Source organism: Microchirus variegatus (assembly GCF_963457635.1).
Source record: "Microchirus variegatus genome assembly, chromosome: 12".
NCBI lineage: Eukaryota > Metazoa > Chordata > Actinopteri > Pleuronectiformes > Soleidae > Microchirus > Microchirus variegatus.
The window spans coordinates 7299012-7368149 of NC_139813.1; the positions used below are offsets into that span (position 1 = coordinate 7299012).

The following is a 69138-nucleotide window of genomic DNA, read 5'->3' on the forward strand; positions in this document are numbered from 1 at the left end:
CAACTCGCAGCTAAAGGGATTTGCTGTGTGAGATTTAGCGACCTTCCAGGTTCAGTTTCCCCGGTGGCCCTCAGCTCTGCACACGCTCGTACAACTGGTTCAGAGACGAGCTCAGCGCCGCCGAGTCAATCCACATGCGTTACAACTCTGTGGGCTTTTTTCGGTCGAGGAGATTTGTCCCAGCTCTGGTTTGTGCCATTATTCATTAGAAAACGTTGCTAATGTCACATCATTAAGCAACGATATCTAAAATTGATTTATATTATTTTCCTGTTTTCTTTAATATATATTTGATCTTAATTGCTTAATGTCAGCAATTCATATCAATCATTAATAACTACACTGTCACATTTCTGCAACTTTTTGAGTATTTTTAAATGTTAAAATATTTCTCCTTTTTTAATTTAAAGAAATGACACCTGCCCCAGCATCAAAACTGCATTTTCTGCATTAATGCTCCTTTTTATTGAGCCAAACCTGTGCAACAGGGATATCGACGTGTTTACAGTTTGCGTCTGTTTATTTTAAGAAACTTAATCAAAAATCAAAAACAAAATCTACAGTTTTTTGGAATGGGCACGTTTTCATCATTTTACGACAACTGTCGTTGCTTTACGACAGAAGCCGTGTTTCGCCGCAACGTGGAGTTGTTTACCAGAGTCGACAGCACTCGTCGGTTTATTAAATAGATGTGGAGTCTTTAAGCAACAGCCACCCTTTGAAACTGGGTCATTTGTTCAACGGAGGAAATGGGGAAGCCAAAGAAAAAGAGTGAGTGTGTGACAAATAGTTTAAATGTCTGAAATGTTTTTGTAAACCGTTCGAGCTGCCCGTAGCTTGTTGCTAATGCTAAATACAGGATGATTGTTTTTTTTACAACAAACCGAGGACATAGCTCTGCTTATTGCTTTTCTGACACTAGACATTTATGGTATGAAAGCTGTATTTAATTATTAGTCGAATTAATTTGTCATCTTATTTTGATGAGATGAAAATAATGACTTATTTATTTAATGGTGAGGTTCTCGATAAACCCTTCCAGGCTTTCTAACCTCTCCAGCACTGACTCATTGTACTTTATCATATATTATCTATTGTTATGTATATTTTTGTTTCTTTTATGTGATATGTTCCTTGTTGTAATGTTCTATTAAAGTGCAAACAATAAACAAACAAACAAACAATGATTAACATTAGAGCATTAATGTGACTGTAATTGCCCCTGATGAACTGTTATAAAGAAAATATTTTGTCAAAACTAATACTGTAATGACGATGATCTTTGTCAGGTGACCACAGCCGGGCTGAGCTGATGATGATGACCATAGCTGACGTTATTAAACAGCTTGTTGAAGCCCACGAAGAAGGCAAAGACATCAACCTCAACAAGTAAGTCTTCTCCAGTGTGGACAGAACAGCCAGTTTTACTTTGACATGGGTCTATCTCATGGATGTATAGTCTATCTTGATTTTCTGTGATGTTGTTGCAGTGTTAAAGTAAAATAGTTAAGCTTATCATGTATCCTGGCTATTGGCGTGTAGGGCTTTATCCAATCTTGTTTGGTAAAAGTTCTACACGTGGGACACAAGTCATTTACATGTGTGTACATCTTTCAAAGTTTTCTCATAGTTGTTGGGCAAGGAAAGCAATTAATTCCCCAAAACAGTATTGCTGTATATTATGTCTAGACACTTCTAAATGAGACCAAAATACATGAAGGGATTTGTGCTAGCCATTATATACTTGTCTTGTACTTTTAATTACATACTCTTCTTCCTCACAAAGTGTATGTTTTAATTATTGACTGTGTCGACCATGACTTTAGTCATATTGATTCATATTTTGCTGCTTTTATTGAAATCAAGTTAAGTATTATTATATTATTAAGAGTCGGGAAGTGCCTCCATATTTTATTTTCCATGTTTCCAGTAACTACAGTGACTTGATCCTGCCACTTTTTAACACTGACCAGATTCTCCTACTTTTTCTGCCACTTATTTTCAAACAAATCTGTTTTTAAACAGAGTAAAGACAAAAACATCAGCTAAATATGGACTTGAAGCTCAGCCCCGATTGGTGGACATCATTGCTGCAGTTCCACCACAGTATCGTCGTGCTTTGGTGCCCAAACTAAAGGCCAAACCCATCCGGACTGCCAGTGGGGTATGTAGCCACCACTCTCCTGATTGTCACAATTTCATGCTGAACTATGTATGACTACAAAATCATCATGTGTCATGGTCAGTTTCCTGTAATAACTTCAGTCTAATAGAAGTATTCACATGTACATACAGGAGGAAAGTGGAAACTGACATGATATACAAATAGTATGATTAACTCATGTATCAGTCATTAAAAACCCAAAGAAAACTTAATATTTCTCCAGTTGTTCTGAAGAAGTTGTGAATTGTACCCCTCAAATTATCATTAGAACTTTAGTTGTATAGCACTTTTCATGCACATCAAATGCAAGACGCACTCGCACACATCAACACATGACACGGACACATTTAATCAACGTGTACTTAGAGGGCCAATATAGATCATGAAGAATACAAAACATACAAAAAGGAGCCTTTGCAATTCAATTGAAACACAAATGACTGGTTTGAAATATAAACACTTTTAAATGGTAATGAAATCCTGAGATGGATTGATGCAAGTGAGTAAAACCAAAGCACAAAATAAGAAAGTAACAAATATAGTAGGTGGACAAAGATCCAATGCATACAATTTAAAATGGTCCAGAGGACCAAATACATTAATTAAACAAATAAGCAGAATAAAAAATGGAACTTAAAATGGAGAGAGAGTTGAGTACAACAAGATGACGCTGTTTACCCAATATTTGGCCTCAGCTTTTAAACAGTCCGAACTGTGTATGTTCTCTTATCAGGGCTAATGTATGGATTATTAAGTTTGGTATTTTTATGTTTTGCATTACTGTTAAATAAAGATTTATATCTGAATTTTCATTGAGAAAAGTGTCTATTTACCAATTTATTACCAAAGAGTAGAATAATAGTTCAAATGACTTTCCTTGTTGCAGATCGCAGTTGTGGCTGTAATGTGCAAACCTCACCGGTGTCCTCACATCAGCTTCACAGGCAACATCTGTGTGTACGTATTTCTGTCGTCTCTCATTTGTGAGCTTATTGAATTTTAGAAAATGATACCTTTCAAAGTTGATATGAGCTTGTCATAATTATGTCATTTAATTGCTGTATGTGCAGAAGCATAAGGAAAACATTGTAAGAGAGGAAGTTTTTTTTTTTTCTCAATTTACTGAATGATTATGACTCAATCTTTTCTCTGGCAGTTACTGTCCTGGTGGACCGGACTCAGACTTTGAGTACTCAACACAGTCCTATACTGGTTATGAGGTAAGTTTAAAATGTACAAGCAAGTAGGGCTGGGCAATAAATTAATATTATATCTATCCCGTGAGACAAGTTGTCGTCATATAGTGATGACTTTCCTTGCTTTTAAAGGCTGTTGCTGAATTAGATTTCGATCATAGTCAATTTCATTGTTTCTAATGCATGTAAATATCCTTCACTTAATATTAATTTTTTTTATTATTTTTTCATGTTCATTCTTATCATAGTAAACTTGTTTTCCTCTCTGATAGCCGACATCCATGAGAGCAATCCGCGCCCGTTATGACCCCTACCTTCAGACGAGGCATCGGGTGGAGCAGGTCAGTCTGTATACCTGTTATTTTATTTTTGTTGATGAATTTGCTTGGTTTTACTCTGTTGACATTGTTTGCAGTGTTGAGCCCAGCATTCCATTAGTATAAAGATATAATAATGGCTCATGGCTCTTACATTCCTTCCGAGACTGAACCCAAGTTATGCTGTTGAATTTATGACCACATTAGTGTAATTCAGCAGAGCAAAACCAGTCATTAAAGCAACATTTAATGTTGGGATCTTAATTTGCTGCAGCTCTCATCTCCGTCATGGTTGTTAAAAGTCAGTTTTATATACTATATATATATTTGCTGCTCAAGGTACAGTGTAATTCCACAAGCTATTATGATCATTCTTAATAACTATTATTCTAGACAACAGCATTGTTTTTCTGCGCCTCACTACATGCCACTGTACTTGCAATTAGTCCCTATAAAATGTGTAGGTGTTAAATAAATTGACTTTTAAATTGATGTTTCTCAAAACCGATTCCGTAAAACAGATTTTTTAGGATGTGAGCTTGTGTTGCAGGTCCTTGCCATAAATTATTGAGCAATTAATTTTTATAACACGTGCAAGTTTGAGATTTTTGTCATATGAGAAGGGGACTTTTAATTTGAAATTTATTAAACTTAATACAGTATAACAGATTGATTTTCAGAATGTGGGTAGTCACTGATGTCCTGAGCTTAGATATGCAAGTCCTTGTCAGAAATATTGGAGCAACATCCAAGTTTCACATGTTTGTCATATAGTGTCCACTGACACGCTTGACATCGATTGTTGTATCGTAGTTTCATTTTTAACTTTGTGTGTTGTCTCTGTGTGGCGTCCAGCTGAAGCAGCTGGGGCACAGTGTCGACAAAGTGGAGTTCATCGTGATGGGCGGGACCTTCATGGCTTTAGCCGAAGACTACAGAGACTATTTCATCCGAAACCTACACGATGCTCTGTCAGGACACACTTCCAACAACGTAGCCGAGGCCGTCAGGTATTCACTCCCCTAAAGACTTGTGTCCTCCTTTTCCTGTCAAAGTAAACCTGGTGCTCGTCCTTTTTTCACCACAGAGCCACATCGTTAAGTCAGAGTGATTCTTTTGGTAGTTTCAGATCAGGGGTCAGCATGGAACTGACCCTGCAACCATCTCAGTGTTAAAGGGCTATATTTTATATTTAAAAGAGATTGTTTTTTTTAAGATGGAAAAGTAGGTACACAAAAAAGATAAGATAGTGATTCAGTTTCCAAGTTGAAATGCCAAACATATTTGTAAAAGTATTGTTGACTGAAGCAGGCATAGATTTTAATGGGAGAGCCTTTCTGTTAAAGCGTCGGTGTGCAACTGATTTTTGTTGTTATTCTGTCTCTGTTTGGTGTTTGTGGAGAGAAACAATATAACTGAGGGAGTGTTTGTGTGTATACACCATCAGATCAGGGGAGGGTGGGGGCAAGAAACCTTTATTTTGAGCAGTTAAATTCACTTCGGGAACTTTTCATGGTCACTTCACTTCCTATGTACAGGTAATGTTACCAGGTGACATGAGATCTAAACACTTTCTGAGAAATGTTTAGAAAACATTGTGTGACTGTTTGGTTTGAATGTTACAGACAGCTGTCTATATTTAAGTGACAAAAATCAATTTCCCCATGCACCAGCACCTACTATGAATCAGTACCTTCTCCACACTTTAAAAAAAAAACCTGAACTATCCTTTTAATTAAGTTGAGATGGAAGTTTGGTTATTATTGGTGATGGTAAGTTGTAATGTGTTGAAAAAGAAATGGAGATCTGGTCAGAACTTGGAGAAGTGTCTGTCACTGGTACAGAAACAGATGGGATAAGATCAAGAGATGGGCAGCCGGTGCTCAATGAGGGAGTGAGTTCTGACCCTGTTTGGAAAAGAATTTCGGTGCAGATGTTCGCGCTGTAGGCAGCAAACGCACCAATTTGTAGGAAGTTTGTCTGTGGAGACCCCTGGACACTCAGGAGGGGCCTAATGACTGGGGGATGTGAGCTGATTCATAGGTCCCATCGGTCCATTTGGCCTCACACCATTAGTCTATAGACATATGTTCTCTTTAGACTATGACACCGTTATGGAAACACTTTACCGACTATTGTAATACTTTTATATTCACCTTGTTGATTCTACTCCTCTGTATAGAAGGTTAGCCACATTTAGTATTTAAATCTGTTGTGAATTTGACCATATTTGAGAATAATATTGACGATAAGATCCACTAGAGGGAGCTGTTCTACTACTCTTTGGCAACGTTCATTCTACTTGTGGAAAACATGTTTTCCAAAGACAAGCCTGCATGATAGAAATGAAAGACATCATCCCTGCTGTTAACATAACAAAGAGCATTAGGCGAGTAACTAATTAGTCTAGTAGGTAGATTAATAATTTATTTGACATGTTTTGAAAGAAAATTAACAAAAAACGTTCTCCAGAAGAGTGCATTTCGATGATAAATATGTACTTAATTGTTTTTGTCAATTCAGTTTCAGCAAGAGTCTGATTAAATATAACTGAAATGAAAAAAAATATACTTTAATATCTTAATGTATGTTTTTATACAATATTATACTACTCTTTTTGTTGTAGTTATACCTCACAACTGTTTCCAGTGCATTGCATTAAATGTATTTTAGCACTTGAAGCCATGGCGTGTTTTACATGCACTTGACCGCAAAAACCAAACCAAACACCCTTGAAGAACCTGAGATATCGATACCATCGCTGCAGATTAGGCTGTTGAATGAATCCCATTCGGAACTGAAGAGCAAAATAAGTGAAGGCTTTCCGAAAAAGTATTTTTCAGTTATCGTGTTGTTATTGTTACTGTTCCTGAGTTAGACCAGCTGCTATCAGTGGAACCAGGCACACATCTGCTCAGTATGGATAGGGAACAACTCTCTCGATGATTTGGAGAAGATTTAAAGTCAAACTAGAAATACCCATTTGTTGAAGACGTCATACACACGATTGGAGCAAATAATGGCTTTTTCGCAGAGGCTGTTTGTCAGCAAAGGCTATTTACTTTCTGAAAGTCTGATAAGATGTGAAAGGCAAGTGTGTGTGTGTTTGCATGTCTCTCTCTCCCTGTATTTTTGTCACTGTTTATGTGTGAATGTGCCATTCTGCTATCAGTGTTCTTTGCTAAGATTCTATGATTATGATTATTGTGGCTGCTGCGTTTGGAAAGGAGAAGGCACTTGGTCTGGCCAGCAATGACCCTTATCTCCGCCTGTGTGTGTGATATACCATGTGTGACATATTTGTGATAGATGTTTGCATCTTGTCGCTCACCAGGCACAAGCAGCACTTGATCTGAACAGCAGCAAGACACCACAAGATAATCACCTGAGATAATAGACTTTTTATTGATTCATCTCGTACAATCTGATCATTCTCTGTGGAGCATAAACTCATGTAATTGGTATAAATCAGCCAGCAGACTGTAAAAGATAGACATTTATTGCCTGCACATACAGAATCAGAAGGAGCATGAGCTGGCATGAGGGGAGCTAATGGTCATTGAAGCAGCTGGAGTGGAGAAAATAACAGCTGGCCAAGATGAGATGTGACTGTTAGGGAGATGGTGCTGTTTTTGAAATTTCAATCAGTGACTAACATAAGTGTAGAACTAACCCGGGAGTCTGGTTCAGGCAAGAAGAAAATACTGAACGTTTTGAGGTGACATTTAAAGACGCTGTGGAGTCATGCATCGCCTCTATTTGCTTTATCCGACTCCTGCTTCCACGAACATGAAATTCAGTTCATGGGGTGGATTTAGGACGTTTCTTAAAGTCACTTCTTTCAACAATGCAGGGAATTTTAATTAATTTCTCACCAACATTTCAGGTATGAAATGGGCACAAAGTGCAAATATCTAACTGGATTTTAGGGTTAGCTGAGGTGTTGTATGTGCTCTTGGTGCACCTGCTTCTTTGTCAGCAGACCTGCTGCTCCTGTGGAAACAAAATAGTTAGCTAATGAGCCAAAATAACTCCGCATGTACTTGAAAAGTAATGTGATATTATTTACATAATTATTTCTTCTGCTTTATGATATATATAATATTGTATCATCTGCATAACAGTTTAAGTTCATGGCCTTTTCCCCTAAATCTAGGATGTGGAATATTAAGTCGTACAAGACAAAAAAAACACCCACAGATACAAATGATTGATGTCTAGACATTAGGGCTGCAACAATATCCAATTAATTAATAAATTAAATCGACAACTGTTACTACTACGACTACTATCAAGTTTTTTTTTTGTTTTTTTTTTAATAATTAAAACAGGCTTTCTTATTTTTCATCTTCTTAAATATTGTCTGGTTTTGATACTCCATTTGACAAAGAAATCATTAAAACTGGAACATTTCGGATTGTGGCCAAAACGTCATACAACAACATCAACACCATAATTTTGGGGTTTGGGAAACGCTAATCAACATTTTTGGACCCAACAAATACTCGATGAACTGTTAACTTGTTGCACCTGTACAAGGCATTAATACTGAAAAACAATGTAACATAATTAGTAGCGCTGAAACAATTTCTCGATAAATCGATTATAATCTATTACTAAGAGAATGGTCAACTATATTGCTAATCAATTGGTTTGAAGCTTTTTTTGTTATCAAAACAAGATTTCTGATTGTTTGAGATTCTTAAAAGTGAATATTGTCTGGTTTCTTTGCTCCATAGAGCACATAAATCATTAAAACAAGACATTCGAGAACATCATCATTTCCAGGTTTGACAAACACTGATCAACACTTATTGACATTTTAAGGACCAAACGATTACTCGATTGATCGAGAAAATAATCGACTACGAAAACAATCGCCAGAGCAATGTTGATAGTGTTTTTAAAACAGTGAAATGGTTATTTGAGTGAATGTTATTATTGTCTACGTCCACACCAAACCACCCCGTCTATTTAGTTTTATCAATAACTAAGGATTAACATGAGATGAAGACATAAAGGCTCTCTGTGTAACACGTTGTGATTGAGTTATAATTGAGTTTATCAAGTAGGTTCACACCTTTTGTGACAATTGCTCTACTTTTGATTGATTGATTAATGTTTCATACCATCCATCCATTCTGTTGTAGGAAATTTATTTCTTCAAGTTCTCGACCTTGTGCTAGAATTAAGTTCAATTTTGATGGGGTGTTATGTGGTAATGTTTCATGATGATTCGTGTATTTCATCTCTTAACACTGTGTATTGAACAGAAACTTGACATTTATAAAATTATATCCCAAATCAAAATTGTAATCGCTGTCAGAAGAAAAATCTCAATTATGTATTTCCCCCCTGAATCTGTCAACCCTACTTTGTCTTGGGAAACAGGATTATTAATATGACTTCGTGTGAATGAGTCATTTTGACTAATTTTGGCAGATTCCACTTAGAAGAAAGAAGAAAATAAAAACAAAATGGCGAGCTGATGTCATTTACTAATATTCCTGTTAAAGAGCGCATGTTTGCTTTTCCAATTTATTTCATATTCAGATCATGTTTTATGCATAACCCCACTTTTGTTTACATTTGATTGAAATAATTTAAGTGGTTGCGGGGGCAGATGCAGTCTCTGTGGTGTTTTGGGTGGGTGGCTGCTCTAATTGAAGCGCACAGAGGCGTGCAATTCTGCAACTCTTCCTCCTGGTGTCGGTCAGATTTCTCGATATAAGCACTGTTCCGTTCACTTTGGGATGAATGTTGTTTGTCTTAATGAGACCAGGAAGTCTGTGGTTTATCTGCAGTGCTCGCAAAGTTTGCTGGTCAACACACGGACAGCCAGTGGTTGAATGACGAGGCCAGCGTCTTCCCGGTATATGTAAATCTGAATTAGTATATAATCATAGTCTTAGCCTGAGTGTCTTTATGTCAGCAGTTTAAATATGATTGAACATCAGCTGCTCTGATTCCAGGAAAACATTTGACATATGATAACGTCACTTACAAGGACTGGCAGTATTTAGAATCAGCTGAGTCACTCTCATTGTTATGCATGTTTCATCTGCTGTAAAGAGAGAGAAAAAAAATAGATCAATAAATTAATGAATAAAATCTAATTTACTGCTGTGACACTGCAAACTTCTGTTGCCGTTTACCACCACCAATTAGATTAACTAGCGCAAACCTGCTCCTGTTAATTTTATTAACACACACACAGCACACACACACACACACATTGAGATATTGAGGTATTACTGGTTAAAAAGTTCATATGGGTCATATTCTGCACAAAAACATTAATGCTCCACAGTGTTTTAAATCAATAATAGAACAAATATTGAATTGAGTTTTAAACCTTTGATTCAAAAAATATTGTATTGCAGACCTAAATCGTAATTGCAATATATGTCAGGCAAATAGAACATTGACATTTTCCCTGATTGTATGGTCCTTTTACAGATTTTTAAAGCTCTTAATGGTCTAAAGCCTTCATATTTATCTAATTTCCTTTTTCCCTCTGAACCTTCTACTGCAGAACCCTCAGGTATCCAGGTTCTGGTCTCTTAATCATCCCGAGAGTATAAACTAAAACTCAGCCCTGATTTTATCATTAAAGCACTTTGTGCTACAATATCTATTTGTAAAAGTGCTATATAAATAAAGATTGATTGATTGATTGCTCTCAGTGTGTGCAGGTACATTTTTGTCACTAGGGGTGCAGAAATGTTTCTTTAGAGGTACAAACACGCAGGTACACATTTTGAAAGTACAGTGCTTGTACCCTGATAGGGTACAACTGGAGCGACAAAGTATTTATACCATTTTAGGTACAGTCTCATACTTTGATTTGTTAGTGTATGATCAATATATGAATAATAGTTATAATAAACTTTACTGGTACAACACTTTTCTTTTTCGGTGTAAGATAAACATGTGGTCATCATATATCCTCAAAAACTTTAATTACTAGTTTTTAAGACGTGATTTCAAAAAAGCTAGGGATGTGAATTGTCTAAGATAATTAGGGAGAGAATTCTCTTAATGGCTCAATTTCATTTTGTCACATTGAGATTTTATGTTGTATTATTATGTGGTTCGATGTATTAGATGAGAGGTGGTTGAGTTTAATTGCCCCCTTTCTTGTCATATTTCATTTGTTGTATTTGTGTATGCGTAAAGTCTATGATCCAGCTCTAATAATTCCTCATTGTTAGGCAGGTGTGAAAAAAGAGTTGGTATGGCCAATTTGGCAATATTTTGTTTCCCACTACAGATTTCATGTCACTCACTTTAACTAAGAATTTTGATGAAAGCTGCTTTAATTCTAGCCAGGATCCTTAGCATTAACCTGTAAATAAAGAACAAACATCAAACTCAATCAGCGCTCATCCTCTCACTGTCATGACTCATAAATGAGGGGGAATAAGTCAAGTGTTTAGCTTTTTGCACAAAGTAAACACCCAGTAATGACTTGTTAAACAACAGTTTGCATGACAAACATTTTCCTTTTGCTGTCTCCATTATCGCTTTGGTGTGTCTTTAATGTGAGGGTAGCGTCAGCTGTCTGGATAATGAGCCGTGCAGCCTGGTGGCATTTAAATTGATGTGGCTAAATGATCCCAGCATGTAGAGCCCTCCAACTCTCTAAGACTAAATAGTCTCATTGCAGAAAGCATATTATGTCAAGCAGGAACACAGTATTATATGATAACCTTATAACGAGAGGAAAGTATATCAACAGAAATGACTTGAGTTGCAAAGGGGTGAAAAAATCCCAGTTAATTTCCGGTACACTTCCAGAAACTTTCCATGGGAACTTTCATTTGGGAATTTAATGTAATGTAATAAATCTAAAGCAACTGGCCATAAAATCCTCCTCATATGTCACAGAGACTCAGGAATAATGTTCATATAATATACTGAACTCACCACCAACAACAGTACAGCCAAAATATTTGCATTAAAAAAATCTTTTGCGGACTGCAAATCATGTTTATGTTTTAAAATCACGTTTTTGGCATGTGGCGCCACCTACCGCCATCTACCAATCATTGCAGTCAGTAGAGTCTCAACTCCCGAGTAACCACGGGTTACGTCTGAGCTACAATGGCGGAGAACGTGAAACCTAAAAGACCTCGGTATTTTTGAAACCGAGTGTAGTAACCATTTTTGGCCACATTCTTACATATGGCGCCTTTAACTGAAAATGTTGAATAATTTAGAGAAACGGTGTACAAATACAAACATGTTATTTTGAACTATCCCATGGCTCTTACACCTCCCTGAATGAAAAATATAGAATATAAAGTTCTATAAATGCATATGTCCATGTCTCCAGGTGTCTACAGGTATCTTTTTTACTATTGTGGTCTATGGGAAAACTGCTTTTTGGTCTGCATGAGTAATATTTTTTGTTGCATTACTACTGGAAATAATTAGCAGCAAGCCAGAGGCAGGGGTGCTCTATTCAGTTCTTGTAATAACATCCATGTCATTTGATGGAGGAATGCACAGTCATGGGTGATGTGCCTGTAATGGAGGACTAGCATTGATATTCAACTCTATTTGCATAAAATGTGATTGTTTTAGCAAAAGATTATGCAACAACATGAGTTCCCAACCTTCAATTTTGAAAATGTTGAGTTTATTCCTGTTAATTCCCATAAATACTCGTTTGACTCCCATGGAAAGTTTCCAATTTTGTAAATTCCCAGAATCCTGCAACCCCATTAATGACAGAGATGGTTTTCCTCCTGCAGGTATTCTGAGCGCAGTAACACCAAGTGCGTTGGAATCACGATAGAGACGCGGCCGGACTACTGCCTGAAGCGACACCTCAGTGACATGCTGGGCTATGGCTGCACACGTCTGGAGATAGGAGTCCAGAGTGTGTATGAAGACGTAGCCCGTGACACAAACAGGTGAGTGGACAAATGCAGATAAGAAAGCAGCAGCTGATTTGATGGTGTCTTCCGGGTTTTCTTACCTGCAGGTGTTTTTTTTTTTCACACACACAGAGGTCACACTGTGCGAGCTGTGTGTGAGTCTTTCCACCTGGCAAAGGATGCCGGCTTCAAAGTGGTCGCCCACATGATGCCAGATCTTCCCAACGTGGGCATGGAGAGGGATGTGGAGCAGTTCATTGTAAGCATTACCATTACTCCTGCAGTACCTGTTCAATGTGTCCCTGTTTTATTACAGACATCTCTTGCATTTCACATCCAAACAACATAAAAATGGGCACTGCACACACTGGTGTCATTTGTAAGTCAGCTACCTGGTTTGAATCCTGTCAAGCCATTCAACAGATATGTGATACAAGACTAAGGACCAATTCCAATTCCTATCTTAACCCTCAATCTTAACTCTCAAGCTCAACCCTTAATCTTAACTGGCCCTCAAAACCAAGTGTTGAGGGTTATTTTGTCACTTAGAAATGGGACACCCCTTAAATGCAGATACGTGTTCAGACTGTGGGGGCAGAATAACGCAAAAGCTGCGTCCAGTCTGTCAACTCCAAAAAAGAAGAAGAAGAACATATTTATGTCACAATTATTTATTACGATCCGTTTGTCAGTCAAGTTATTAGGTTGTCGGTTAGTTATAAGATGATACTCGTACAAATTCCACAACCACGGACATATTCAGCTGACAGTTACCACACACCACGGCTTATTGCTTATTGCACCGGCCGGCTGTTGACAAAAGATTGTAAAATAAAAATAAATGTTAAGCAACAATGATGTCAGTAATCCATAATATGGGCCTAAACTAAGATAATACAATGGTTTTCATAATTTTTATATCTCTATTAACAAAGGAAATACTTAATTTGTAGCGCACTCGCTTCGCTGCTTTCGACGCCATCTTTGTTATGTGTCTGAACTGAAAACTCAATATTGAGACGTTACAGCCCTTAAACTTGCCCCTCAACTTAATTTTTCTGAGAATCGGGACAGCACTTGCACTAGAGGAAGCGCGCATTTTTGAGATTGAGGGTTAAGATTTAGGGTTAAGCAAGGAATTGGAATTCACCCTAACACTCCGATGAATTGAATATGTTGGTACTTCGCTCTGCGTGTGTGTGTGTGTGTGTGTGTGTGTGTGTGTGTGTGTGTGTGTGTGTGTGTGTGTGTGTGTGTGTGTGTGTGTGTGTGTGTGTGTGTGTGTGTGTGTGTGTGTGTGTGTGTGTGTGTGTGTGTGTGTGTGTGTGTGTGTGTGTGTGTGTGTGTGTGTGTGTGTGTGTGTGTGTGTGTGTGTGTGTGTGTGTGTGTGTGTGTGTGTGTGTGTGTGTGTGTGTGTGTGTGTGTGTGTGTGTGTGTGTGTGTGTGTGTGTTTGTTTGTTTGTTTGTTTGTTTGTTTGTTTGTTTGTTTTGAGAAATTGAGGACATTTGTCTGGTCCTCACTTTCTGTCCCCCTTTAAAATGGCTTGGTTTTAGGGTTAGGTTTGGGTTAAGGATAGGTTAACGGTTAGGCATTTAGTTGTGAGTGTCCTCACTACAAATGCTGCACAGTTGTGTGTGTGTGTGTGTTGGGGAGGCTGTGTGAGAGGAGAAAAAGTGACTTGGGTTAGTGATATATCTCATGCATTTCTATTGAGTTCCCTTGCTGGTCTGCTGCCTCATTTGGTAAATGTATATCACATACAGTAGGTGTTTCTGAACAAAGGGATTTTAAACCATGACAAGTTAACACACTTGGAATGACTAATGTAGAGAGCAGTAGTTGGTCAACTGCAGGTTGCTTTGATGTAAAGTCAGATTTTCTCTCTGGACTTAAGTGTGAGGAGTGAGTGGTTTGCAAAATTTAGTTTCCAGATTAAGAAGGCTGCCTAAAGGCAAGAAAAACATTTTCTTAAGATATTGTAGACTTAAGCAGGTGTATATTTTTATCAGGTGTCTAAAATGTGTTTTCCCTTCTGTCCTTGTTTGCCTCCATTCGATACTGAGTGTCTTGGTTCTAGACTGGTTCATGAAAACAGCAGTGCTCTTGGTTGGTGTACTCGGCACATATGGTGTTGATCAGAATCAGAATGCTTTTTTAATCCCTGGGTGATATTGGGTGATAATGAAAATGTTTAGATACTTCATACAGCAGTGGTCAGCGGCACATGGGCCAAAACTGCCCCACCAGCAAAATGATTTGCTTATCTTAACGAAATTTCATACAGAGCTTTTATTCTGTTTCAAGATTTGACTGATTATGTTTTGGCTCAAAAGAAAAACAAAAAAAACACTAGTGTTGTGATGGATAGAGTAAATGTCGACAAAACAACTATTAGCATATGTTAGGCTCAAAAAGGAAGTGGCAGTTCTCACAATTGAAATGATGCACAATAATGCAGCAGTAAATCAACAGAACGAAAAGGAAAATATAGTTTAAGAGCTTGTTTTGTTATTGTCCACATCTCACACACTTTTGTGTCTTATAAGAGTCTTCATATCAAGTTGATGATTGAAGACGACGTCCACATTATCACAAGACTATTGTGAGCTTTAGGCAGCACACAAATGAGGGGTTTTGTTTCTGACTGTTCTGTTGGTTTTGAATTTTAGTTACATTTTTAAACTACTAGTGCAGTGCCCGTAGGAAGTATGTATTATTCGAATGTTATACCAGTAAGCTATTGTCGACATGATCGCAGGGTATTTCACCAATATGAAGAGAGCAGTAGTCTATTCACAATCTGTAGAACCGCATCCATTGTGGCCACATCCATGCATTTTTAAAACACTCACTCACGGTAAAACTATGTTTAGTCAAAATAAAATACTCATCAGTCCTTAAAGTTATGAGCTTGTACACAGTGTCTGTACAACAAACACACATTGTTTGCACATGCATTGTTTAAAAAGTAGCCTGGGGGGGACTGTGCTTACTATGAAAGACAATCCTGACGGCGCCCCTGCCTGGTGTTGCGTGATAAATTAGCGAAAATTAGAACTACTCCAAAAAACATGATAAAAGGGTGCACACCATCAGGCCATGCTCAACCCATATCCAAAATCTCAGGTCGATCTGAGTAACGGTCAGCGAGATATGCCCGTTACAGACACACAAACTTGCTTAACTTTATAGATAGATGCAGTTCATAAAATAGTCATTTCCCGACAAGCTTGAATGGTTTAGTTTAGATTAAAAAGGTTTAGTAGGAAACATCAGATTTTGCCTGATGAAGATGTTTTGGCTCAATATTCATTTGCCAAACTAACTTGCTGACCCCTGTCTTACAGCCACACTAACAATAAGCTCAACTGTCTCTTTAACCTGGATTGTTGGGGACAACTATACATCAGCATCATCTAACTTTATACTAAAACAAACCCACATGCGCTGCCAATCAATAGCTAGATACAATGGTGTATAAAGGAGGAAGTTCAGTGCTGCAAAATATTTTTTTTTTGTGTTTTAAATTCTTAAAATCTTAAAAATCTTTGTTCCATTTGACAAATAAATCATTTAGGCTGAATAATTTAGGATTGTGTACAAAACAATACATCATTTAGAGACCGATCTTTATGAAATGTATGATAAGTTTATGAGGTATAGTTTCTGAGTTTGACAAAGTTCCTCAAAGCAAAGAAAATGCAGTGAAAAAAATGGGGCTAAAAATAACACCAGCAACATCACGCATCAGGCTGATCCTTAGGTTTATTGTTTGTGACATTAGTAATCATGTCTTCCTCTTCTCCTTTTTTTTACTTTGCATCGTAGTGCGTCAGTGCCATTTATCTCACAAATATGTCCTACATGTAGCATCTTAAAATAGAGCCAGAAAAGCAGTGTGCCTCAATAATAGAAAAACCCTGTCAGATGTTTCTCAACAGCAGGCTGACTTAGAGCTCTGATTGGAAACACGGATGAAATATGGATGTGCAGAATCAGACGGTTCCACCTCACAACACGCCTGACTGTAGGATGTAAATGAAGACTCTGTTTGAGGCGACACTCATTTGGTTTCATCTTTTATTTTTTTTCTGCACCTACCACACATGCACGCACACACAAATCAAGTGATTGAGATCACAATACAGCAAAAGACAATGTGTCACTAATTGGTGTAGGTGAGTATGTGATGCACCCTCGTGACAGTGTGTGTCACTCACTGTGTCAGAGGCAGAGATAGTGCAATTTTTCTTACGTCTTCCAGCTTAAAATGTCCTTTATTGCTGTCTGATTACTGACAGTGTGGTGACTCACAATGTGATGCATTGCAAAAGAACTGTTGTCGCTCTCCGACAGATGTGAACACGTGCAGACCCTCAATCGTGTCGCGTAATGAGCTTCTAATTAAACATGAGTAGACGACAAAAAGACACGGATGTTTTATTCTACATGGGGAATTTTAGAGTAGAGCCGCACCATTTCAATGGAATCCAAATTGTTCGGATGATTGTGATGATAATCACTCGCTCCGCTGTTGTGCGTGTGTGGACATCTGGAGGAGAGACACTCTATGTTTACGTAGACAGGAGCAGATGAAGAGGGATTGGTCGGCTACTTGCGTCTGTGCCAGTGAAGTTAAAAGAATATTTATACATTTTGCAAAACACACTTCTTCGATTTCTTACTCAGAGTTAGATCAATAATGTCAGGAATATGCTGATAAAACAGCAGATATACAGAAATTAGGGCAGTTATGAGGGTGCAAGTAATTATTATTGATCAGCAAAGAGACAGAACGTGAAGCATGAATGCAAACAAACTCATTCAAATATAAACACGACACTTTTTTTTTATGATAGTTAAGAAACTATCATTGACCGGTCTATACATGTCATCCTATTGAACAGTGGTCAGCAACTGGTGGTTTGTGGGCTAAAACTGGTGCGTTTGCATTAATATCTGGCCTGGTAGATTCAAATATCAGATTTGTGTTTTTCTAAATGTTCCTATCTTCACATGAATGACATTCTGTGTCAAATTAAAGTTATTATAAGACTCTTTTTTTGCTTTGAAACCAACACGTCGCACAGTTGGTAGAAAAAAACCTTGTTTGGCCCAGATTTTATACATTTACACACAAACTCTCCCTCAGTCAGGTCTGGTAGTATTGCTTGACGGAGCCTGTTTCCAACGAAGTATGCAGCATACAATTCTGTTCAGGGAGACCGAACAGAGGCAGAATAACAATAACAAGTTACGCACTATATCTTTAAGTAACTTCAGAAGGGCAAGAATACTAATTTATATCCACAATAATGATAATTATAAAAATATAATAACGATACAATACAGCAGAAGTAACAGAATTGAGTAAATTAATAGTAAATTCAAAATACTACAAAGAGCTTCACAAGGCAGCAAGTCATGTCCAGAAGTAGACCATCCAGACAATCAAATAATTAAATTTTAAATAAAATTAACAACATACAGAAGTTTGTCTGAAGGGACATGAAAGAAGTCACAAAATCAACTGACCTGATTCCTCATTCCCTACAGTCTCAGGGTCTGACAGCAGCAGCAGTGTCAGAAGTAGTAGTATTAGTAGTAGCAGAAGTAACAAAACAGTACACAGATACACTGACAAAATCCACACCTACAAATAAACAATACACTATTAAAAATAGGCTTAAAATGAAGGTGATCACAGTCCTAATTATGACTTAAAACAGAGTTTTAGAATGTGCTCTCTTGTGTTTATTCTTGAATTGTACTGAAATAAAGAAACAAAACAGTGGCAACACGGCAGTCACAGCTTAAAGGAGTTCGACAGGAATGTTTTCTCTCTGCCACGTTAGATGAGCAGATCGATGCCTCTCTCTTATTTGTAGGCAAGAGTGTGGCCTTTCATTTGGACAGCATTATTTCTCCATTTCACGCTCAGATTTTGTAATGCTTTCCCTCAAACCCCCCCACCCTATCCCCACCCAACCAAACTGCTCCTGCCATCCAGCTTTTTTCCTCTGCTCCTACTCAGAACACTCTGTTTTGAACAGAGGCTGCTCTCGATGTTCTGTTGTTTACTCCCATGCTTCAGTTCCAGTCCTTCTCCTCCTCCTCCGCCTGGGAAACTTTTGCTCTCGGGTTTCTGCTCTTGCTCTTGACCCATCATCACTGCGTCATTACGGGGGCGTTTACTTCTTAATGCGTCCCTTTTGGGGCGATTACTGATCAACCACATCCTGTGAATCCCTCACCACTATGAATCGCCCAAGTTAAAGACCTTTAATTAAATTACATTTTAGTGACGCAGTTATTTTTTTCAATTAAACTAGATGCTCATTGGCCCCCAGGTCATTTGAGTTTTGAGATGTATTGCATATTGTTTTTATTGCATATCTCCTATTGCTTTTGTATGAGGAAGTCTTTCTCAAACTTTTTATACCAAGTGCCACCTGAGATAATATTGAGCTCTCAAAGTAAACACCATTTTCACCAGCGTTAAAGTACAGTGGTGTAAATAGGACGAACAAAGTCATCTACAGACTTTTCACAGGAGGCACAGATTTATTAATCCATCCATCCATTCATCTTCTACTGCTTTATCTTCCACATGAGGGTCACGGGGGGCACTGTGCTTCACAATAAGATAATTTACTCTCTCATCATCATCATCCTCTTCCTCACTCCGGTCAAAATTCCTCACCTCCGCTCTGATCACGCACGTCCTGGTATAAACAGTAGAACAGTTTTTCTGATTTAACTCCAACTACCACCAGAGGTGGTACACGTACCACAGTCTGAGAACCATTTGATGGATTCAATGGTCAGAATTCAATATTGATAATCAAACATTTAGACACTAAATCTGCTTCATAATGAGTCTAAAATGCATTAAAATCAATGTAGTGTCCATTCTTAGAGATTCTGGAGGACCAGTTGGTCAACAGAGGGCAGATCTAGATAAAAGAAAAGTTTGGGAAAAACCAGCTGTTCAGTATTGGGTGGGCAATATGAGATCAAAATTATGACACAATATTAATAATTAATAATATTAATAAAGAGATCCACGATGATATTTCACAGAAAGTAAAGGTGCTTGTTTTGCTATAGAATGTATATGATGCAAAATAAATCTATTAAAATCAAAACCAGAGAGAAATAAATCTAATATTGATGAGTTAATTACTTGATAACAACCGAATGTCTTATTATGTTTTAAATGTATTTAGTATTATATTCTGTCGATATTATATCACCTCGCTGGCAGGTGTGTCTCAACCACATATGCTGTGTTTAAAGGAGGAGGAGGGCACGGACCATGTTTTCTCTATAACATAATGTTAAGTGGGGGTCGCATGTAGTCGATTTTGGGGGTGACCTGTGAGTCGCAGGTTTGCCACCTCTTAAACTAAACAGTGCTAAACAGCATTTCATGTGAAATGTTCAAAGATTTCCTGTTAAACATATAATTTGTGGAAATTCACAACACAACCAACTCACTTTAAATGTGCCATATGTAAGTATGTGGCCAAAAACGGTTACTACATTCAAATTCAAAATACAGAGGTCTTTTAGGTTTCGTTTTCTGACGTAACTGGCAACCCGTGGTTGCTCGGCAGCTGGGACTCTACTGACTGCAATGATTGATAGACGGTGGTAGGTGGCGCCACATACCAAAACATGATTTGCCGTCTGTAAAATATTTTTTTAATGCGCATATTTTGTCTGTACTGTTGCTGTTGGTGAGTTCAGTTTGTTATATGAACATTATTCTCTCTGTGACATATTAGGAGGATTTTATGGCCAGTTGTTTTAGATTTATTACATAATGCACCTTTAATTGCTTCTTATGGCAGTGAGTGATCAGATTGTATATTGTCCTCACTCCCAATCAGTAATCTGGTGGACAAACTGCAGAATGAAAGCTTGTTAAATTGCCTCGATGACAATTTGGACAGGGAATTGTTGTCGGTTATCAACAGACATGATGGTGCTCATTTTGTTGTGCGTGCAGTTAACCGGTTGACATATAAGTATTGTGTAGTGTTTGTGTCTCACAGACGCAGCAGTGGACAGAGAGGACGTTTAATGAGCCGAGACTGTGACCAGACGTCACTGAGTTTTCAGAAAACGAGCAATGAAAGCTTTGTTTCCCCCTGAAATCGATAGATGGAATCCTGTGTGAAAACAAAGTTTCAGGTTTCAAACTTTGTTTTGTTGGTGCTGACTGTGTGTAAAAAGTAGGGATGTGTGTAGTGATGAAGGCACTCGGCACCAACAACGCTGAGTGCCTCATTTTCACAGAAGATTTAAGTCGTGGAAAAGACTCCGTGTCTTCCCTCGGATTTGTTACATTACCTCTCTGTTTGTGTGTGTTTGTGTGTGTGTACTGATGCATTGTGTGTGTGTGTGTGGTGGTAATATGGAGGGCAGCAGCAGGTCGACACAGTGAGGGGAAGCGGATTAAATGTGTGCTCGGCCCACAGACTCTCTTCCTTTTCTTTCCTGTAACATTTCCTCCGTCACTTGTCTTCACCCTACACTTCATTTCTTCTTTTGTCTCCGACGTCTATTTTCTCTCTCCTCTTTCCGTCTGTGTCCATTGTTTTTCTTCTCTTCTCTGTAATCTTTCACTTCATCTTTTTTCTTCTCTCCCCTTCTCTCCTGTAGTAAATTTTCACTTGATTTGCTCTCTCCCATCGCTCCTTTTCTCGTCTCACCAGTCCCTTCATCTGTCTGATAGCTGTCCTCTTCCAATCACACATGGTCTCCTTGTTTGCCTTTCACCCTTCCTTATCACACAGACACCTCCAGGATGTGTGTGTGTGTGTGTGCGTGTGTGTGTGTGTGTCCCTTCATGCTCCTCTTTATCATATCTAATCTTCCGTGACGTGCCTTCTGCGAGCAAGTGGGGAAAAATATGCAGGTTGTCGAGCATCTTCGCCCCATGATCCAAACGAAGCATCTCAAGAAAGATTCCATGATGCATCGTTTGGAACCTTATGTCACTCTGACAGAGGGAGCATTCAGATATAGTCAAGTTTGAAAGATGGGGAGTAGAGGTAGTGGGAAAATAGTCAAAGAGATGAAGGAGGTTATAGATAATAGAGGGATTATTTTAAAAAAAGAAAAGAAAAAAAAAACAGTTGAATTTATTTCCATAAAATTTGGTAGCAGGTTGGGAGATGATCCAAGGAAGAACCCGTTACATTTTGGAGCAGCTTTATTTAAGGGTATGAATACTGAGGATTTCTTTTACCTCTCAGTCCAGGACAAAAATAAAGGTTCTCTGCAGTGATACAGTGGCTGACATTGTTGCCTCACAGGAGGAGGGTCACCCGTTCAGAGTTTCTCCCTGTGTGCTTGTTGCTTTTCTTCAGGTACTCCCGCTTCCTTCCACAGTCCAAAAACATGATGAGATTAGATTAACTGAGGGCCACACGGTTGGTGTAGTGGTTAGACCTGGGTTCATTCAGAACAAGGGCCTTTCTGCATGGACTTTGCATGTTCTCCCTGTGTGTTTGTGGGTTTTCTCCAGGTTCTCTGGTTTCCTGCCACAGTCCAGAAAAATGCAGATTTGTCAGTCACTCCAACTTGACCGTAGGTGTGAGAGTGAGAGTGGATGGTTGTTTGTCTTTATAGTTGTGTCCCTGTGATGGACTGGCAATCTGTCCAGGGTATGACCCTGCCTTTCACCCTATGCCAGCTGAGATTGGCACAGTGCCCCCCCCCCCCCCCGCGACCCTCATGCGGAGGATAAAGTGGTAGAAAATGGATTGATGGATGGATAGATTAAGTGAACACACATTGTCTCCATCTTTGCAACTGGCAACCTGTCCAGGACGTGACCCCCCGGCTTTCACCGTACGTCAGCTGGGATTGGCTACAGAATGATTGAATAACCAGTAGAATATGGTAATGGCTTGGTTTGAGTATAGAAACAGCCTGTGTGGACATTAGTCCTGAGTTTCACCTTGGATATCTGGGATGCTCTCTCAGACCAGGCGGTGTGCTTTCTTCGAACTAACTTTACCGCAGTCCTAATGAGGAAGGGGAAACGGTGTTAGTGCTGCAGCCAGTGCTACACAACACATTTAAAATCACAGGGTAAATGTGATGGAGTCACTCCCTCAGCTCCGTCACTGACTAAAGCCAGTGTCACAGGCATATTGCATTTCACATGTAACAATATGATTATTGTTTTATTATTATTGCAGAAAATGGAATATGTGATTCATTTGTGATGAATCGTGATAGTCGTGGTTATTTAATCACAATTAAAATATTCTAATCAACTGACAGCCTTATAACAGACCACCTTTTTTATTTTTTTAATAATTCCTTTTAAACAAGCATGTTTTGTGCACATCATACCACACTGAGGTGCTCCTCATGTCACCACAGACCACAGCAGGCAGAGGGCAGCAGGAGAACTTTGCATCCCACACGCGTCCATCGTGACTATCCTGATAATGAAATTCGATTGCAACTTGCTTCCAGCCTGAGATCCTCTCTTACTTATCTCTTGTGCACAGATGCTCCCTGTTTCAGGGGGGGGAGGCGTCCTTTAACAGGGTTTCCTCTCCACCAAGCAACAGGATTGTGATGCGTGATCTACAGCGATAGCAGGCAAAGTCCCTAAAATAGTCCCCAGACTTAAAAGTATTGTTATTTTTCAGATTACATCCCTGTGTTCTTCCTTTTATGTTTTAGTAAAGGACCATGTGTCCCTGCGTCCTCATGTGATTAAAAGCTGTGACGAGAGAGAAAGAGAGAGAGATTAGGAGATACTGATAATGCAGCCTGTTTTGGATAATCTTGCTTCAGCTCCAGATCTTCATGGTTCTGATCGTACGATAGTCGGCGTAGAGGAGGAGAAAAGAAAATGACTGGAAATCCCTCTTGTTCCCCCTCACTGCACCGAGCCATTCATCAACATTTGTTTCCTTCAATCAAATAACTGAGCTCTGCTCTCTTTGACGTCTGCCTCATATAAGCCGGGAGGACGTCTTCTTTTCTTCTGGTCTTTACTGAGGCTGATTTGTTCTATTCAAACTTTGTATTTCTCGTTTTTAGGAAGCTTCATTAACACTGCAAATATGTATTCAGGCTGGACAAAGCTTTTACTTGGGAAAATGGATTCTGTTGGTTTGTGTTGAAATACATTAAACTTCATACTTTTATTAATCCCACAATGGGAAATGTTTGGATTTACAGCAGCAAAAGCACTGGTAGGATTAGTTTTACACGATTAAGTGGAGCAATGTAATATTAATGGCCAATTCACATGGGATAAGTAATTTCAGTTAAACTACCACAAGTGGGAGGGGCAAATCGATTCACGCACCACCGTCACCTCCTGTCGTCATATGTGTATGACATTGATTCCTGCGTGTACTACTACACTGCATGTGATCTATAAACCGCTCCACTCAGTCATGTTGAGCTGCTGGACGTCATCAGCATTATGTGACGTCGTATGACAAAGGTTCTAATGTTTTAAATTCACTGCTGGTCATGCTAGACCAATTTCAGAACACATTTTCACTGCATGAGTTAATGAGCCACATGGATCCGTGCGTTTCCTTGCAGGAGTTTTTTGAAAATCCAGCTTTCAGGCCAGATGGACTGAAGCTGTATCCGACGCTTGTGATTCGTGGCACGGGGCTGTACGAGCTGTGGAAGACTGGCCGCTACAAGAGCTACTCGCCCAGCGCTCTGGTCGACCTCGTGGCGCGGATCCTGGCACTGGTGCCGCCCTGGACACGGGTGTACCGGGTTCAGAGGTAAGAAGGAGAAAATGGACCTGAGATGACAGTCGTTTCAAGCTCTATTATGTTATATTGTTTATTGATAAAAGTTGATAAAGTGTATTGTTGTAACTTCCATTAGATGCCGCACAGCTCATCCATGAAAAGACAGAATAAAGTGAAGAAAAACGTTCATTAGCTTAAGACGTGGATATGTAGGACAAGATAAGATTATCCTTTTAGTTGTTCCATAACTGGGACAATTGCAATGTTACAGCAGCAGATATGGTTAATATAGTAAATGTAATAAATAGTAAAAATGCAGGAAATACAATAAAATGAAACTACATTTTGGAGTTTACAGTTTAAGCTGCTCCAATGAGATGCTAATGTGGCTCTCTGTCTACATATTGTCTGTATTGATACAGCCCCAATGTATTAAAGGGATAATACTGTTTTTTTTTTGTGTACGTGTGTGTGGTTGTATGAGGTACTGACACAGTCAGTGTTACCTGAGCTCTGCACGGCCCCTGCACCTAAAATTAGCCTGAGACAGAGGTGTTTGCTTTCACTAAAATAATGTTCTTACTTTATCCTTTTAACAAAAGACTCACCGAATAAAATCCATAACAGCTTAAGTCTATGACTGATAAGAATATGTTGTCTCTGTTAGACAGCCTTTTCTGCTTGGAAACTGAAGTTTGTCTCACTTTGCGAACCTTTTACTCCGCACACCAAAGAAAAAAACAGTGATTTTACTTGATGACACACTGAAGCTATTGATCCACTGATTTTAGTATGTGAGCCTTTTGTTCAGCAGCTCATATCTGAAACTTGTCCACCTGACTCTGCATTAATCTGTGAAAAAGATCTCTGATTATAATCCCTATTGTTTTCTTTTCACCAGGGATATACCCATGCCGCTGGTGAGCTCTGGAGTGGAGCACGGCAACCTGAGAGAGCTGGCACTGGCCAGGATGAAGGACATGGGCACTGAGGTGAGACTCACTAACTCTGGTATTAAACTGAAATAATCTGTGTGTCAGCTTATTGTGAGCAGAGGAGCAAACAGACTTTTGCAGTTGGGATGCCATCCAAACAGGTACAGCTAAAACTCAGGTGGTGGAGGCTTCTAACATGCAAATGCTGACTGTAGTGGAATTATTTGCATAAATTGCTGTCGTAGAGTAAGATGACAGATTAAAGAGCCTCTCTGGTATAGTTTTGAGCTGTTGGAGCATGGAATTGAAGCAATCCCCTTCCCATAACCCCCCTACATATACTATACGAGACAGAAGAGCCCTCACTAACTTTTATATTTGCTTGTCTCTGAGTGTTTTAACATATCAAGGCACAACAGTTATCCACCATCTTCTTTTTATGAATACAACTGGCAAAGACACAACTTGACTAGTTGTATTTCCTGCTTCTGGCAATATACGCCTATGGATTTTAAACAGCATGGCTTTCTCCCAAAATGGCATTGTTTTGGTTCCATGTGTAGCATAGTGGTATTGTGTTGCATCACTTCCTGGATCTCTACATTGAAATGGTAACACCCAATGCCTCCTTTGATGCCACAGATTTATTTGTGAGGCTCTAAATGGAGCCTAGAGTTGGTGGAGATTTACATTATGCTGAAAGGTTATTATGGAATTATTGATTAATAATAACAACCTACTGAACTAGTGGATAGTGGATTTCTTATCCACTATTGTGGATAAGAAATCATTCTTATCCAAAGCTGTGCAAATGTTTCATCCATCCATCCATCTTCAACTGCTTAGCCGAGATGTGGTCACAGGTGTAGCAGCTCTAGCAGGGTGCGCCAGACTTCCCTTTCCCTGGCCACATTGTCCAACTCTGACTGTAGTATCCCCAGGTTCTTCCAGGCCAGTGAGGAGTTATAATCACTCCACCTCGTCCTTACTTTGCCCAGAGGTCTCCTCCCAGTTAGAAGTACCAGGAACACCTCCCCAGGGAGGCGCCTTGGTGGCATTTGTACCAGGTGCCCGAACAACCTCAACTGTCTCCTTTCCGTGCAAAAGTAACAGTGGCCCTACTCTGAGTCTCTACCAGATGACTGAGCTTCACTCAGGACCATAGATGAGGGTAGGAAACGAAGATCAACCTGTAGATCGAAGGTTTTGCAGCACTGAGGTCTGAGAGGATGAGAAATTGAGACCTTATTTTCATCAGAGTGTAATCTGAAATCACTGACGGTTTTAGCAAGAGCTGTTTCAGTGTGTTGATGTTTTCTAAATCCTGGTGGTGTTGTCTTTTATTGTCGTTTATTTGCACTGCAACCATTTTTTCAACAGCTGTTTTGAATGCATCAGGTAAGATCTCAGTTTGAAGTGACATGTTTATAATTCCCAGTGCATGACTTGATATACTGTCGAACACCCGTTTAAAGAGTGCTGTAGGCACAGGGTCAATACATGAGGTGGTGGAGTTGCATTCAGTAGCACTCTCTTACAAAGCTCAGATAATATTATGCTGATGAATTTCCTTCCATGGTAACAATATTTGTATAGGATTTATAGGAGATAACCTGCATTTGCACCGGTGTCTGGATCAACAGTGGTGGGATGGGAGCAGTGTTGTAGCTGTTCAATAGTGGATAACAATATTCTACCGTTTCCTGAATTCTCTGGAATGATGTTGGAGAAATAGTTAATTAATTCTGCCAGTATTTCCTTGTTGTAGGTGTTCATGGCTTCTTTATGTTATGTTACAGTGAGCTTTGTGGTTTTCCTCCATTTTCTTTCAGCTGCCCGACACGTTCTATTTGCTCCTTTGACGCTGTTGACATTGTTTAACCATGGGGATATTCAAGAACAAGACCTTGAGTTACCTAAACCACCAGTTTGTGTCTCAAGGTCAGCATTCCATCAGTTTCCTACTGAGAACCATGGCCTCTGATTTAGAGGAACTGGTCCAGTGAGAGCTGTAGATCATGCTTTTGAACCCCTCCTCCTGTCCCTGAATATCACAAACAGGATTGGGGAGAAGGCACAGCCCTGGCGTAAACAAGTCCAACTTACTGCAGAATCCCCTTTTCAAGGGATTGAATGACCTTGAAAAGTCCTACACTCCTGCAGCACCTCCCACAGAATATCCCTGGGATTGAGAGGTGTTCATTTTGTCCATTAAAAACGTGGTGGGTCCAACCTGGCGGCCTCCTTAGAGACCTAATGTACAGTAAATATAAAGCTCATATAAAGTATAAAGTTCCTTGTGTAATTATTTATATATTTATATTCAATTTCTGACAAATGGAAATCTTGTAAACTAGGCATTTTAAGAATTTGTGGAAAAGTCACGTCAATATAATAGTCCGTGGTCGTAACAGCAAGCAGTGGTTTGACTCTGCAGCAGAGGCAGAAGCTTCTTCAGCCGCTGCTTTGTCAGAGACACAAAAGAGCAACAGGTAAATCCTGCAGCCAAACCTCCTCTCAAGTGTTTTCATCAAGACACTGATCAATAATCTGTGCGAGGTCTGCTATGTTACCCGTTACCTTCATCTAACCGCTCACAATACCTGCTACTCCCTTTTATTTCCCCATCTTGTGGATTTCAAAGTGACAAAACATCCAGCTTTTATCAGCTCAACAAAGCAAATTGACGCAGTGAGATATAGAAGCAGGAAACAGGGCTGAACAGTTAATTGTTTTTTAATCAAAATCACAGTTTGAAACGGCACATTTAGCAAATTGCAAACATAAAAATCTATGATATATGCAGGATGCATGTCGTGCATCTGACCCACAGTTTAGACTTAACTATTCATGGATTTGGTAAAGGAAATTTATACATTTGAATTCATTGTCAACTGCTTTATCCTCCACATGGAGCCAATGCCAGACTCCCATCGTGTATGAAATGTATTACAACATGAATATTGAACTGAAGCTAGACTTTAAAAAAGTATTGCAAATAATCAGAAAAATCACAGTGAGGAATTTCCTCATGTTGTCCAGCTTCAGTAGGAAGATTAAAACCAGGGCTGAAATGGCAAAGTTCACCACCTACATTGAAAATAACTTTGCCAAATACCTGATTTAGAAAAATGCCAAGAAGTGGGCTGAGCTCGGTATTTATTAAAGCAAAACGATGCAGGATTTGACCTGAATTGAACAGCTTTGGCGTCATTATGCTGATGAAACGACCAACTTTTTTCAAATAGCAAACAGTGAGGAAAAAATGGATGCCGAACGGCATGGACATGGCTCCACACAAACGAAAGCAAATGCACATGACCAGGAGAGGGGAAGGGAGGGGGAACACCAGTGGTGTTTTTTTAATAATAGTGAAGATAAAGCCGTCAACGATGGATGGATGTTTACAGTGGTGTCATAAATACACAATACAGTGTAGGGGGAGCTCCGTAGAGAAAAAGTGGGAAAAAGCGGCCAGATTTGTAAAGTTCCACTTTGAAAGGGATGGCGTCTGGGACAACAAGCTTTGCAGATTAGGTTTACGAAAGAGTGTACCAGTGACACAAGGCAAGGGTAGACTAAGAACGTTTGAATGCAGTTGCTGGTATTTTACACTAAGCTAAATAACATGAACTAGGTCCCCATATACACCTGCAAATATACACGTTCAATTGTGAAGTCTTTAAATTGGATTCACTTGTTTTTCTCTCTGCAGTGTCGAGATGTGAGAACCCGAGAAGTGGGTATTCAGGAGATCCACCACAAAGTCCGACCTTACCAGGTAACTCATTTTGAAAATCGTTTCATCGGAAGTGTTTTTTCCACTAATCAAAACAAGCTTTCTTCTTAAATGTCAATATTTTCTGGTTTCTTTGCTCCATATAATAAAGAAATCATTTAAACTGAATCATTTTATTTTGTGGACAAAACAAGACACTGGAGAGCATCATCATGATCAACAAAAGTGTCGTGTTCTTCACTCTCATGTTCTCAGGTGGAGCTGGTGCGCAGAGACTACGTGGCCAACGGCAGCTGGGAGACCTTCCTCTCGTACGAGGACCCGGAGCAGGACATCCTGATCGGCCTGCTGCGTCTGCGCCGCTGCTCTCCACAGTCGTTCCGCTCCGAGCTTAAAGGAGGAGTGTCCATCGTCCGTGAGCTGCACGTCTACGGCAGCGTCGTCCCCGTCAGCAGCCGAGACCCCAGCAAGTTCCAGCATCAGGTGGTTATGATTTTACATGCAAAGCCGGTTTTCCCTCCGGCTGTGAATCTGATTGTTTTTCTTTCTCCGACACGCAGTGAGACGTCACAGCTCACTTGTGTTTTCTCTCAGATTAAGCGGAACATCGGGTGAAAGAAGGTCAAATGTTGTTTTTCTGTGTCTCCTCTGTCATCCTTGTGCAGGGCTTTGGGATGATGCTGATGGAGGAGGCAGCGAGAATAGCCAGAGACGAACACGGCTCCACGAAACTAGCAGTTATTTCCGGTAAGAAACAAAAACTGCACAACAGGACGTGATTTATCCTTTTCAAAGACACATTACTGCAATCATCTACAGCCGGTAATCCATATATGACTTAAATTGGAACATAAAGTACATGTACATTATACAATGTTGTAAGTTATAAAATATTATTATTATTAATTTTAATTTCAGAATATATATATATATATCAATTTATGTTAAAAGGTCTTATACTGGATTGTTTGGCCAATTTAACAAGTTTTTATGAATCAAAATTAATCTGGCAACCAATCTGTGTATTCGGTCAATTTGTAGCAGCATAATTGCTGTGGTGGTGAGTCAAAATAATTGTGATTCTATTATTATTATTATTATTATTATTATTATTATTATTAATATTAATGCGATAATTGACCTCTGCCAGGGAGGTATATATTGTTATAGCCAGAGCTTGTCTGTCTGTCTGTCTGTCTGTCTGTCTGTCTGTTAGCAACATAACTCGAGAAGTCACGGACAGATTTGGATGACATTTTCAAGAAATGTCCGCAATGGGACCAGGAACATGTGATTAAATGTTGGGCGTGATCCGTAAATGCTATCACTATTTTTATCTCTATTTTGTAGGCACTGAGCTGCCTTGGGGTAGGTCTGTGCTCTCAGAGTGTTTTTCTAGTTGTAAAAGAAACGGTGCTTTATTAAAATCTTAAAATTGCTCTAAAAAACACAACCACTTTATTTTACATTTTTGGAAAGAAAATGTATGAAAAACATTGCTGTTGACTGTGAATGTTCTCTTGACTTTACAGGCGTAGGAACAAGGAACTACTACAGGAAAATGGGCTATGAGTTGGAGGGACCGTACATGGTGAAGGACCTGTATGGACCTGGAATGGACTGAACCTGGAAAATTATTTTTTTATATATCTGGACATTATCTTATATTCTCAGGACGGGATTCTTGTTTTATTTAGTGTTCTGTTTACCAAACATCAGAGGAAATAACGATTGTTATGTCTCAATGTGTACTCTCAATCCACGCTTCTGCGTTTTTATCTGGCACAGACTCGTAAATGTTATGCCATTTCTTCTTTTGTGTAGATAAGGAGACGGTGTTGAGGATGTGAGGATTAAAATAAAAGTTATATGAGCTTTAAAGTTCAGCTTGGATGTGGGCATTTGAAATGTTCTATTTTTATTTCACTCCTGCGTGAACACAAGTAAATAAGACACACAAACAATGGCCTGCTGGGAATTATAGTTGTCCACATAAACTAATGGGTGCCGCCATTATCTTCACTGACATCCGTTTCATTACTGACAGGAAATGAGAGGAAGACTAAAGTGTTGGGTTTCAGGATGAGAAACCTGTTTAGCATCACCGTTTGAGTTTATCATGTTTATGTTTCCACTAAATTAAGAGCCCATTATGATTCAAGTGTTCATTAAGAGTTGGCAGTGGATGAGTGAACAGAGGGAAGTGTCTTCACTGGGCAGCCATTGTGTAATTGCACAATTTTAAATTTATAGAGCAGGAAATTTAATATTAGTGTTACATAAATTGCTTTTTTAAAGCCCCACAGTTAATCCTGTTTCTTGCTTTTCCCTCATTTATTCATTCTTGGGCTTCAATGCCAGATGTTGAACACACCGCTTGCTTTGTGAAGAATAAAGTATATTTCATTTACAATTATGTGTCCGGCTTTACGAGAGAAGTTCTAATTATTGGGAACAAAAAAGAAGCGTTTTAGCGTTGTAGAAAAGGTCACATCATAAGAATGACTCCTCCAATGTCAAAGGTGAACGCCCTTGCAGGAGACCCCGGTGATTGCTCTATGAGAGTGCTTTACTGGCAGCATTTCCAATTACATTTCCATGCCTTACCTGTCCACTGAACACTGACTGAATGCTGTGTTCACACAAAAGTGTGTGTCATCTGAAAAATAGCTCGCAATAAAGCAGCAGTGGCTCACGCGGCGCCCTCTGTCTCAGAGATTCCTGCTACTCGGCACAGCGTAATGCGTAATTTCCTGGAAGCGTGGCCTCTGTGTGTGTGTGTGTGTGTCGTGACTGTTTTGCTGTTGCAGTCCTGACGCAGTGAACGCAAAGGGTCGACCGTGGGATTTTTTTTTTTTTTTTTTTTGGTCTCTCTCTCCACGCTTGCTCACTCCTGCAATCGGCTGTGAAATCTGAAAGGACTTTCCTCGCACTCGGACTCGCTGAGTCTGTGCTGAGCTGATTGGAGCCGTAGAGGAGGCAGACTTTGCTTTCTAATCTCCACTGCAACATGAGCAGAGGTGTAGAGCAGGTTCACTTCAATTCTGCTCAAGTGAAGGTTACAGAACTTGTTCGCGACAATTACCAGCGTAAAGTGAAGGGGAAAGGGGAATCCGAGATCGCTGATGTCTGTATTTTCTCTTCTTACTCAAATGTGTGAATTGCCCACTTCATCAATAAAGTTGCACTTATTTTAGTTTACTTTATTTGGCAAACACAAATAGTATATCAATCCAAATGCAATTAAAGGGGACATATTATACCCTATTTCTCCAAGTTAAACTAGTTCCCTGGTGTCCTAATGAACATGTCTGTGGCATGCTTTGGATGAAGCACCACAGCAGTTCGATCACTCTGCCAAAACAGCCCTGTTCAGAACGCTCTGTTTAGTAGTATCTCTTTAGGTCCACCTTAAAAAAAAATTACATCAGCCACAGAGGCTACTGGGAGCTAACAGCAGTTAGCATTTGGAAAAGGGATCATTTGCAGGCTCTAGCAGGCACATTGCCGTCATATATAACATGTATCCACTGGACAGATAAATCCTCTGAGGCTGGAAGTTTGTGTAGGACTCTGTGCTGCACTGTGGAGCCAAGAATAGAACTTGTTCACGACTTCCGGTTTTTGGATACCGTTGCCCTCGCCAGCACTCCCTCGTGTGTTTTACGGACAAAGCTGAGCTTCGCAAGACAACAATTCCAGGAATTTAGTGCATTGTGTTGTCCCAATGAATGCGGAAGTCAACATCGCGTGTTTCATGTCCTGTGCTTAGACTGAGGAGGACCACAAAAACATGAGTGAGCCACACTTTGCCGACTGATAGGACCTCCAGAGTTCCAAATATAAGGATTTAAATGATTTGATTGATGTCCCCTTTAAAGCTTCAAGCAGCATTGTGTGGGCCCTTCCAGCTGCCACCCTGCCAGCAGGTGGCACTATGCCCTTGACTCGTGCTGATGTTTGAAGTTACCAGCAGATTGGTCATTATACAGCAAAGTTGCATGCCACTTCCTGTTTTGTGGCCAACTTCCTGTTAAGTTGAGACCATGGTCCCGAGTGTTGTTTTTGATCGTCTTGGGCTGTGACTGTAAATGTTTTGGTAAAATTTGGTGCAACTTGGTTTTGACTTTGTCCAACTGGGTTTCACCTTTTGGGGGGCGTTACTGAGACATTTTGCACCACTGTTACATATTTCCATAATTTTATAAACATTTTTCACTGAATTGCCTGCCAATTTTTGTCTGTTTTCACCAAGATTTAGTACCTAATTTGAAAAAAAAAAAAAAAGATTAAGAGGTCACATGCTTATCCAAAGGTCTCCTCCCGTAATAAAAAAGAAAAAATACATAAGGAAACAACAACAACAACAAAAAACTAGAAAAGCTATAACATGTAAGGAATAGCACAATATACTGTACTACATGTGTAAACATTTCTAGCAAAGATGATATCTTGGCTACACAAATTTTAGAGTTTCATATCTGTGTACCACAATATCTCGGTGGAAGTTGTCAGTGTTTTGTTTTATAAAAAAGATTGTCATACATAGTTTGACCACCATTTCACATTAAATCACACTCATATGTATTAAAGATGCGCTAACTGACCTTCAGCATTATTTTTGAAATTGCCAGGCTTCATTTTGACGGTGTATAAAAATGGACCTCGTTCTTTTATTGCAAAACAAACCTGTTAAGCCTTTAATGATTTTGTCATTCACACTGCTTTGTCCTCTAATTTCCTCGTAATAGGAATACTATTTACAAAGATGTCATATTATTCTATTGAAGAAGACCTGTAACACGTGCTTTAGTACCACCTGAGGAAAATTGAGCTCATAAAATAACCATTATAAATCAAGTGAGAAGCGGAAGCTCATTTTCTCATAGACTTCCATTCAAATTGACTGCAGTTCTTTTTCTTCATAGATGGCATTATTAGTCTAACCCTCATAAAGTGGACATTTACGGTGTTATAGCAGCACGGACAGTAAAGGTAATAAATAATAAACATGCATTTTCCTATCTATGAATGTATAGTAGAGATATAGAACAAATAGAATATATGACTTGTTCACAAAGTATATATACAGCTTGAGCTCGATATATTTTGGCATAAATTGGAAACCAGAGGAGTCGCCCCCTGGTGGCTAACTGCTACTTCTGTTTTACCTGCTAATTGATGGTTGCAGTTTTTATCGTATGGTTGTGTGGATGGCTGAGACAGGCATGCGCCCTCACGGTGACAACATGGCTGCCAGCCAGGAAACAAGGAAAGTTATATAATATAGTATACAAATATAACTTTCATTTCTTTTCAGCACAATTTATTTTTTATTTTATTTAAAAAAAAAAAAAATTTTTACAAGCCATCTTCCTGCAACACAGCAAAGCATACATGATTAATACCCTTCTTAACACTTTATTTACAGTACAATACAGTTCTATCTCTGTTAACCAATCAGTCTGCACATCCGCGTCTGTCCAGAATCAGACTCCATCATACACAGAATAGTTAAGACTTCGGTGCATTCTTTCTTCAAATTAAGATGAATGTTTGACAGCAATGTGACCATGAACCATGAAATTCTTATCAGTCCGAGAGAAATTCCAACATTGTTCCTGAGACGTCACGCTCAGGTAATGAGATGGATGGATTCATCCATTTTTCCAGGCATGTGAGCAGAAATATTCGATGTGAAATAAGTGGTCATCGACTACGATGGGAACGGCACGGGGCTAAGATTGATGGTCGGTAATAACTGTTGTGGACTCTGCGTGGATATGATCAGCCACAGTCCACATGCCTGACTTTAATTTCCTGTTCATGGGGTGAGGGGCGCATTAGTCTTGTGCCATTTGCAATTTCACTTTGTTTTTGTGCGTACGTTGCAATTTAGAAGAAAAATAATTAAACATTCCCTTACACTGCATCATTAAAATTATGTACAAGACAAAATATACACAATAGCATTAATATAGGAATACAGCACTGTTTTCACTCCGAGGCAGTTCACTGTGATGGTGTTGAGAATGACTGCATTTTACTTTATTCACATCAATTATATTTGGAAAAAAACACTGACTGTAAATCTAATAACACAGTCTATGACAAGACCACAAACTAAAGCTTCAAAACAGAATATTTAAGACATACTGAACATACATTGTGTTACATATACAGTGCTTCTTTCTTTAATTCCATTGACCATGCAATTACTATTTAATTTGCATTTGTGCACTAGTTTTTGTTCTCTCATTTTAAAGGTGCATTATGTAATAAATCTAAAGCAACTGGCCATAAAATCCTCCTAATATGTCACAGAGACTCAGGAATAATGTTCATATAACAAACAGAACTCACCAACAACAACAGTACACACAAAATATTTGCATTAAACAAAATATTTTGCAGACTGCAAATCATGTTTGTGTTTTAAAATCATGTTTTGGCATGTGGCGCCACCTACTGCCGTCTATCAATCATTGCAGTCAGTAGAGTCTCAGCTGCCGAGCAACCGCGGGTTGCCAGTTACATCAGAAAACGAAACCTAAAAGACCTCGGTATTTTGAATTTGAATGTAGTAACCGTTTTTGGCCACATTCTTACATATGGCACCTTTAAATATTTAAGACGTCTGGAACCTGATTCATCAGTGAGAGCTGGAAATATGTGAGCCAAGACAGTAAGACACTTATCGCAACAAATATGTCTTAAATGATGGATAGTGAAGTAATGTAACTTATAACTTTGGATATTTTCCCCCAAAACAAGCAATCCTTATGAAGTAGTTAATTACATATGCAAAGTAATTTGTCTTACGATGTGTTCCCGTTGGAGTTGGAAGTCAGAATTTCCGAAAGTCGGAGCAGTCTCACTAACCCTAGCATAGGATTTCAAGATGTCTGCCACTCACAACAACAGTAAAAGCACTCTGAGCTACTTTGTTTCACATCAAGTCTGTCATACACACATTGCTGTTCAATTTGTATCCATGGTCATTTTGCTACAATTTCTGTGTCCGTCGTTAACTGGTATTGCTAACAATGGTTAGCGCCGAGATACTTTTGTTACTTCTCAAATGGAAAGTTGTCAAATTGGAGGTGACATCACTCACCATTTAGTTTTTCTATGTAAATGGAATCTACCATGTATCTCATCTGCCGTCCCTCTCATCAAAGCTCTACGACCAGAGACACTGGAACTCATCAGTTTCTCTGCCAAATTGTGTGACTCACTTGTTGTTTTGTCCTTGTTTGGAAGGATTCGATCACATGCAGCAATATAACAGGCAGGGTGTGCACAGGTGGGCAGCTCTGTTAATGATCACCAGCCAATCATTTCACGCGGTCTGAATGTTTTTCCCTTTACTTATTGAATAACTGTCAGAATAATGTGAAGATTTTAACATATACAAAATGTTTCAGAAGCAAATTGCATAGCCTGTCTTTCATTCCTGACATAAAGCGGAGATAATAAGTATGCATTCAATCTATACACGTTTAAAAACCAACAGAGTCAATCGTTTGTGTTTACTTTCAGCTCTGTCGTCACTGAAATCAATTTTCCTATGTCAAACATTCAAGGCTTAAACAGCTCAGTCTTTTACAGAAATGCATCAAATCCCACTGGATCTCTAGATAAGGACTTGCTTGACTATCATTGCGTGACTTGTGTGCAGTGAGGTCCAGGGGTCCAAGGTCAATGGACTGATGGACTTCCACCCCATTTTCCCTTAATGTGGTTCCCTATACAGTTTATAGGCTGGGCTGCCGTTTCAGTGACAGAAATAGCACCTTCAATTCCATATAATCATACAAATGTATTTTTCCCACTTCCCAGTGGAAGCAAAGTGGTTCCTGTTGACACTATGTGTGGTCAGGGGAGCCACAGTCAATATTTCCATGTAGTGGAGCCATAATGGTCGCTTAAGCGCACTTTGTGTCAGTGGGAGTCCTCTTTGAGAGCAGATCTCACTCTGGCCTCCAGCTGGTCTGCCAGAGGCCGAGCATCTGGGTCTGAGGCCAGCATGTCTAAAAGCAGGGAGCACATGGATGGACCAGGAGGGGGTGGCAGTGGGGGCGCCCTCTTAAACTTCATAGGAATACACAGCTGGAGGTCGGCGTTTTCCCACAAGGCTTCTCCCAGCGGCATCAGCCAGCGACCCTTGCATACGTAGGCACCTAAAGGAGAAATCACAAAAGGAAAGACAGTGAGGTAATCGTGCAGGAGGGTCTGCCCACACGAACGGCAATACCGTGGACACCAGGGAGCCGCTCTGTGATCGTTAAAAACATGGAAATAAAGACCAAGGAAAAGTCAACGTACGATCAAGTGCTCAGGACCATAACTGCAGATACCAGGACAGAGCCAAGCTGAAATATGCTATTACATCTGGCCAAAAATCATGTTTAATCCCAGGTTTAAACAGGTTTTCAGCCAGTGGGGAATGTGTTTAATTTGTATTCACTCCTAGGTCAAAAAAGTCTCCGCTTATTTTCCCATTTCCATGAAACAAATCAAAAACAAAACTTAAAACCGTGTACAGTGGAAAACTGTTAGACACATTCAATCGGCAACACCCGAGTAAAATGACAGCTGAGCTAAAATGGCCCAGCATGGCAGAATATAAGAAATATAACAATTTTGGACAGTGCTAAATATTTTTTAAAATTTCATCTCACCTCATTTTATCTCATGGAGTTGGAATGAGAGACTGAAGTCAAAGATAAAGAACAGTAACAACAGTAATGTTGGCACTGAGCTCCACTGTGTTTCTGCCGTTTTCTTCTTCTTCCGACTTGTTTATTTTCAGGTTCATTTGTTAAATTACAAGTGGGTGAAGAAAAACCACCACAGGACAGACCAACCAGCAAAATATATCAAGCAGCTCTGTGCCGATCGAGGTTTACAAGGAGGCAAAATGACCAGCTGTGGTTCATCATTAGCAAAGTGAAACAGTGTAAAACTGTGTCCCGTCACATCAGTGTGTTTTCCCTCTGATCAGCTGCAAACAGCTGCCTCTGGGTGTGACTCATTCAGAATGCAGGGTTTCTCCAAACTAATGCTTTAGCAGTGGGACACACTGAGATGCAGTCAAGAGTGTGGATGCGTGTGCTACAGTGCTACACAACCCCAAGGTTAAAAAGACCTTTATCCACCAGTAGCACAGTGGCAAAAATTTCTGGTAAACACAACTGAAGCAGTCATTATGGGCAGAGTGTTGAGAGAGCATGTAGAGTCACCTGCTGTGTATAAAAGTGTGTCTGATTGTGCTCATCTGATGAGAGGAGCTCAGGACAGAGACACAACACAAAATACAAGGTTTTTTTAAACAACAGATGCAGATAAAACTCAACAATCAACTGTTTTTCCAGCAATTGTACAGCTGTAATATGAAGTATTATGGACTCTGATGACACACAAGCGTAGTTGAACTCTACAGCATCGGGCCGATCAGACCTCACATGTTGAATTTGGAGGACCAGCTCCCTCATTTCCTTCTTTTGTCTTCTGATCAGAATAATTAAGAAGATAAAACTTTGGGCTCGACCAACTCCAGTTGGTCATTTGTCTTTGACATTCTCTGGACTACAGATGAATTGAAAAAATCCGTGGATTAATGAAGAAAAGGAAGTGATTAGTTGTATCCCTTAAAGGTGGTGGTGAGCCAAAAGATTAACAAGGATTATCTCTGGAAAGTAATTAAAATGCATCAATTCTTACTAAATAAAATATTGTAGTGCTTTCTCATTTTCTAAAAGTGTGATTGGAAACTGATAGTAACTAGGGCTGCAACTAACTATTATACCATAATCAATTAATCTGTCAAATTATTTTTAAGTATAGTATAGTAATAGTAACTGCATAGTACTGCATATGACATCTTTCCATCAACCGGTGCAGCCTGGTAAAAGGTTAACTCGCTGCATCTCGCTCCTCCAACACGTACAATATTATCTGGGCTCTCGTGCCTCATCATACAACTGTGTGGGTGTAAGGCTTTTTTGGAGAGGATAAAGTAAATATAATGGACTGTTTTATCTGCCTGCGAAAAGCCTCCAACTGTCTCTCCCCATTTTCTCACAGACAAAGAGGATTGTGATCGGAGCTGCTAAATTCCATTTTGGCATCTTTTTTTCCTCCCCCTGTTTGAAACACTGCCTCCATCTCCACCCCCTCCAAAAGTAACCATTTTCATTCTGCCTAATGGAGTATCAGTGACTCAGCGAGGTTTTTCTCACACACTAAACTTTGGGATAATGGTTCATATCCCCCTTGCCACCAGCTCGGCCCTGACCAGAGCCATTTTTATGAATAAAATGAGACATTTGTATTGAAGCCATTTCATTACTTGCTGATAGTGGAGTGCAGAGCAGAGCAGGGCACTGTTCTCTTGAACATTAAGATGCCTACTCATCTTATGGCCACTTGGGGCTCTAATGGAGAGGGGAAAAGGGACATTAAACAAATAAATTAAAATCCCAAAGCTGAACTGAAGAGCTTGGCACATTGCCTCTCAGCACCGCGCACATATTAATGGGTCCAGTTTCCTTCGATGCAATCACAACAAGCTTAATTTAGTACAAAAATAAATAATAATTTGACAGCATCTCATCTTCATCTTTGCATTAGCAGGGAAGTGTCCATAATCTCCATTACGCTGGTGTTATTAAAAAGAACTCCATACTGAAGGAACTAAAGATGCAGAGAAAATATGATAGAAAACAAACAAATTAATCTCCATTTTTTATAAATGTAAATTAAATAAAAAAGTGCTTCTCAAATGCTGGCAACAGCAGTGCCATTGGTGTAACAACATGCCTTCACATTTTATTAGAAGCAGCAGAGCTACTATGATCCATATCAAAATGTACATTGCACAAATCACCTTTCATATCTTTGCCATTTAGATTCAGGATTGTTCCATTCATGCTTGATGAACGTATGATGAACAGTATGTGACATTTTTAATATGGGCCAGTTAATTAAGTCAAACTCGATTCAGCGTGATGCGTCATCAACCTGCCTGGCCACACACTCAACCTTTCCAACCTCCCCGAGAGCACACTGACTGGATATTACATGGCACGTCGAAGCTAATATGCTACCCGAAATGTTAACTGGAAAAATCTGCATTCCCATTTAGTCACGACTTTTGCAACAGAACTCCATTTTTGTTTAAATAAAACGCATACATTTTGCTCCAAAAACCTTTGTCATCCACATTGTCTTGGTGATTTAGAGCCTCAAAAACCTCTGTTTTTATTCAATTCTTTTTTTCACAGGACTGAGAATGAAGGGGAAAAAAACAAACAGCAGCTATCCATATTCACTTCCTGTTGGATTCACCTTCGCTGATTCACCATGCTTGTCATCCACTTCCTGGAAGACAATATGGCTCCAACCTTGAGCGTAGAACTCAATACAGAGTCAGAGAGTGTCAGTGTACTTGGACTGGCAGGTCTCTGAGTCAATGCTTTCATGGGTTGATGTTTGCCTACAAGCATCAGTGACATCTTGTCAGCCAGTCAAACAAGTCTTTACAGTTATGTCACCACCTGCTGACTTTTTTTTTTTATATATGAATATCTATTTCTTAAATACATGTCGACCCGGCCTTAGAGCATGGATACTGTGTTCCTGTATGTCTTGTCTATCGTGATTTAGTTTGAGTTTCACTTGATTTTTCTGTTTTGTTTGGGGATAAGGTAGCATCAGGTATTTTCAATCTCTCTTTCTGTCTGCCTTGCTCTGTTGATTCATTACTCTTCACTTACCCAGCTGCTCCTGTGTGGCCCCTTCTTCCACAAAGGTGATTCTTTCCAGGACCACCCAGAACATCACACCGAGGGAGAAGATGTCTGCCTGGGCCGTGTATGTCAGTCCACCCCACACCTCAGGAGCCATGTAGAAGTCGGAGCCACAGGTGGAGGTGAAGTGCTGCCTGGTCAGGTCCCCATCCACCAGACCTTCACTCATCTTACTCAGACCAAAGTCTGCCACCTAATAGTAAGACAAGGGGAGGAAACCACAGTATTTAATTTGTGCCGACATACAGCCAAAGTTCTGAATATCTGACTTATTGTTTTGCTAAATGTTTACATTGGTAAATCTAAGGTGGAATTTGAAATTAGGGGTGTAATGATTCTTCAAATCCATGGTTTAATTCATACATCTGTCCCTGTAATACTGGCTTAATGTATACAGTGGATCTTCAGTCTCAATATATAATCCATTTTGATTAATAAACAACACTAAATATTAGAGCAGGTGTGAAACAGTTGTTCCTAACTTTAAAAAGATTATTATCTTGGTTTACATGAGTTATACTGCAAATTGTTCAATAAAAACTTGACTTTACAGCCATGGCAGTTCATTGTGGGGCCAAGGTGTCATCCATATGTGATTGTGGACATTTTCAACCATGGATTCAGTCTTGATTTGGGAACATTGCACCCCTAATGGTGATTTCACCACAGCACAGCCCACTCGTCAACTCTAAATTAACCAGTTTGATAATTTCTTAATCTGTAATTTATTTTATTTACAGATAAGTTACAGTGTTTTAAAATAGTTAGTGTATTTGTTGGTTTTATCGTTGGCTTGACATAAACTTCTAAATCCACCATTAAGTAAAGAAATTTAGAACAGTCTTTTGAGACAGGAAAACCTGAAGTGTGGTGGAGAGGAGAACAACAGAATGTACTTTAATGTGTACCGCACTGCCAAATTTGAATAGGGAAAGTAAAAAAAAAAAAAAAAATATTATGGTTGAAAAGATAAAAAGTGAAGATATATACAGCACAGTTAAATCATACTGAGATTCCATAAAAGCTCATTCCAAAAGATTTATCTCACAAATTATCTGTGACTGCATGAGTCTGTAGAGGTTGAATTTTCCTAAATTATCAAATCCAGTTATCTTTCCAGAAAATCTGTGATAACATTTTATAACTCCTGATATATAATGATTGTATATAACTGCTCCTGCATTTGTTTTTCATTTTGCAAATTTAATTGTATTATATTCTTTGCCATGTCTCATGTTCATCACTGCCGACAACTCAGGACAGCTCTGACTTTTCCAACCTACTAATGTGACATAAATACCGTCACATCACAGTGCCTGCCTACCTTGACAACAGGGCCTTTAGTCGTGTCACAGACCAGCACATTGTCGGGTTTCAGGTCTCTGTGGGTGATGCCGAGGCTGTGCAGAAAGGACACAGCACTGCTCAGCTGCAGCACCACACTGTGGTTACGCTGCTCATCTGGGGGTCTGGAGAGCAGGTACTGATTCAAGTCACCCCCATCACAGTACTCCATGACGAGCCACAGGGCCAAGCAGCGCATGGGTCGCGGCTGCTCCTCCTCGCTTTGGGACCGTCTCTTCCTGGCCCTGTTTTGAGGCCTTTTTGGGGTTGTAGAATCAGACGCATTTGATTTAGACTTTTCCTGGAAGTTTGACCTAGCCTGGACTGTGTTGCTCATGTCCTGAAGCCTGGAGACAGAATTAGACCTCCTCTGGGTAGTATTTGTTTCCGGACTCTGTGGTGCTCTAATGACACCGCCCTTCAGCACACTCTCAACCAGACATAGAGGCAGTTTTCCTGGCCTTAGGGGTTTCAGGCTCTGTGGGCCTGTCTGCAGGAGACAGCTGTGGAGTGCTATGACATTGACATGGTTCTTGGCTGTGGCTCTCATGGCCCACAGCTCTTGCAGGTAGAGTTCAATGCCCTCCGGGTTGTTGCAGGGCAGCCGCTTGATAGCCACCCTCTGTCCTGTTTTGGATATATGTCCTTCAAAGACAACACCGTAGCTGCCTCTTCCCACCTCCTGCTCTAAAGTGTAGAGCTCCTCCATTTTCACAGGAGCTGAGCCTGGAAAAAAATATCACACAGTATACTTTGACTTACTCTTTAATAAAAATCCTTAACTGCCCACCACTGCTTTATACAGAATTTGCATTTGACCCACATTTTTTTCCCCGATTTTGTGATCAAATTTGATATTTTTTGGGGTTACATTTTAATATTTTTAATGCTCGTGTTCATTCCTGTCCCTTCACAGATTTATTTTGAGTTTTCCCAGAATATATGAAACCAAACTAGTGTAAATAATTACTATGCAACTTGCCCCATTTCATAATATGGGTTTTCTGAGTGTTTCAACGCTGTTGTTGTTGACTCAAGTTAAACAAATCACGTTTGCTAACTTTTTAATGAACCATTTACACTATGTGTGTATACGGTTTGTCCCATACCCGAGGTTGAGCTTACAATAATAAATCAGACTGTCTCTTAGTTACACAGCCTCAATTTTATACATACATGGGAAGATGAAGGCTAACATTAGAATCACTACTATAGTATGTGCTGGTGCGATGAATGCTAACGTCAGTAGCTGCAGGGTCACAACATTTATTATCATACAAAAAAATAAAAGCCAACACACAAAACGTCGGGTTGTTAAACACAAACAACAAATGTTCGCAGAGTTAATATGTATTTTAACACGGCGCTGCTAGTTTAAAGGGGAGCGAAAAATACAAAGCTCTAGGTTCATTTCACTCACCCACAAATGTGCAGCTAACCACAAGCGATAAATCGACGTGAATGTTCCGTTTACTCGACTGACATGTCGTCCTTCCGCATATTAGTTTTTAATAAAAACTTTTTATTAATATTATAAAGGCTTAACGACTGACAAAACAAAACAGAAGGAAAGTCGCTAGAGAACTTCCGGGTCTGAATTCGTAACGTCCCGCTTTGCGTGAACGTGTATCGTGATTGGCTGTAAATTGAATTACGTTGCGCGTTGTGATTGGTTGGTAGGTAGCAGCCTGAAGCTAGCAGGCCTGAGAGAGTAAAGACGGAGGTCCTGGCATCTAATAAAGGTAAGAAAACACTTTCAAGCTGCCATTTGCACAATAGCCATTTTTTATGAGGTCACAGTAGGAATGACACAGTTGGAAATAATGAAATAACAATGGTTGAAGTTAATTTTGCTTCCTCAATTTGAACTGAACAGACCGATAATTACTGTTATTAGTAACACCTGTGCTTTTCCTGCTAAATCATGCTAAAGTAGCTGCTGTGTAAAGGGCATTTTAATGCACAATATGTGAATTTTAAGCAATTTTAGGCAATTTAAGTTATAAAGCAGGGGTCTCAAACTCAAATGACCTGGGGGCCAATGCAAAAAATTATTGTATTAATATTAAAAACAGACATTTATTTTAAATATCATAAAACATAGTGTGGAAAACTGTAATTAAAATGTTGCCATATTCTTTGTTTTGGGAAAAATGAAATATTGTTATCAAAAATTAATAAAATATTAAGTATCACATTATAATCAACATAATATAACCTCAGAGAATAGTGGTTGCTTTGCTATTTTGCGATTTCACTTTTTCACGGTGTATCTGTTAGGCCTGGCGTGGTAATCACAGTTATTTTGATCAGTACTGATCATGAATATTAATATAGGTGATTATTTATTGGAAATAGGGGATAGGGAAACATGGAGGCAGATGAGCTGCTTTGGCAACTGCTACAAGGAGAATTATTGGCAACAAGACAGAATGTTTTATACATTTACATAAATTTACTAAGTGCTTTCTGAGATGATTTGGGTTAAATTTTTATGAGCCTCATACCTGGGAAGTGCTCCATTAGACTTAAATCTATTTTTGATTTAGTCTTCATTTTCCACGAGTGATGAGCTTTAAAAAGACATAATGGAGACAGTGGCACTGACTAATCTGGATCACTATTTTGTCTTAGGGTCATTTAATTGTACAAAATAAATTAAATACAACCTGCAAGCGCAAAGTCATCATGCTCCTGTACTGCTGCAGTTCCTTTTAGTAAAGACAACCTTATGATCAGATTGCACACAGATGCACACACACAAAATGAGTGGGTGCTACATCAGTGTTGGATTGAGTGTTTTTGGTGGAGGAGTGGAAACAGTGGTGATGACAGATAGCAGATTTTTTGTGTGTGTTCTTCAGAGAGAACAAAATAGGGAACAGTGATTCATTGCAATGAACACCAGATGAAAAGAGCATTGATGAGTGTGTGTGTGCGTGCGTGCATTTTTGTGTGTGTGTGTGTGCGTGTGCGTGCGTGCGCGCATTCTTATGTGATCCATAGCTTTTGTCATTGGTGCCAAACACGAATATTCTTCATTCCTTGAGGAAGATGGAGTCAGTCACAGTTGACTTGTTTTTATATTGAAGCAAATGTCCTTTGTTCAATTATCTCACCCCTCACTTGCTTTGACAGATATCTGGATGCAGACATTGGGCAAAATATAAAAGATTGAATGAAGAATTTGTTGGAAAGTCTTTTCCGGGAACCACGCAAGAGGAGCAATGAAGAACTTCACGACACTGGCACGCCAAAAACATATCAGTGAGTCAACCAGGAATTATAGTTTTAATCACCTCTCTTTTCAGATTAATTGTGTTCTCTGTGGGGGCTTTGCCCGCTAATTATGGAGTCCACCAACAGGAGGGGCAACAGCAATTATTTCCTTGATTGAGGTCAAAACCCTTGCATTTAATCCTGAGGTCTATCCTGAGCTCCCCTCACACAAAGAGTAAACATCAGTAAACATGTTCTCGGCATCCTCGCCTCAGTTTCACAGCAGTCTGTCGTTTACAAAAGATCATTTCCCCCCTATGTGAGCAACATTTTCATTGGAAATTCTGCCACATTGTCTTCTACAATGCATAAGCTACTTTTATTTTGTAAACCCAGTGGTTTTCCATTAAAAACTTGTAGGCACTGGGCGATTTGCATACTGTCCATTATAATCTCTACAGTCTTTCTTTCCTTTTTTTTGGTAATAAAGCCCCCTCCTGGCTGGCACTAAAAAGAAAATATCGTGAGGGAGATATACAATAAGATCGATATGTACAAAAATATGAAATACTTCTTGCCAAATGCTTGTGCTCTGAAATCTAATATCTGTGACATGTTTTGGCGGTTGACGCTGCAAATTTTCTGCACGAGTGTGTAATTCTTCTCCAGTGCAAAAATGAAAGCTGCTTTTGTAGATGGAAATGCAGTCCTTTCCCAGCCAAAGTTCATTTTTGGCAGTGGCTGTTAATAACAATCAATTGTCTTCTTGACAGGTGAAAGTCCCGCGCTGCCATAAACCACTGCAGAGATCCTCCTTCCCCCACTGCCCTGTTTCACATCGTTGGGTTTCATTGTGGGGGAGAAAGTTAAAACACCTCAGCTGGATCAGATGGAGAGCAGACATGCCGAGCTCAAATGGACGCGTCAAACACCGCTCAGGTTTGCCCACTTTTTTTATTTTTCTGAACCCTGTTGAACCTGCTCCCATTGATCAGCATTTTTACGTCACTAAAAGTTCTCTCAATCTCGTTGTTAGAAGAGGAAATTAAAGTATTACTTGGCGTCACAGGTGGTGAACCAAAAAAATGGACTGTACTGTATATGCAGATTCTGGGACATATCATGTTTATGTCTCTTTGAAAATGGAGTTCATTATCAGCAAATATCTTGGGACAGATAATACACGTATCCTGATAGGAAAATAAGTTCTGCTTTTATGTAAGCTCCCACTCTCTCTCAAGTCTCCAATGGTGCATAAAGATGCTGCTTCTTTCTTATCGAGGCATTTCAGCTAAAGTTGGATGATTTATGACAAAGGGATTATAGATTAAATTGCTCATGTGGATATGTTTCTTTTTTGTTTACATGGATACAAATCAGTTTTTATCACATCAGAATGAATCCAAGCATCATCTGGCATTTTGTTGTGATATTCTGTACTTTTTGAATGTCATCATGGTTTTCCTCAAATACATTACTAATGTGTATATAGTTATTTGCTTTTCTAATCTTTGGTGCAAATTACTGAATTATGAAATCTTCAGTCATAACTTTTCTTTCATCACTGGATCTGGTTAGGGTTTTCAAGAATGTATTTCCAAAAAGAGATTATTCCTATAAATAGTTTATATTTTAGTTTAATTTAGTGATCATGTACAAAGACCCAATGTTTGAAAGCAGGAAGAAAAACAGCTTCCAGGGCATTATGTCGTGCCCATGTGAAATCATTACAATCTGTTCAAGGCATTTAAAAACAGTTTCACAGGATTCTGTGGCTTCAAAAGAAAAATGACAAAGCATCAATACCAAAACAAGACTTGCAAGGTTTTATTGTGATGTTGTGCCAAGTTCAGCATAGCCTCCTGTGTCATCAAGGTAATCTCCGCCTCTTGGCCATCCTCTGATGTGGACACCCAGTGGATAGCAGCGATATCAATGACAGACAGGCCTGGCCATGGCTGCTTGTTCTTCACAGCTCCTTATCTCAGCAGCACCGAGGGCTCTGTCTATGTACCCAATTCATCCATCACTATCAGACCTCACGCAGGTTCAGAGCCCAGCATTTACTCTTTCACATGGCGTGAATGCTAACACCAGCTCACGATGAGAAGGCTACTGAGCCTCAAGTGAAACTTCAAGACCAAAAAAGTCTGTGCATGAAACATCATCATTATTTCCCTCACAACAGTACAACATTACGTATTTGTACATCTCAAACCTTTATCCACACGAGTGCACAGACTGGTCATGCATCTGACTGTCTCATCCTAACAATATGTTTTGTGACATATTTAGATGATGGATTGGCACATAATGTGGTGCAATCTCTGCTAATTAATCCTAACCTGACTTTTTACTCACATTTACTCACAAGACGCCAACAAGATAAAAAAAATATATAGTGTTTCGAGTGGTTTTGGGTGTATGAAGACATTAAGAACAAAAAAGAAAAATATCGTATCCGTCGATAAGGCCTTTGTAGGTAGAATGGGTCGTCTTCTAACCTCATGGTTGGTGGCTCAGTCACTGTCTCTCTGGGTACTTAACCCTAAATTGCTCTTTCCAGCCACATTGACACACTGTATGAAAGTGTGAATGGAAAATCTACCATCATCAAAATTTGAAAATCACTATACCATATAAATACACACCATAAGCCATTGCACTTTGATGAACTGCGCAGATAATGAGACTTTGATGGCAATTCTGTCATCAGTCACTCTGACTTCAGGTCATTATCTCAGCAGCACCTTGAAAAAGGCCAGTCCATTGCTGCTCTTGGTCCACTTCTCATCCTTCTCATCAGCCACAGCTTAATCTCCCACCTGTTTCTGTCTTCGCTTTTTTTTTAGACCCACTGTTCCTGACATAATCACCATCATCTTAACCTAACACTCAACATGGTCTGATGGTCTGTAGACTATAGAGAAATTCTTAGGACCTTGGGGAAGGTCTTTCTTTCTTTTTTTTAATTCCCAAATGTTCTGCATGAATCATACAAACCTGCTGTCTGTCCGCTTTGTCCATTGACTGCCCCATCCTATATTACTTCTTTTATTTACCAGAAGAATGTAGTCTCCTATTCAGTTGTGCCATCACCCACTAACAAAAAACGCCTTGTTGTTTACCCCCTTCTCCGGCACAAACCATTTCATCGACCCATTGTCATCTCCACTGTCATTGCTCTATTCACTCGTACCCAACTTGCATTTTTGGAGTAAACATCCATTTTGTGACCTTGGAGACGGTTTGACATTGGGGCTGTGGGTTTTACAGACACCTTAGACACAGGGCCTGTGGATCAATCTCATGGTGGATGATGCGTATTTTTAGAGCCCCATTAGTTGGCTCAATGAAGACGAAACCGGTGGCGTAGGCAACGCCTCCTACGTCAGCACGGGGCAATGGTTTGTGTGTCCGTCCGGGGGTTTGTGCGTAACAGAATGGGGGAATCCACCCCTCTCTCCAACTCTCTCACACACTCTCTCTCTCTCTCTCTCTTTCTCTCTCTCTCTCTCTCTCTCTCTCTCTCTCTCTCTCTCTCTCTCTCTCTCTCTCTCTCTCTCTCTCTCTAACTCTCATGAATGGTGATGTACAGGGAAAGGGAGGGGTTGGTGGTGGTGGAGGGTTGAGCCAGGAGGGAAGGGGTGTGCCATTATAAAAAGCCTCAGAGGAGGCATGTGTTCAGTTGTTGAAACCCTTAGGATACGAGCTGAACCACTCAAGACTCTTACAGGAGGAGGACTCTGAGAGAATATCTTTACGTCACATACAGGTAGGGAAGAGTGACTTGTTTATGTTAATGTGAGTCCACCTGTGTATAGAGATTGTGATGTTGCGTTCACAAAAAGATAAGACGAGACACCAGCTCAGAGAGGTGAAAGTGGTTAATTAGGTGAGGGCTTGTCTCTTGTATGCACAAACCAGTGGCTAATAGATCCTGGGGGAATAGTGTTCTTTAAAGACAACCATGGTGAAGATTCTCACTATTTAATTCCCCCATTTTTTTTAAACGGACTCTGTCATTTGTGTTTCATCTCTTACTTACTCTGTGTTTTTTGGATAGTGACCTCAGAGGTGGATCTGTAAATAACATTCACTCACCTGGTGTAGATTATTTTCCATTGCTCAATTTGTGTCCCAGTGGCCACAGTCACCGTCAGCATCACCCACATCACACATAACTACTTAATTAAGAGGAGAGAAAGTCCCAGATCGTGCTGATAAAGCAGTTAATCACTCACAGGTGTGTTTTGTATTTGGCAAAGATCTACCAGTAGAATACACACTATAATAATACTAAATGCATGAAAAATGGAAAGTCGATACTTATTATACTTAGAGTAACTTCTGTGTGTAGAAATTTCATTCATTTTATTCATGATTTTCATGGAGTAACTTATGTCTGAGTCAATGACGAAATCTTCAAAGTGACAAAAGCCTCGGTGTCAACCCCAACAAGTGGGCAGAAAGGCTTGAGAAGTGATTCGCTTGAACGGCGTTATTATGCTAAACGTATGATGATGATGATGATGATGATGATTTTAATGATAATGGTAATGAATGTGCATAATCTTTTCCCATTATCAGTAAAGACGATACCCACACAGACAAGGGAGAAAATGGGTGGTTAATGTGCCGTTCACAGATAAATTAATCCATAGTGGGGGGGGGGGGGGGGACTGCTTCACAAGGAATTAATATGTTTACAGGATGTTAAGACACAGTATTTTCAAGGTACAATCACAATATGTACAAAGTTAAAGAGGATTTAAAAAATTTTTTTTTTGAAATGCCTTCAACAGAAAAAGAAAAACATCCTTTATGTAACATACATGTATGTCTAGATATTTGTGCTTTGCTTTCTATTTTTCAAGAACAGGTTGTTTGAGTCCATGAAAATTAATATATTTTTTTTAATCCATTTTAGCATATGCTCTATTATTGGCAAAACAAATATTTTATAATTGATCTTTTCAGTCTTAAACAATAAAATAAAGGGTTCCTTGCCAGAAAACCACAAACGTTCTCTCTCTAATCACTTACAAAAGCCTGTAGGATTTCTGCTGCATACATCAAAGCTGAAGTGATTACACAGTTTACAGATTTGGCCTCTGTCAATATTAATTCCACGACTGCTCATATTATCTTCTTGATCAGTGCATGATTCATGGCTAAGTGAGGAATAAGAAAGTTACCAGCCATTCCCTTATCCGTTCCTTCCACCATCTTCCTGCACAAATACTGTACACTTCATCACTTTCCTCACCTTTAGAGAAGTTGGGGGCTTTTGTGGTCGTGCTTCGACTCCTTTTCCTTCTGGCTCCGTGTCCAATGGATTTGTGCAGATGTCAACACTGCTTAACAGCGACTGGATGAATGATGACACCATGTCAGCTGTCTCACACTGCCATATACACTCTGAGGCTGGTGGGAAGTAACTGTGCAGGAATTAATGCGTGATAAAAGGCATCCTGCCATTATCAAATTATAACCTTTGGTCTCCAAGCTGATTTTTCTTTGATAAATGACACCTCAGTTACACTTTTTTCAGCATTTGTAGATGATTTGGTTTGATTTTGGCATCAAGAAAAGAAAATCCCTGCATGTCTGTGCTTGTCTTTTTCATTTCTGGTCATGAAGAAGTGTAAAAAGAAAGATATAACCTCACCTTCATCAATTATTATGAGGAATGACAGGAATACAAAGATTCACATGAATGCACTGTTCTCCAATATCGATGCCCCTGCCAACCATCCAACTCCCCCTTAAGGCACAAATCTCCCTCCGAGTCTCACACACGTTTAATCCTGTTTATCACCCGATGAGTCTGTGCTACGCTGCTCTCTCTTGGTGGTGCCATCCACCCGTGTGAGAATAATGCTATTAACTGTTGTGTGCAAGCTAAACGAGACGCCTGTTTGCGTGTTTTCCAACGAAGGACATACCTGATGCTGTGAATGATTGCAGACACCGTCTCTACCTGCAGGTGCAAATATGTTCCCAATTAAGAGAAACCCTGCAAGTGCAATTGAAGGAAACGGTCGTAATGATACGCTCAATTGATCTGATATGATGGTGCCTCGCAAAGAAAGCAACCATAGATATAAATGGCAACATTTGTGCCAAATGTGTATTATGTGAGTGTTATGGTCGACGTGTGATGTAAGAAGAAGAAATGTTCTTCAGTTTCCACTCAATTTGTGCCCTGCAGTCTACAGAAGATACAATTTCCTAAAGAATAAAAGCAATCCAAGATAAAGGCACACAGTTATCCAGCTGCATGGACTGAGATTCTTCGAGTAGATATAGAGATGCAGAGATTAAGACAAAGTGTTTGGGCCATAAGAGGAATCTCAATTACTTTAATCGCACATTATCACACTTTTGCTCATATGCTTGATTTTATTGCCCTTTAGCTTGACCGGTTTCCATTAATGATCCTCACAGTCTGGCTGCTGTGTGATACAGAACAGGAGCAGGGCTGTAACTAACGTTTATTTTCATAATCGATTCTGTTGTTTATTTTCTTGATTAATCACGTACATGTTATGTCTGTAAAATGTCAAAATGTTGAACGTGATTCCAACAAATGGAAACCAAAATTATTAGTGGTTTTAATTAATTATTTGTTCAAAGAAACCAGCAAATACCTCGGTAACATTATATTATTAACATTACTGCAATAAAATTTGTGTTGAACAAGTTGAAAAATCAGAGCGCTTGTTGTAATTATTAAAAACAAACTCAACCTATTAATCAATTATGAAATAGTTGATTAATTTAGTAATCAATTAGTGGAATAATTGTTACAGCCCTAAATAGAAGTTGACCATTTCAGACAAATTAATATTTTTTTAATAATCAGCATTGGCCGATTATTATGAATGAATAAGGCAAGCATTTTGGATTTATTTTAAATTCACACATTTTGTTCTCAGAAACTTAGATTACATTACATGTCATTTAGCTGACACTTTTATCCAAAGCGACTTGCATTGATCAATTCTCACATCAGAGAAAGGCAATTAGCATTAAGGGCGTTGCCTACCTGCAAAAAAAGAGAAGTTGGAATCAATACACAGGTGCATCTCAATCAATTAGAATATTGTGGAAAAGTTAATTTATTTCAGTAATAAAACTCAAATAGTGAAACCCTGTATTATATAAATTCAATACACACAGACTGAAGTAGTGTAAGTCTTTGGTTCTTTTAATTGTGATCATTTTGGCTCACATTTAACAAGAAAGCAAAATTCGGTATCTACAAAAAATTAGAATACAGCATAAGACCAATTTAACCTCACACACAGCAACAAAAACGTCAAACTATGTCTAACTTTAATAAACACAGACATGCATACCAGAAAGGTCAGAAACTCCGCTAAAAGCTCATATAAACCATTCTTATGTTCACGAAACACATTTAAAACACCGATGGATCAAACCAGCAGGGAAAAAAAAACGCTACAGCACACACATTGAAAAGCAGCACCGGAGCGTCGACGTGATTATGTAAACAAAAAAAAACGTGTTGGCTGAACAGCGGACAATCCACAGATTCCAACGGTACCATTTTTTATCACTCTGCAACAAAGATTCACGGATCCAGCCCCAACATAAGAACAAAACGACAACTCACTTTCAAGAAATACAGCCAGTAATGTTGTCTTACCTTTGCTGTTTATCAAAACAAGTTATTTCCACCACAACAAAACCACTTTTAATAAATATCTACACTTCCCACCATGCTTTGGGGACAAATCCTGGTCTGATTGATCATTACAGAGGGACATTAGATCGTTCTGATTAGAGAAGGGCGAATGTCCACACAAATGCGTCATATGCATTTATGTCCTTTTGACTCGGTAATGAAGGTAAGCCAGAGCTATGGCGCTGCGTAACTGAAGACGCTGCAGAGTCACAGAGTTGTTATTACGTACCACACAGGGAGCATCGTTTTACAGCAAGTTTATATACTTGTTTTTCAAAACAAGTTCTTTTGAGACCAATAGTGACATGTAAATAAAATTAAATGGGTTTTAATAATTTGGTAAGAAATCTCAAATGGCACAGATGGTGCCAAACGAACGCCGAGACATCTCTTTACTAAAACCCCTGTAATTTTACCCTTCTTCACTTCAGCAGCATCAGACTTTGCACAGCTCATGTCCACATGTTGTTACATGACCTCAATGCATTTTTAAGCTCCTACTGCATATTTTAAAGGTGATATTTACTTGCAAATGCAATCTTTTTTTAGGCGACAGAAAATAAATCCTTCATTTATGCTGTGTTCCATGTGCATTTACTCTGACACAGTGGCATCTACAGTGAAACTTACACCTCTCAAAAGTGTTATATTTATTTTGATACCAAGATAATCCACATGGAGCTTGTAACTGCAGACATTTACTCTATTTAGTTTGGGCATGTCATTTTCAAGCAGGGACTCAGGGTCAGGGAAAAAGATCTACTCAATACTTGGTTGGTGAATCAGGCCGGTGAAGAAATCCAACGATACCATGGTCTTCGGGGAATGGGCAAGGGATGGAGTAGGCCCTAAGGTCTTTGGTGAAGATCCTTTCCCTGGACACAATTGGGACAGGCTGCCACAAAGGTCTCTACGTCCTTCTTCATGCCTGGCCCCCAGAAGCTTGGCTTGTTGGATATATTCCAATTTCTTATGGTCTGTCCACACAAGAAAAGGATGTGAAGCACCTTCCAACCAATGTCTCCACTCTTCCAACACCAGGTTCACGGCCAACAGCTCCCGGTTCCTGACATCATGCCTCTGTTTGATAGTCAGTTTCCAGGAGAGGAAGGCACATGGGTGCAGTCTCCCATTTGCGGCCTTCGGGACAGTACTGCTCCTACCCCTACATCTGAGGCATCTACCTCCACTATGAATGGGTAGACAGGATCGGGCTGGCAAAAGATGGGTGCAGAAGTGAAACATTGCATCAGGACCTTGAAGGCCCTCTCAGACTCAAGTGACCAGGAGAAGGGGGCATGCTCTTCCGAGTTAATGCAGTGATGGAAGCAGCGATGGCGCTGAATCCTCAGATAAACTTCCTATAGAAGTTGGCAAACCCTAAAAAGCTTTGAGTCTCTTTGATGGACCTAGGGGTAGACCAGTCCCAGACAGCTTGCAACTTCTTCGGATCCATCTGAATCCTCCCCTCTGAAATGATGAAGCCCAGGAAGGACACCTCTCTGACGTGGAACTCACACTTCTCAGGCTTGACAAAGAGGTGGGTCCGTAGCAGTCAGACTAGCTGGACATGTTGACGGAGAAAAGATTAAAATGTCTTTAAGACAAACAAAGACAAATTTGTTCAACATGTCCCGTAAGGCGTTGTTGATTAGAGCTTGGAACACTGCTGGAACATTGGTGAATCCAAAAGGCATGACCTGGTATTCGTAATGGCCCGTAGGAGTTTTGAAAGCCGTCTTCCACTCGTCCCCCTCCTGAATACGGACCAAATCGTAAGCATTGCATATTGCGTAGCTTGGTAAAGATGGTCGCTCCCTGGAGCAGCTCGAAGGAAGAAGCAATGAGGAGAAGTGGATAGCGGTTCCTTACTTATCTTATTGAGTCCCGTATAATCAATGCATGGCCGAAGACCTCTGTCCTTCTTGCCAACAAAGAAGAAGCCTGCTCCAGCTGGTGAGCACGAGGGTCGGATGAAGCCTGAAGCCAATGCCTCCCTGATATATGGTCCACGGCCACTCGTTCGGGAGCAGACAGGGAAAATACGGCCTCTAGAGGGACAGGTTCCCGACAACAGGTCTATGGCACAATCATAGAGTCTGTGGAGTGGAAGAGCTGTGGCCCTTTTCTTGCAAAAGGCCTCGCTCAAGTCGTGGTACTTAGAGGGAACTCTGGAAAGCTTGAGAGATTTGACAGGCTCATGGGACAGGAGTCTTGAGAATAGGCAGGTAGCGTGGCAGCATTGTTCCATGACAATCCATCTCTGCATGCGTATGACTTAAAGTCAGTTTGTTTAGCTGCATAGGCGAGCAATCCCCTGTACCCCACCCAGGAGTGAATGAAAAGACCAAAATGCAGAGGAGTCAGATGCAGGGTTCGCTTTACTGAGTCTCAAATAATAGGCCAGCAAAACTCAAATTCAAAAATAGGCAATTCAAAAATAGGCAACGATCCAATAAAATACAGGGCAGAAAACACAGTCTTTCTTAACAGGCCAGCCCAAAAATACACAAAGTCCAAAAATCCATCAAAAGGCAAAAAAAAAAAGTGGTACAAGTAGCAAACACAGAGGTGCACTTACAGCGTAAGGTGGTACCCGCCAGGGTGTCAATGATTGTTTTCTGGACAACTGTCAGATCAGTAGTCTTCCCCATGATTGTGTAGCCTTGTGAATCAAACTGAGAGACCATTTAAAGGCTCAGGAAACAGTTGTTTTGAGTTGATTAGCCGATTGGCACGTGACACCATAAAATTACAATAGTGAACTTTTTCACCATATTCTAATTTTTTGAGATACTGAATTTTGTGTTTTTGTTAAATGTGAGACAAAATCATCACAATTAAAAGAACCAAAGACTTAAACTACTTCAGTTTGTGTGTATTGAATACACAAGTTTCACTATTTGAGTTGAATTTCTAAAATAAATGAACTTTTCCACGATATTCTTCTATTTTATTGAGATGCACCTGTACGTATGTTTTTCAAGTTGTACAATCACCTGATTGCATGAATTGTTGATTTTCATTACCTCTGAATGATCACGTTTCATTTATATCAAGGAGCTCAGTATGCTCTACTGACGCTTCCATTTTGGACTGCCATGTTTTTACAATAGCCCACAATAGAGTTTTGATGCTAACTGGTGGTTGCATAGGAAATTGTTTTGAATCACAAATTGAAAATCGATTTGTTATCAAACTGTGGCCCGAGGAAATTGGAATGGAATCAAACAGTGAAAGGATGAAAGATTATCACCTCTATCACCAATATATTTTACACACTGTACCCTCAAACTTTTTTTTTCATACAAAGTTTGGTGTTTTGATGGCCTGTTTATATATGTTAATTTAAAATATATGAATTCACTGCAGTGCAGACTTTAAGGCAGACTAGCGATACAGACCGTAAATTCTGTTTAATAAATAATAAATAAGTCATATGAAAATTCTTCAACTCAAGGCACTGTCACAAAAACTGGTGATGTGGTGGATGCGTCTTAAATCAAAATGTATGCACTCACATTTCATGATGCTCAAGTGCACCTTCTTCTGCTGCCTGCATCGTCTAAACTTGTTACACTGGTTATCTGTGGCCACACTGGATTTAACCAATGATTCATGGCTGTGTGTAAATCCACCACACCAGAGTGACGTTATCTGTCATTGTGATATGGAAGGGGGCAGTGAAATGACAAAGTAATTAAAAGCAAACATTAATCTCAGTCAATGATTAGTTGTGAAAGTTATTATCAAGCCAGTTAACCAAACATTTTGGTTTCAGAATATAAGGGCTCGCTGCTCTCCCTGTTTTGTTTCTCTTGTCTCTGCAAATTGTGAATATTGAGGTTTGGAACCATCAATTTAAAGGCATCTCTTTGGGCTCTGGAAAGTTATAATGGGCTTTTCGTTTTGTAGACTAAATTATTTATGGAGGAAACAACTAATATGTTAATTAAAAACTAAAACGGAAACGGGTGAAAAAATTCAACATATCTAGGTCACAGCACATTCTTGTTGCACGTGGTGCATCACTTGTATTAAAGCATGTGAGCAGAAGTTCTCATTACAAGTTTGGAAATGGAATAACAACAAAAAATCAATTACAGTTGGTATTTTAGAATTTGTTTCTTGTTCGGTCTAATTGCAGGCAATCAGTGACCTTTGAGAGATACAGTAGCTCATGTCAAGTGGCTAGTCTGATGAGTCACCAATATGCTGCAGGGAGACTGATTTATGAGAGTAATGGTTTAAGATGAATGAGCATGGTCACTGTAGCATAGCACATTTAACACTAACAGACCTGCAGTGTTCTTGCAGTGTTGATGTTTGTAATAGTAGTAATAATTGCAGTTTTAAAAAGTAGTTAAAGCTACCACAGTTGGCAGGATTGCAAGAAAAGTAGCTGACTGTTGAGTTTCAGCTAAACATTCAGCATTTTGGTATCTCCGCTGTCTTCCCTGATCTGACGGAAAGATGTGCTTGTCTCATGTTTGATATTTACATGTGTTTAGAGCATTTGATGTCTAAATCTGTTTTAGACGCTCCCTTTTTTAGGTTTCTTTGCAGTGTAAGAAGTGATAGTAGCAAACCTTGTATTCAAGATACCTGTAGATTGAGTTCCCCATTGCACTTTAGGACGTGAGGACGTGCATATGTGTCTTTCTTTCTTAGATGTTTTTGTTGGATCAATATTGGATTGGATCAAATATTTTATTGATCTGTGAATGACAACATTTCCTGCCTATTGTGCCTTTTGAATTCTTACTTATGAATTCTTTATTTTACCAGGTTAGTCTTATTCACTACGTTTGTTTGCAAAATTTCTTAATTCCAAAAAAATATAAACATTAATCATTCCTGTCCGAATGGACTATATCCTTGTCTGAATTTTCGTTTCTGTTCATTATTCTTTTTTGGAAAGGAAATAGAGCAGTAACAAAATGGAAACACGTCAGGTTTAAGTGGCTCAGACACATGATAGCATCAGACCAGGAAGTCATGATCAGATCGATTGTTTATTTGAAAACTGATTCGGCATATACCAGCCCTCTTGTTCAGAACGTTTTTTTCTCTATGAGTGAATCATAGTTTTTTGAATTGGTATCATTACATGAGATATTATTCTTTTATTACAATTACTTGTACTGTGTTCTCTTCATGCATGGCAGCAGAACATATACAGTCGTCTTTTGCTGCTGTTCATGCATATTTGTAATGGAAATCAGGATATGGAAATGGCTCTTTCGAATTTCAATATCATAATTTAAAAAAGCCAATGTCATTTTTAAGGGGAAATAATGACATCAAAATGTGCTCTATTTATAGTCAGGGTGATTTATAGTGTCACCTTGATTTCCTCTAAATGGGCGTCTGAAGCCTTTTTTTTCTTTTCTCAAATTCGCATAAAATATTAATTTCCAGTAACCTCAAAGAAAAATAAGCATTCTGTCTGCATAAGTATAGAGGAAAAGTCCTCGTAAAAATGTCACCTATTGCCAGATATCACAAGTCTCAGTTTTACTGAATACTTTCCCATAGAAATGTGGTCCCTTTGAAAACTTTTGATAATGGGTATTAGAAAAACATGGTTGACTCACAAAAAAGTTTAATCCTTTTTAAAGAGACAACAGACAACTGTCATCTCCCTGAAGTGTTTTCTGTCTGGTCACTGTTGTTAAGACACAGCACTAAAGAGACCCTGGTAGAAACACAGGGACTTTTCCTCAGAGCTAGTGCTGTCTCATAATAATCACCCTTGTTTGATTCACCTTTGGCAGATACAAGGGTAAATTCTATTCTCTGAAGTGTTTTGGAGCAATGAAGTAGTTCCTTTGAGCTGTAATTTGAATAATCAACTTTCCACCAAAACCTCGCCCCAGTGGCCAAGAGAACAAAGTGAGACATAGTGAAAGCAAAACACATAGGGAGTTGGTCACTAAAGTCACTAAAAGTTTTTTGTTGTTGTTTAACCCAAAAGTTTTTTGTTTTTTTTTACTTTCATGTATGCAGTACAGAAAAAAGAAAATTGTCTAATATATGGGCCAAAAAAATTTAACCAGTGTCTGCCCTGATTTCTAATAATTGGCATTGGCATCAGCCTGAGAGAAAACTAGTATCTGTCCATCTCAGGTGGACATCTCAGTTATTTTTTTTAATTATCTGCGACATTACCTCGTTTATGAAGCCCTGAAGTTTCGAAAAAACAAACTGCTGAGAACACTATGTTGTATTGTAATCTCGGGCTCAGCGAGTTCTCTGAAAAACCCGGTCTGGTTACGTAAACAGCGGTTCTCCTGAACAGCAGATCGTCCTGCTCCGGGCACTAGTCCGGGCACATCCGGTTGCGTACATTGAACCACAGAAGAAGAAGAAAGTCCGTTGAGGAGGTGTTTCACGAGCGACAGTTTCTTCTGACTCCGGGTCAAAGTCATAAAAGGGACTGCGGCGGGGAGTCGTGATGAAACTATTTTTAAACACTGTTAAAACAATGTTTTGATAATGAGTAGCAGTGCATCCACCGTTCCAGAGGGGGGAGCTGCACTTCTGAGAGATGGTGTGCTGATTACGCCACTTGAGAAACAGTTGGGAAAGCTCTTGCTGGCTGGCCAATCACAACACTCTCTGTCTTCTGGAGGTGAGATTTCACTCTGAAACAGCGCGACTGACGAGAACTTCAGTGAGTAGAGCTTTTTACCATAAAAACAAGTTAATGTATGTAAGTAGACCTCCATAACTCACATATGTGCAATAGGACCACTCTATGGGAGCTTTAAAACAATTATTTTCTGAAATTAAACGATAACCGTTTTAAATCATGCATTTAATATATTAGTGTTAAAGAATATTTAACATCAATTAAATACATTTTCTGAGAATACTTTGAGACGGGTAGCATTATATTTACTTCCAAATAATTCACATTAGTGGTGTAGGCCACCAATAACTGTGTCATCAGAAACAGTAAAACTGTTCATGGTGCCTGATGTAAATTATAAGGTTTGTGGCTGTTGTGAAGGAGGACATGAGGACACAAGGGATAGGGCAAAAAATGAGCAGATGAACCACTGTGGAGACCCCTAATGGGAAATGCTCAAACAAGAAAATGATGATCCCAGATGTTGCACATGCGCTGTACTGTAAATGTAGATTTAATGACACATTATAGCTCTCAAAACCAAAAGATAGCAGAAGACAAGTACAAAAATGGACAGACATTAACTGATTTTGTTCCCTGCAATCGCCCAAAGAAAAGTATCTTAACCAGATTGGAGGAATGATATATTTCTAATAGATATTATGAGGCTGATTTTTGTCTCCGTCTGGGAAACCACTTTATTGGTTCATTATCTCAGATCAACGCATATTAAACAAGCAATCACAGAGAGTTAGGTGATAGAACACTCATGAATCTCTTCAAATTATAAAGAATGAATCGTGTGGAGTTAATGGCCCATGAGACGTAACAGGTAAAATATGAATTTTAATCATTTTCCTGCCTTCAAAAGTGACCACATCTTCATGTCATCCATCATTGGTGGCTCCACCGCTCCAGCTTGGCCGTAATGAAGAGGAGTTAAGATCTGCTGAGCAGTGGAAGCAACTGGAGACCTGTCGGTGCGTCACTGAAGATAAAAGATCTCAGCCGTAATTCACAGATGTGGGGAATGGGAGGGAGCAATATGCTAGGATGGAGAGGAGGGAGGAAGGTTGAGTGTTGATGCAAGAACAGAGCAACAAGAAAGGGGAAGTGGATGCAAAAGACGGAACAAGAAAGGAACAGAGAGAAATAGACAGAGACCTCGAGGTTATCTGTGCATTAGCAGACTTCTTTGTGCTTTTCAGCTTCATGCAGACGACTAATGGATGAGACTGAGTGAGTCAGAGCTTTGTTGGAGACGAGCGTGGCGTTTCTCTTCTCCCTCACTCGTATTCATGACACCTTGCCCCCTTCCCCCCTCACTCCACCCTTCATTAAAGTCGACAATGCTAATTTCTCCCACCATTAGCTTTATTAATGCACTTCACAACTCTGCACACAGAGTGGACGCTGCTCAGAGTCCACATTTTTCACATCCACATACATTTCCTCATGACTCAGAAAATAAATTCCTTCCCCTTAATATCCCAAAACAAACTATTTATGACACACAAGGGCAGAATTTATGCATACATTCTAGAGGAAATAATGAAGAGCAGCAGAGAGGTGAGTGTTATCCTCCATCAGCATTGCACCCTAAGACAATACTGTTAATATTGTAATAAATGCATTAAAACAGTGTTTTCTCAATCCTCCTCCTCGTGAACCCCTGCCCTGCATGCTTTAGATGTTTCCCCGCTCCAACACACCTGCTTCAAATGAAGGGGTTGTTATCAGGCTTTTGCAGAGCTTGATGACGAGCTGACCATTTGACTCAGCTGTGCTGTAGCAGGGAAACATCTAAAACATGCAGGCCAGGGGGTCCACCAGGAATAGGATTGGGAAACGCTGCATTAATATACTAAAGATAAATATTTTTGTTGGTTGGAAAAAAATCTCACATCAAAAAGTGTTATTTTCTGAATATAGTTGGACAAAAAATATTTATTCAAAGTAAAATTCCATATAACTTACAAAGTTAAAGCCCTGAGAGAGCTGGTGGCCTAAGATTTTGTTTTGTTTATTTTACAATAAACTGGACGGTACAAAAACAGTCCAGATTATATCCCAAATTTGAAAAGTGAAACAAAGAAAAATAATAAACTTCTCTCCCTTCAACAAAAAGAAAGAATTTTATCTTTTATTTCTGTGACATTCCCAAGTGCACCCCTAATTATTAAAAATGATTTCCATCCTTATCGTACAGTAAACCGGAAGAACAATACTCAACATTTTCTTTTCGACTTTGGCCAGAAACGAGTACAAAACCAAATGCATGAGACCCTTTTATGAATGCTGCTGTTGCTTTTTTGAGTCATTCAAAGTTTAGTGAAGACATTTTCAGAGTCTTACTTAACTGTGATAAGAGCAACAATTTCCAAGCAAGAAAGAGTTAATTTTGAGTTTTATCAAAGTTTTATCAAAAAATCGCAATGCAGCCTTCTGCAATTTTCAAATCCCAGGAGGTGCTATATTTGTTAAAACCAAAATATGTGTAAAATATAATTTTAGATGAATTGATTGTCTTGATGTATGCACATCCTCTTCTACAGACTGAAGAAAACCTATTTGTTTCTCACAAATATCACACAGTATACATTCTTAATACGTTTTTAAAAATAAATAATGTAAAATTTACCATTCCCTCTGATATCGCAAATCATATCGCAACCGCAATTCCTGTCAAAATAATCCAAGTTAGATATTTTATTCAAAATCATTCAGCCCTAATTTTAAGTGACAAGGATATTTATGAATAAAGAAAAGCTTTAATTTCAAATTCAACTCGTGCTGTAATCATTTTCCAGACTCCTGGATGATTGTGCTGTCTTGGTGCATTGGTGAATAAGCCTCATGCAAATAGGGATCACCTTTTTTTTCCGTGTAAAATACATCATACATCAGCCTGCACCATGGCCTGCACCCAGTCAACTCTGTCAGTTTATGCAAATGCTATTAAACATTTTAGATAGCTGAAAAAGTATGCAAATTCAAATAGTCAAGGGTGGTTAAAATGGACCAGGAATAATGGAATCATTGCAGAAGTGAAGCAGAGGGAGGAGTGTGCATGTTCATGGCTCATTGTGTCACACAGATTCAATATAACAAATATTGAAAACTGACTATGTGAAATCAACCAAAGAAGGGCTACAGTTAGAACTACACTAACTTTAAAAAATTTGCCTTTCAGTCTGACACAACTCTCTCTGTTTCTCAGTATAGAAGAGTTTCAATCTCCTCTCACATTCCTTTGCTGCATACAGGAAGTGATTTGTTCAATGTCAAATCAAGCCAGTAAAGCGAGATGAGTGCAAACAGGTCAAGTGTGACGGTAAACACAAACATTTCGCCCACAAAGATTTTCAGAAGTGAAAACTTCTGCTCAAAGAACCTGGTCTTTCAGTAGTTTGACAGGATAAATGCTTCTTCTTTGTGTATGCACACTAAGGGCCAATTCCAATTCCTATCTTAACCCTCAATCTTAACCCTCAAACTCAACCCTTAATCTTAACTGGCCCTCAAAAAACCAAGTGTTGAGGGTTATTTTGTCACTTAGAAATGGGACACCCCTTAAATGCAGATACGTGTTCGGACTGTGGGGGGCAGAATAACGCGTTTTATCTACAGTTTTTTTTTTGTTTTTTTTTTAACAATCATAAACGCTCATTTTACTTTAATATACAATACAGTATTAGTAATACTTTGCATATCATTGTAAATTCCAGGGTTTAATACTTTGCAAGCTGATTATTTTAGGGATTTAGAAAGTTGTTGAAAGTTTTCATTGCATTTTGTGTGAAGCATTTCTTTTATTCTGCTCCCACCACCGTTAAGAGAGCTTTATGTGCATTGTGGATTGACATATCTCAATTTTCTATTTGTCTGCAGCCATAAAAGTCTCTTGTGACTTGGTGTGGGTTTACTTAAGCTTTGAGCTAACTGTGAGCTGCTTTTTGCATCCTGAAACCTATGACTGTTAATTTCAAGATGTACAATTGAATAATTAAACTGTCCTGTCAATTGTGTTAGTGGCAGTAGTCTGTGCATAATTCAATAGAAAGCACCAGTATAGCGACTTAAGGGTCAGACTTCTATCAAAGTTAATCCATGTCTACTCACTGACCTACATGGGGCCAACAACAGCTTGAATTTCACCAAGTTTGTTGTCCCTGTTGACCTATTGCTCTGTGTATTAGCGTCTTCTAATATTTCTGGGTTTAAGCCAGGGACGGGGCCAGCTTGAGCCCAACTCTAAACAGACTGGATGTTCACATGCAGTAGCAGTTGGACTCCCGTGGACTTAATCTGTCATTAACATATCACTATAGTGTCTTAGTCAAACTGAGAAATTTGATTTAGTTAGGCTAACATGTTTACATGTACACAGTCATTTGTTTTTCCTAATGTCATGTAAAAGTACTGTGTGATGAATCAGTGCCCTGCTTATAGGAACCAACTATACTCATCACTTCATTTCAGTATTTATAGAGACCTTTTTCACAGCAGATATCATATTTGTCAACATGAAATAGTAGGACAAATACAGGTTGTACAGATAACATTAATTAGGGTTTAACTCCAATCTAAGGGTAGGTCACACTAAAAGTTTTTATTATTTTTAAAACTGCATACAGTACACGTTTCTCATAATGTAAGGGTAAAATAATTATACAGTAATCGTATTTGTGATTTTTGCCCAGCACTTTTCATCATACCATCGTCTCTGTGCATTATGTAAAACATATTCAGTGTAGTGAAATCAGATCAGCCCCTCTAATTAGATAAATTACTGGAAACCTAGGGGTTAAGTGTGCCACGCTGTGTGGGGACAAGACTAGTGCAAACTTAGTGAGTGGGTATATAAAAAATAAACAATGGAGCAAATGGAGACACAACCAAGACAACCCATCCGTGTCAATCCATCCATGTCAACAAGCTGACCAATGATAAATCGTTACAACCCTCTCACTATCATACCCTCTATAAACATCTCCAGGCTGCAGATTGATGACACTGTAGCCCATTAACTCGTAATATCCTTGTCAATTGTTTCTCACTTACAATAATGGCTTCCATTCAAAGTAGCAAAGGCAGCAGGCGACAGCATGGTAACTCATTCCCCGAGTACTCAGACAAATATAAATTGCTCTTTATCCACTTCATCAAATGTTGGCCGCAGCTCGATACCCCTTTGTTCAAAGAATGAACTCACTAATTAAAGCCACCGAAGGTACAAATGAATGAATTAACATGCTGGAAAAATGTGTTGCCAAGTAAAATTGATAATTAAATTGATAAACCAAATATTTAAAGAGGGCATATGTGAAAATAACTGTTCTGTGATGGCAAGAGGCGATGATAGCAGGCTGTAAAATCATATATATGTTAAAGACGTATCCATGTCCGCATATCTAACTTTAACAACTTCCCTGCTTTCAGCCATCAAAACGCATCTCCAGTGAAGACCTTTGCTTTTCTTCTCCTCTGTTGAGACATTTTTGAGAGGGATAGTGAGGATTTTTTAGATTTGGTAACATACAACACACCTGTAGCTTGGCGTGCTTAGGCAACATAGCTGGCAAACTGCGTATTTAAGTGCTACAAGCTTGAGTTTGGAGTTTGTGGCCCGTTACATTAGATATATTTACATGGACACAGGTAATCAGAATGAACGCTTGATTGGGCTAAAAATATGTCATGCATGCATGCTAATCCAAAACCTCTTCTGATCTAACACACCCCATTCAGAAACTAATTTTATTCAGAATGAGAGGGTTGGTATACTGTATGTCAATTGTGATTCAGATCGGGGTTCATACAAACCAGTGTTTCCCAATCCTGGTCCTCAGGGGCCCCTGTCCTACATGTTTTATCTGCTCCAACACACCTTATTCAAATAGGCAGGTCATCATCAAGTTCTGCAAAGCCTGACAACAACCCACTCATTTGAAGTCAATAAAATCATGACTTCCTGTTTTGGTGCTGTCATGTGTCTGATCCACGTAACTGTGTATTTTCCAAAAACATGCACAATTGAAGATTATTTTAATTGGTCTTAATTGCCCATAGGTGTTGGTGTGAGAGTGGTGACATCTAATGGTCATTTTATCACTTAATATTTGTCTTATTTTAAATAATTTTCACATTCTTACATGTGTTGTGTCAATCATAATCAGAAATGTATATTAAAATCGAACGGTTTGATAGAATTCAGATAATCCTTGACTGTCCTTATTTTTCTAGCCAAAGGGCTAAATCACGGTATTTATTATATAGAAATCTGAACGTATCGCAGTACACAAATGGACATCCATTATATAGTAATAAAGCTCTGAAAAACGTGACATTGCAAAACCTTCTTCAATGATAATAGAGGCCCCAGATGCCTGCTCATATGAACACTCTCTGACTGTAGCGTCCATTATGAATGTGTGAAAGCCTCATCTTTGTGACGCTGGAGCGTATCCTGAGCCTACGCCAACGCTCACACTCTGGTGGATTTTTTTTGCACTCATTTGTTCAACTTACTTACTAAAGGACACTTCAGGGGAAAAAAACAACAATATCAAATGGGCTTAGTCAGCAGGCGAGCAAATGTTCATTGCACAAAACATCTCTGCATGACAAACAAACATGTCCCACTAATGATTTCCCATAAAGCCAATTATAAGTTTTTTAAAAGGACCAGTGTCACCGTGTCCATGACTGGAATTATATGCTATTGACAACGAGTGGTAATGTGGTAAATGGTCACGGTGTGCTAGTTTTTTTTACCATATTTATTTATTTATTTACACAAACATCAATACAACACCCACTCACACTCGCTTTACATTCCCATCAATTGGGAATTGGGATTGCTGTGCTTTTACTAGCTGTGACTTGTGACACTCACCACTGTTTTCGTCAAACCTGTGAAAACAGTGTGAAGGACCTGCATTTGTCAACAAGACACTGAAAGCATTTTTAATTTTAGGTGTTGATATCATATCATCAGCTTTATTATTCTTATTATTATTATTATTTTTATCTCTAATATACACAGCTATTTCAACATGTTCACAGCACAAAAGGATTTTTAAAAGTAAAGCTGCTGTTAGTGATGTCATCTTTTGAATATTTTATTTTTAAAGATTTTGCCACATTAAAACCAAAAAATCTTAAATATTTGTGACATTAGTGAGGTATTAATTCACTCACGAGCAGCTTTTTTTTTTTATCAACATTTGTTTTATATATTTTTTTATCTCATACCTTTTCTATTCATATTTTGTTTGTGCCTCCTTTTTGAGGAGTTCTTGCTGCTGTAAAAGTCTTGTATGGAGTTTCTGTCAGAGTGCTGGGACTGAAATCAGTGACACTGAGGAAACACTGTAAGATCAGTAAAAGTTGCCAAAATTTAGAGCTGTTTAATACGGGGATTTGATCTGTAGGCTGCAAATGCAGTCTATATACATATGTTTAATGAGCCCCATAATGTCCTTAAAATGTTTAAGTCAGTAGGATTACATGGCAGAATAGTGGCTCAAACTGTTACCTTGAAGCAATGTTGCTCCCTGTGTGCTCATGGGTTTTCTCGGGTTACTCCAATTTTCCTACCACAGTCCAAAAACATGCAGTGGGTAACTGGAGACTCTAAATTGACCATAGGTGTGAATGAATGTGTCCAGGGTGTACCGATGTTAGCTCAGCTGGGATTGGCTCCAGCAGCCTACGTAACCCTTATGTGGAGGATAAATGAATGAATGAATGTTTATTGTGAAGAAAATAAAGGCTTGTGCTCTTTGGTTGCAGTTACATGGACACTCGAGACAAAGTCGTTACAGGAATTTAATTATTTGGTTTATCCCAGATACATTTTGGAAACAAGCAGCTGTAAACAAACGCTCCATTTAATTCTGTTAACTGTAGATACGTTTTAAATTCCCTTCCTCAGCTAACCTGCAGTTTGCTGTCCAAAGACATTTCACTAATTATTTGTAAGTAGACCTACTTAACACTGTTGATGTTTATGCTGTACTTGGCAGCATCTTCTTACAGGGTTTTTGTATTCTGCTATGCTCTCTGCTAACATTTAAATAGCAGTAAAGACCTGGATTTCTAAAATCCTGTGTCCTGAAAGGAAGTACTTAATGTCAAGAAGAATTATAACAAAATCCAATAAGACTATTGTTGTCATGAAATACACCAACTGGTTTTAATTCCTTTACCAAGAATGTGCAACTACTGTCACTACTGTTGCATACTACCCTGGAAAGGAAGAGTCACTAAGCTAGTATAATCCTTGTGTCATTATATCCATGTGTGATTATATTCACAATAATACACAAAATGTGCAATTCATAGGGAATTAGCACACAAATCTGCAGTTCCTATCAGCCATATGGAGAGTTTGCGATAATTGTTTTGGATTAACGACTTGTGATGTTAATGCTCTGACACTTATTTCTGACGCAGCGTGTGTTTACGAGCAAGAAACAGCAACACACAGACAAAGTCAGCAACAGGCACCTGAACACAGAGGGAGCATTTTGCTGCTTGAAGAGTCAGGTGACCTTGGTCCTGGTCAGGAAACCTTAGCTAATGTTTCTAGTGTGGCAGCAGAAGCAATCTATGATGTTCTGAGAGGCAGTTTTTTCATTGTTATCTCTGTTAATAGATGATACAGAGCTGGGTGACAGGATAGATGGGGTCAGGTAGACGAGGTCAAGCAACAAACACTGTGCACCTGCCTCACAAATTTACAGCAACAGCCAGAGGCAACAGGATTCTCTGGAGTTTATTCATTCATCCATTTATCTTCCTCTAGTTGAACACACATCACAAGTTCACAATGTCTGGTGTCAAAATACAAACATTCTTGGGTTTTTATTTAGGGCTGAACGGTGTTATATATATATATATACATTGAATTGTGATTATTTGGACTGAAATTGAGATTGCGATATGATTCACGATATGAGATGGAGTGGCAATTTATACATAATAATTCTAATTTTCATTTGAATAACTTTTACAATGATTACTGTGTTTTATTTGTCCAGATCTGTAAGAAACAAAGATGATTTGTGTAGGTCAGGACAATATTTAATCTAAAATGGTAATTTGACACACATTTTGGCTTTAAGAAATGTTGTGTCTCCTGCTATTTCAAAATTGCACTAGGCCATATTGTGATTTTGATGAAATTTCAATAAATTGTTCACCTAGTTTTATTCCAGCATTTAAACTAATGCACCATATATATTTCTTTTCCTTCTTCACTCCCTATTTTTCTATCTAAAATGGTTCCTTGTGGATTCTTGCAGCCATAGGCCATTACCTGTTATGTTAAAAGGTAATCTTTGTAAAAGCAGATACATTTTTACAAATCTCTACACTTGCTGTATGATTTCATCAGTGAACAGAGCCTGGAGGC

At 39.1% G+C, this 69138-nt stretch overlaps 2 protein-coding genes across 2 annotated transcripts; one reads left to right on the plus strand and one right to left on the minus strand.

Moving 5' to 3' along the window:
- The first annotated feature begins 649 nt into the window (after nucleotides 1-649).
- On the plus strand, nucleotides 650-31396 carry elp3 (elongator acetyltransferase complex subunit 3). The gene is made up of 15 exons (XM_083898802.1): nucleotides 650-771; nucleotides 1290-1389; nucleotides 2026-2164; nucleotides 3051-3121; nucleotides 3321-3384; nucleotides 3633-3701; nucleotides 4533-4687; nucleotides 12437-12598; nucleotides 12695-12821; nucleotides 24156-24349; nucleotides 25221-25311; nucleotides 28970-29035; nucleotides 29249-29476; nucleotides 29659-29740; nucleotides 30526-31396. The coding sequence occupies exons 1-15, from the start codon at nucleotides 750-752 to the stop codon at nucleotides 30615-30617; spliced, it is 1662 nt and encodes a 553-aa protein (XP_083754928.1). The 5' UTR covers nucleotides 650-749; the 3' UTR covers nucleotides 30618-31396.
- A 5541-nt stretch (nucleotides 31397-36937) lies between these two features.
- LOC310935092 (serine/threonine-protein kinase pdik1l-B) lies at nucleotides 36938-42859 on the minus strand (the record flags this gene model as incomplete). The annotated part of the gene is made up of 3 exons (XM_083898927.1): nucleotides 36938-37176; nucleotides 40774-40999; nucleotides 42131-42859. 3 exons carry the CDS (start codon nucleotides 42857-42859, stop codon nucleotides 36938-36940), a joined length of 1194 nt encoding a protein of 397 aa, XP_083755053.1.
- Nucleotides 42860-69138: the final 26279 nt, after the last annotated feature.

What these genes read in the sequence shown, in the direction of transcription:
- elp3 (XM_083898802.1), top strand. Translation starts at nt 750, where the DNA reads ATGGGGAAGCCAAAGAAAAAGA. An exon ending in AGTCCTATACTGGTTATGAG is followed by an intron (nt 3,385 to 3,632) that starts GTAAGTTTAAAA and finishes CCTCTCTGATAG; the next exon opens with CCGACATCCATGAGAGCAAT. An exon ending in GTAGCCCGTGACACAAACAG is followed by an intron (nt 12,599 to 12,694) that starts GTGAGTGGACAA and finishes TCACACACACAG; the next exon opens with AGGTCACACTGTGCGAGCTG.